The following is a 72,089-nucleotide window of genomic DNA, read 5'->3' on the forward strand; positions in this document are numbered from 1 at the left end:
GATGGGGACATGGGAGGGGAGGAAGAGAGTGTCTGCTGAGGGGGGAGAGAGAGTCTGCTGAGGGTGGGGATAAACTGAGACGGGGACATGGGAGGGGGGAGAGAGAGTGTCTGCTGAGGGGGGGGAGAGAGTGTCTGCTGAGGGGGGATAAACTAAGACGGGGACATGGGAGGGGAGGATGAGAGTGTCTGCTGAGGGGGTGGGGGGGGTAAACTGAGACGGGGACATGGGATGGGAGGAAGAGAGTGTCTGCTGAGGGGGGGGGAAGTGTCTGCTGAGGGGGGATAAACTGAGACAGGAACATGGGAGGGGAGGAAGAGAGTGTCTGCTGAGGGGGGGAGAGAGTGTCTGCTGAGGGGAGGGGTAAACTGAGACGGGGACATGGGAGGGGGGAGAGAGTGTCTGCTGAGGGGGGATAAACTGAGACTGGGATATAGGAGGGAAGGATGAGAGTGTCTGCTGAGGGGGGGTACACTGAGACAGGGACATGGGAGGGAAGGATGAGAGTGTCTGCTGAGGGGGGGGGTAAACTGAGACGGGGACATGGGAGTGGGGAAGAGAGTGTCTGCTGAGGGGGGATAAACTGAGATGGGGACATGGGAGGGGAGGAAGAGAGTGTCTGCTGAGGGGGGAGAGAGTGTCTGCTGAGGGGAGGGGTAAACTGAGACGGGGACATGGGAGGGGGGGAGAGAGAGTGTCTGCTGAGGGGGGAGAGAGTGTCTGCTGAGGGGAGGGGTAAACTGAGACGGGGACATGGGAGGGGGGAGAGAGTGTCTGCTGAGGGGGGATAAACTGAGACTGGGATATAGGAGGGAAGGATGAGCGTGTCTGCTGAGGGGGGGTACACTGAGACAGGGACATGGGAGGGAAGGATGAGAGTGTCTGCTGGGGGGGTAAACTGAGACGGGGACATGGGAGTGGGGAAGAGAGTGTCTGCTGAGGGGGGATAAACTGAGATGGGGACAGGGGAGGAAGAGAGTGTCTGCTGAGGGGGGGGAGTGTCTGCTGAGGGGAGGGGTAAACTGAGACAGGGACATGGGAGGGGGGAAAGAGAGTGTCTGCTGAGGGGGGGAGTGTCTGCTGAGGGGAGGAGTAAACTGAGACGGGGACATGGGAGGGGGGAAAGAGAGTGTCTGCTGAGGGGGGGAGAGAGTATCTGCTGAGGGGAGGGGTAAACTGAGATGGGGACATGGGAGGGGGGAGAGAGTGTCTGCTGAGGGGGGATAAACTGAGACTGGGCTATAGGAAGGAAGGATGAGAGTGTCTGCTGAGGGGGGGGTACACTGAGACAGGGACATGGGAGGGAAGGATGAGAGTGTCTGCTGAAGGGGGGGGGTAAACTGAGACGGGGACATGGGAGTGGGGAAGAGAGTGTCTGCTGAGGGGGGATAAACTGAGATGGGGACATGGGAGGGGAGGAAGAGAGTGTCTGCTGAGGGAGGGAGAGAGTGTCTGCTGAGGGGAGGGGTAAACTGAGACGGGGACATGGGAGGGGGAGAGAGAGTGTCTTCTGAGGGAGGATAAACTAAGACGGGGACATGGGAGGGGAGGATGAGAGTGTCTGCTGGGGGGGTACACCAAGACGGGGACATGGGAGGGAAGGATGAGAGTGCCTGCTGAGGGGGGGAGGGGTAAACTGAGACGGGGACATGGGATGGGAGGAAGAGAGTGTCTGCTGAGGGGGGAGAGAGTGTCTGCTGAGGGGGGATAACCTGAGACGGGGACATGGGAGGGGAGGAAGAGAGTGTCTGCTGAGGGGGGAGAGAGTGTCTGCTGAGGGGAGGGGTAAACTGAGACGGGGACATGGGAGGGGGGAGAGAGTGTCTGCTGAGGGGGGATAAACTGAGACTGGGATATAGGAGGGAAGGATGAGAGTGTCTGCTGAGGGGGGCTACACTGAGACAGGGACATGGGAGGGAAGGATGAGAGTGTCTGCTGGGGGGGGGTAAACTGAGACGGGGACATGGGAGTGGGGAAGAGAGTGTCTGCTGAGGGGGGATAAACTGAGATGGGGACATGGGAGGAAGAGAGTGTCTGCTGAGGGGGGGAGAGAGTGTCTGCTGAGGGGAGGGGTAAACTGAGACGGGGACATGGGAGAGGGGAGAGAGTGTCTGCTGAGGGGGGATAAACTGAGACTGGGATATAGGAGGGAAGGATGAGAGTGTCTGCTGAGGGGGGTACACTGAGACAGGGACATGGGAGGGAGCGTGGGTCTGCTGCTACGAAACTGTGCAAGAGGGGAGAGCGAGGAGAACAAGGACAGAGTGAGATAAAATCAGGGGCGGAGCTTCAGGGGGATGTTTGCACCCCTCCAATAACTGTATTTTCTAATGAATAGTCGGCTACAGGTGCTTTCAGTCGGGTGTGGTGAAGTGCCTGTTGGATTTCTCCTGTGATTTTTCGCATACACACTGACAAAAACACAGTCTCTCCTCTCTGTTTTCAAAGCTCAAAAAATGCTGATTATTTTCCAAAATATTGTGTTTCTCTCTAGAGTGATTGGCGGGAAATCTGAAGCTCCGCCCCCCAATCTCACTGATCAAGCTACTGGGCCCAGTGTGCAGAAGGGGGGACAATGGTGGTAAATGGAAATTTGGGACCAGGGGACAGAGAAAAGGGAAAAGAAGGGGAGGGGCTAATAGGCGGAGTTAAAATGGGGGGAGAGGGGGGTGATAAACTGAGCTTGGTCGGAGGTGGGGGCGAGCGGGGGTGCTTGGACGCTTGCAAAAAGGTGGGAGCCAGGAGCTGAGAGGGAGAGAGCCGGCAGCCAGGATCCAGAGGGAGAGTTGGAGCCTGTGCTACTGATAAAATATATTTTGATGACTTTTTTTTTTTAATTGCCGAAAACAAAGCCCTGCAAGGTATCTGAGTTTAAGAGATTACTTGACCATTTAGTCCGGCTTTTAAGATTTAAGAACTGTATGTAACGAACTGCCAATAATCCATCACAGCAACACATGTCTTTGTTACATGTGTCATTGAGTGTAACAATTTAATATCGCACCACAAAGGTTTTTTCAAGAAATGTTTAGTACAACAACTTCACAGGGAGGTACAAAGCGCTATAGTATGAGGAGAGGGAGACGTATAACCCCACACAATGAGAAGGATGCTGGCTGTAATACTGAATATCGACCCCAACAATGTCATGGTACGAGAATCCAGGGCTGGACTGGCCTATAGGGCAATCAGGCGGTGTCCAATTGGCTGATCCCAGAGATAAGCGTGTGGCCCATCTTTAGCACTTTGTGGGCCTATTGTATGGCCAGGTGAGCCGGTTTTTAGTGTTGATTTTCCTGATCTCAGCAACATACTGGCTGCAGCAAGCACAAATGCATTGTCTCTCAGACCTTGCAAATAGCCATACAGCTGTCTTTATAAATTCAAAATTGGCCTGATTTGCACATGTGGACCACTATTTTAACTATTTAGTTCGCCACTGGGGGCCTATTTTTTGCCCCCATCCAACTCTTTTGAAAGGTATGTGCATTTTGGGAAGTATAGATTTACCATTCCTAACTCCACATCACCATAATGTATGTACCATGCAAGTACGTATATGTAATGGTAAATATTTTCTTCGATATTCTGTTCCACCAATATTGTGGATTCGATATTCATGGCGGCATACCGAAGGATAACATTAGGATACAGGCAGTAATCCTTATTGGCCAAAGCATGCACTAGAAAATGTACAGAAGGTCAGGGATAGGAAACCCGAATTCGAGAATTATCTGAAAATGTCTAGTTTATTGTATATCACGATCAAACTGTGAGACATTTAGTAAGGACACATGTAGAGCGAGCAGCAGCCGAGATTATGGCCACTCAAATCCAGAAGGTTATCAGTAAGAACTTGATCAGTGCACAAGATGGGTGAACAAGACAAGTGTGTGATAAGAGTTAATTAGGTAAGAATTATGAGACCACTGTGGCAGTGGGTATAGCCATAGGGATTAATGAGTCACTCAGGTGGGGGTTTTCTATAAGTGATTTTTATTTTAGAATATAGGTATCCTCGTTACAGTCACTGTCTTTTATTTTATGTCTTGGTGATTTTCTTTGTTTTCTTCTTTTTCAGGGTTCCCGGTGGTAGATGTTAATCCTCCACGCAGATGGTGTCGTCAGGTCGGCCCGAAAAAGGAACGAAAGGTAAGTCAGTGGGATGTCTGGGTGATGGGGTTTTTATTTTCTTAGTGCTGGGAGGGGAGGGGGAGGGGGAGGGGGAAGGGGAGAGGAGAGGGGAGGGGAGGGGAGGGGAGGGGAGGAACAGAGAACAGATGGGTGTAGTGATAGGGCCCGTACCGTCACCTCTGTGGTACCAATAAAAACGTTCCCACCTCTGTTCTGCCTTAAGTGCCTTGTGCTCCCTTCAAGTCGGTGCTTTCTCCCCTAAATATCCCTTCCCTCCCTCTCCACTCTCCCCACTATAGCCCTTATTTTATGTTTTAGGCAGGACCGTACCTGCTGGAGCCACGCCCCTCCAGGGACGCGGCGGAGTTGTTGCTTTTCGGGACTTCCCTGTCCCTCCGTGGGGTCTCCTCCGGAGTTCCCGAGTCCCTCGTCCTGGACCTCTTCTTCGCCGACGACCAAATTTCTTTCTCCTGTGTCTTCTCCTTGCGCGATCTCCTCCTCCGTCTCGGCGTCTTCTTCCTCTTTGTCCTCCTCTACGTTCGCACTCCGCGCGCGCTGTCCTTCTGTTTTCATCATTTCGGAAACCCGGCTATCCGGGTTTCCGGCTTCAGGGATGTCCTCTCCTGTGGGACCCCCGGGGCACTTGCCTGATGGGGAACCCGCATTGTATGTAGCCGGGATTTCGGCCACCCGGCTACAAGCACATTATATCATAAAACTGAGCATCCCCAGTAAACAGTGAGGGCAAGACATGGTTAGGTTTCTCACAGACCCTTGTAGTTTTCTGCAGTGGTGGCTGGCTTGTATTCACAATGGGGGCTATAAAAATAATAATTAAAAAAGCACTTGTCTTACGGTGTCCTCCTTTCTTCTCGTCGCCTCTCCTCTCCTGTAAGCTCCAACTTAGGACCCAGGAAACTGCACTGACCATTCCTGGTGCTGCTTTTATGCTTGTAACCAGTAGCATCAGGATTGGAGGGAGCAGGCTCTCTCAGGGCTCACAAGAGCACTGGAGGCCTGTGCTTTCTCCAACCCAGCTGTCTTAAGACAGCTGGGTTAGAGAAGTTTAAGGTGCGCATGTCAGGCTGACTGTCACAGGACGGCCGACCAAAGGGACATGCGCACTTCAAACATAGTGTACAGCTCCCTGCTGCCACTCGGCAGCAACTGCCTCACCCGGTCCTGACACTCTGTTAACAGTAACATTATTAAAAGGGCTAATGGGCATTACACTGGACCCTGATAATGAATGATTGGCAGTACCACGGGGTAGAAATGTTGAGCAGCTGTTTATGAAATGACTGTGGCGCCAGAAAAACGCATCAAAATATTGTGTAGGGATGAAATTGCCCTATCGGACTGATGTGCCAAGCAGAAAGTGCCGGCAGAATGCCGAGCCTGGAGCAAACGTTCGTCCGTTTGATGTGCCGGGTAGGGGTGCCTGTAAGAATCCTGCAAAATCCTGACAAAAAAGGGCCATCCGCCTAATGCGAGAGGCAGGGGATGTGTTTCAGTACACTGTGGGGTGTACTAGGCAGCAAATGCCTGTAAGAAGTCCGTGAAGAAAGTAAATGCTTGTTTGTTCACTGCACTAGGCTGGAGTGTCTGTATGAACACTGGGCTTGTAAGAATACTGTGCTTGGAGTAAATGACACTCCCACTAAAGTGTCTGGCAATTGCAGCCTGTAAAAATACTGGGCAGAGACTTAAGGCATCTCTGTTTAATGTGACAGTAATGACAAGCCTAAGAGAATACTGTGCCTGTAAGAATACTGTACCTGTAAAAATACTGTGCCTGTAACAATACGGTGCCTTAATTAAACACCCATCTGACCTGTTTAGAAGGGGTTGCCCATAAGAATATGGACATAGGGAAAAAATGTACATTTGTTTTATTAATAAGACAGGGAATGGCGATAACTGGAAATGACCATTGGATGTAGAACGAGAATGTCCATAAGTGTGTAACGCAGAAGGGCGCTGCCCACTGGAATAACAAATCAGCCATGCAATGGCCGTAAAAATACCTGGCATGACGCAAATGCCCATCTGACTAATGCGACAGGCAGAGGGTGCGCTACAATCATTGTGCCAGGAATTAAATTCATATCAGATCTACAGAGCAGGCGAAGAACACAGGAATACTGTGCCAGAGTGCAAAAATGCCGAGTAAAATCATGAAGAACATGATAGGTTCATCCCTTGAGGTCTTTCCATCTTCTCCCATGCCGGAACAAATATTCCTTGGTAAGCAAGTTGCATCCAAGACCCGTGATGGTGACCCCGGGCTCTCTGATCCTATTATCTTGTGGGACCAGGAAATTTCCATTGCCACTGTGGAATGATGGGAGGAAATATAACTCCAGGAAGGTCCCAATCCCTTGGTTTTCTAAAAATTACCCTCTGTGAACCAGGTGACCTCTCCCCAACTGTGGTCTCCACTGAGGATTCACGTAGGGGTGGCTATTGTGGGCAGCAAGTCGTATTGCTTCCATCCTTCCTGGAGATCTTCGCTAGCCCTGTGATTCAAACATTATCACTTCTGATTATTTTTTAATTAGGGCACACTTTTATATTAGTAGCTGCTTACTTGCACCTGTTGTCAATTAATGTATTGATTACTATTCTATAGTTTTGAATTTTTAATATTTTGTTTTTCTTTTTGAGAGCAGTGATTTAGCATCACTGAGAGGGGGCAGGTTGCTGGATGTCACTTCCTGTGATGTAGTCAGTCGGGCAAAGAGCATGGGATGTCGCGTTAGCTGCTCTGGGTGACTTGAAACCACTGGGCCACCGACTGATGTATGTGTGTGGTATAGTATGCTGATGGAACAGGGTGTATGTCAGCTGCCCCAAAGGCGCTATAGAGGAACGCCTCCATCGTGCGCATCTTGGTAGTCTAAACATGATGACGTTGCTTCTCGAGTCTCCTCCCAGAAGATGGTCTTACAGAAAGTTTGTGAAATTCTGATTTTGTGGTACCCACTTTCATGTGTGGGCAAAGAGGTTAGGTGTCGTGTCGCCTCCTAAACGCAAGAGGTGTAATGTAGAAGTAAGTGGATATATCTATTACTGCCTGTGGTGGGGTTTTCTCGCCAGCCATACCTACAGGATCCCCCTGTGTCTAGGCTCCATCGTCCGCTGCGCCACAGCTCACCTATGCATGAACCTTGTGGTGGCCATCTTGCCTACTGAATATCAGGATGTGTCTTGCTGTTGTTTTTTTTTTATTTATATATTTAAAGTTCTTCTATACCATTTCTCTTCCCAAAGATGTTGGAGTGCTTCGTAAAAAGTAACAACTGTACCTGAGAGATCAGGTGTAATCAGAACAGAGTTAATGGCAGAAACAGATTATCTCAGCAACAAGGAGTTCTAAGACTGGGCCTGTGGGAGATTAAGGCAAAACTTTAAGGAGCTTCTGAAAAAAGTTTGTTAGTTTTAAACATTTAACTTGAATTTAAGTGTTGCTAGAAGAAATACTTTTTTTTTTTTTTTTTTTTAAACAGCCAAGGTCTTCTTGCTCAAGCTGTTCCATCTATCCGCAATTTAGGACCAAATGTCCTCTGACCTTACCTGCTCTACTGCAAAAGCTACTTCTGACCGCTACTTAGCAGACATTTTACAACTGCAACACTGTGACACTCAGAAGCATTTTGCACATTGGAACTCCCAGTTGGAAAGAACAGAAAACATTGGAGCGAATTGCAGCCCGCTCGCTCCCCTACCAACGCCGGCTACAAACATGGCACTGATCTGTGCATCGGCCTGTTGTCCAACTTTCTTCTGTTGTCGTCTGATCCTGAAGCTTTAGTAGTTTGTAGCGATACAACACCTTCATGGGATGATCTTTGCACGCAATGGACTCCTACTGGAATGATGTTGGGTCCCACTGAAACCCTCTGGTTTAGAACAACACTTATGATGTGAAGGATGGAAAAATACTCTTCATCGGTCGAAGAACGAGCCCATCTAAGAAGAAAGGGGAGGAGGTGGCGCATGCGTAAAGTTACCATACATAGAGGTAAGGTACACACATGTCAAATTAAGAATAATATTTCCATATTTAACGGTATTACGCATCTTTACAACATCGTGGTAGTTGATATTCTAGTTACGATATTTTAATAGGACCGTACTTTTGAACTTGATATTTTAGCAGTTTATTCTTCATCTCTATCCACTATTTCAAGGTCACAATATATCTTTTTTACATGCAAATGTATCTCGTGTGGATATTCTAAAAATTTGGCATTTGGAGGACCAACTTTAAACACTGATTGCCTATAATATTACATCAGGTAATTTATAATCACAGAAGAATAATTGGCCTTGATATGTCCACCTCGCTTAAAACTTTGGCAGTACATACGCTATGGTACCTGATCGTCAAATTCAGAGAGATATCAAATAAAGAATTACAGATACTTCCTCTAAGACTATTACACCTAGAGAACGGGAGGTGGTAGTGTGATGTAGACCGCTTAATTTGTGCTGGTTGTTCCCGGTGGTGCACACTACACTTTGAACAAAAGCAAGATTGAGGGAAAAGAGGAAGAAGAAAAAAAAGGTGATAAAATAATGGCAGAGGAAGAAAGAGTGATGGACGAGAGATTGAAAGAGTGATATACAGGAAGTGTGGGGGGTGAATGAGAGAGACATGAGGTGGAATCACAACTAGGCAGCCTCCGTATTCATGAGATAAAGAGACTTGAAGTGTAGGGTTGTGAAAGAAAGAGGCCTGAGGTGGAATCAAGACCAGGCAGCCTTGGTATTCATGAGATAAAGAGACAGAAAGTGTCTGGTGGTGGAAGAAAGATGCACGAGGTGTAATCAAGACCAGGCAGCCTCTGTATTCATGAGATAAAGAGACAGGAAGTGTAGTGGGTGAAAGAAATGGGACATGAGGTGGAGTCAAGACCAGACAACCTTGGTATTCATGAGATAAAGAGACACTGAGTGTAGGGCGGTGAAAAAGGCCTTACATGGAATCAAGACCTGTCACTGGGCTGCACTGCCGCGGGGTGCTTGTGTGTCCGCGGCCCCGCACGCTCCTGCACGCTGAGGCGATGGGCCCGGCTGCTCACTCACCACATCTACCTGCCGGCGGTGCAGAGTTAAGTGGAACCCATTTGCAGCCGGACTTTATTACAGATTTACAGCTCGTAATATTTACAGCTGGAAGCCACTGCACGGTTTAGTGCGCTCTTCTGTCATGCTGCACATGTGTCTGTGTCTGTGTGTGTGTCTGTGTGTGTGTGTGTGTGTTTTTTAAGAAATCTCTTATGGAAAAAAGCAATCACCCAGACACTGCTCGGTGGGGGTGCAGCTCCTGTACCATAGCATCCGCAGGCCTGACTGCCCCCCCAAGACCCCTCCCTGCACTGACTAAACCACATGAAACTGAAGGCATCATTGAAGCAGTGGCTGTTGAGGTTACTCCCTCCTTTATGCCCCCACAGGGTCTATTTTCGTGATATAGGATTTGTTGCATATTAACTTTATTTTTACTGCTGAAAGCCACAGGCAGCGCAGAGCTAATTTGATTTTGGGCCCGTGGTGGGTTAGGAGAGAGGGTGGGGAGGAGGTATGACATTTCTAGACAGTGGTCCCCTGCTGTAAGGCATTACCAGGGAAAGTAACCCGATTATAAAACAGCAGTGCACTCCACGGCCATGTCTGCCGCACTGGGGAGGGCGCCCTGCCTGAGATCACACAGGCTGTCCGCCCGGGTAGGAAGGGCGCCGTGAGGGTGCAAGGCTTGGAGGGAGTGTTCCTTAGGCAGACACTAACCTTAGTTGTGACCCATCTTACGGCAGGTCCAGTATCTCCCCAGTGTTCTTAAAACTCTCGCTGCATTTCTTTTTTGAAATGTCATCCCACCAACTCCCCATTCCCAAAAACCTCTATTTCTCAGCCACCCCCCACTTACACTCAAAATCCTCTTCTTGTGAACCATGACTCACTCATTCATGCTCAAGGACCTCTACATTTGTGCTATCACTCGCTTCAACTCAATGAACTCATTCTCTACTCTATCACTCACTCCTACTCAAAGACCTCTTGCTCTGTACTATCACTCCCTCCCTCTCAGACATCTACATCTATTGTATCACTCACTCACACCCCTTCATCTGCGCCGTTCCTCATGCGTTCACTCTCACTTAAAGACCTCTAAGTACGTGTTATCACTCACTTCCTGTCAAATAACTCTTTCTATGCTGTCACTCACTCCCGGTTAAAGACATTGCTGCACCTTCACTCACTTCCACTCAGATCTCTTCCTCTGTATCTTCACACACTACCACTCACAGGCCTCAATCTGTGAGCCTTCACACTCTTCCACTCAGACATTCACACCTTCACACTCTTCTACTCACAGGCCTGGATCTGTGTGTTTCCACACTTTTCCACTCGCAGACCTGGAACTGTGCCTTCACACGCTTCCACTCAGATGTCTACCTGTGCACCTTCACACTCTTCCAGTCAGATGTCTACCTGTGCACCTTCACACTATTCCACTCAGATGTCTACCTGTGCACCTTCACACTCTTCCACTCAGATGTCTACATGTGCATCTTCACACTCTTCCACTCAAATGTCTAAATGTTCACCTTCACACTCTTCCAGTCACAGGCCTGAATCTGTGTGCCTTCACATGCTTCCACTCACAGAACTCCACCTCTGCAGGTCTCGGAGACAGATTTCCAGAAGGTCTCAAAAGACCACTTAGGAAGAGCACTCGAGAAGATCTTAGAGGGAGCAGTCAAACAGATCTTATAGGGAGCATTCCAGCAGATCTTAGGGGGAACAGTCCAGCAGATCAGAAGATGTTAGAGGGAGCGCACCAGCAGATCTTGGAGGGAGCTTTCCAGCAGATCTTAGAGGGAGCGCTCCAGCACGTTAGAGGAGAGGGAGCACTCCAGCAGGTCTTAGAGTGAGCAGTCCAGCAGATCTTAGAGGGAGCAGTCCAGCAGATCTTAGAGGGAGCGCTCCAGCAGATCTTAGAGGGAGCGCTCCAGCAGATCTTAGAGGGAGCGCTCCAGCAGATCTTAGAGGGAGCGCTCCAGCAGATCTTAGAGGGAGCGCTCCAGCAGATCTTAGAGGGAGCGCTCCAGAAGGTCTTAGAGGGAATGCTCCAGCAGGTCTTAGAGGGAGCGCTCCACCAAATCTTAGAGGGAGCGCTCCAGCAGATCTTAGAGGGAGCGCTCCAGCAGGTCTTAGAGGGAGCGCTCCAGCAGGTCTTAGAGGGAGCGCTCCAGCAGGTCTTAGAGGGAGCGCTCCAGCAGGTCTTAGAGGGAGCGCTCCAGCAGGTCTTAGAGTGAGCAGTCCAGCAGGATTCAGAGGCCAGAAGAGGTACGAATTATTAAGCCCTTCTTACATACTCATTGAGATGTTTACATTCATTGTCCTCCAGGAGCAGAGATCCACGATTATCAATTTAAGTAGACTCCCTTGCAAGAAAGGTAAGCAAGAAGTGAAAAATGTTCAGGTCATGTTTTCGCCACCCATTCTTTTCATGTCTGTCTTCCGGCGCCCGTTGGGATCTACAAAAACACCATCCAGTGGTTGGCGAGTCCATGGACATATCTGTTATGTAGCTGCAGGTTTAGAGAAGTGTGCTCCACAGGCTGCAAAAAGCATTCTCTCTCCCATTTGAAGTGCACTCACCTCCATTCTGCCCCACTTTGATCCCACTCTGCTACCTTTAGGATCTTTCTTTTTTTTGCAGAATAGTTTTACATAGCACGAACACGACCCGAAGGTATTGGAGCACTTTACGTGAGCACTGGTTACATTAGAGAAGGAGACATCCATTTTGGGTAGGCACGGGGAGATTAAGTGATTTGCCCAGAATTACAGGATGGTGAGCCGATGCCGGGACTCAAACCTGGTTCCCCACTTCCAAAGTCAGCAGCTCTGGCCGTTCTGATTTCATCACACTGTCCACAACCTTTGTCTTCTTCCACTTCCACAACATCCACCATGTCATTCCCAAGTCATCAAAGCTCTAGTCTCCTCAGCCAGCTGGATTACTGTAGAGTATGCTCCAATGCCCCCAACATGTCTCCTTTCAACCCTGCAAAAGACGTTTAAATATCTCCAGTAGCACCCTACTTGCCTCTCCTACAACCACCTCCATTCACGCGCCTCTTCAGCCTGGCTCGCAATGCTCTTCTTCAAGGTCCTTGATGTACCATTCAATGTTGTGCCTGTGCTCATCCTCTTCCCCATCACCTCACACCCCCACTTCGCCTTCTGTAGCTATGGCATGCTGCGGTGCCATGTCGGTAGGTCATTTCAGGTCCCCAAAAAGAATATTTGCTGCCCACAAAGTGGCATTTTGCAAATAACTCAAGCCTCCAGCATGCAGTTCTGTGTCCGTGGCTTTTTTTCACATGATTACGGATTTGCCACATAATCCATCATCTGTTGCATAATCTGCAGATTTTAACTAAAACGTTTCCTTCTAGCACAAATGGTTTAAAAATTACTAAAAACATGGCAGCTTGTGTTTGAGCGCAGTGAAAGGCCTTCCACCAAATTTAACTGGTCACCTTTCAGTTGTTTTGTGTTTGGTTGTAGCTGATATTAATGAGGTGAAGTCTTTGCCCAGGCAGTATTACCATGTGTAAACATTACAAAATAAGTAATACTGTCAAAAAACGTGCCACATTATGCCACATAATTTGCCTTTTCTTGCAGCATAATTTAGTGAACCCTGCTGCATAATTTGGTGCTCCATGGCCGCATAATTCCAGTTGTCCTGCTTATCGGGACACTCTGGCACCCCCTACTGTTGGCACCCATGTTGGACTCTTATATACTCTCTTAACCGCTAGGAGAGGCCCCTCTGTCACTCAGATAACTACGCCTCACCTCCCACACCCACTCCACACCTTCTATAATTCACTGGCACGTCCTCCTATTTAACCTGAGAGTTGCCCACACCTAAAGTACCCTAACAAGAAAACTCCGACACCACATGATGAATTGTATGTCAGGACCGGAGGCTCAGATTATGCTTCTCAATCTTTACTACTCCATAAACAGCAGCCAATAAGAGAACAGTAAAAACAGAAAATACACTACACACCATGAGGCTTTGAACCATGCCTCTCCCTTAACTGACCAATAGTAGCCCAACACAGCCTACAAAATAGAGAAGCACCATCTGACTTCCTCTTTCTTTGCTGCTCCGTAGACAAGAGAAGTGCCGCTCTATTTGGTTTTATGGTCACTAAATGATAGTTATGTTGTATTCTGATGTTTATACTTGCCGGTTTATGTAATTTCTACGCAGCGATGCAGCACTTTATCACCCGACCTCTTCGGTCAATGCCGGCTCCTTTTGCCAGGTGCGTGTTACGACTAAATATTGTCCTATATTCTTTTTCCCTTTTCCCCTTCGCTTAGGCTCTCTCGATCCTGTAACCTCGACAGCTCTGCTCTGCGGGCCCTTTTCTGCCCCGGCAGTTCGCTGCTGGGACTCTCTAGGCCTGCCCCACTTGGGGGTGAGGACGTGCAGCGTAGCCTAATTGGGCTACTTGCACACTGCTTTCTGGGAGTGGCAACCGTGACGCTCCTCGCGCTCGACTGACCTCTCTACTTGCGGCAAGACGCCTCTCCCTGGGCTGCAATAATGGGGGATTTTGCCTCCAAGTATAACATTGTGGCACAGTTTTTCTGCATGAAAGTGGCATTGTTAAAGATGTTTAATCCCTCAAGATTAAACAATAGTAATTTTTGGAACTTTTCAATTCTGCCTCATCATCCCTCAAGCGTATGTTCACCCTACTTTCTGGAAGGGCCGGTCGTTTTCGAGGATGGCTGACTGGCCAGGGCTACCAACAAAGCCCTTCGAGAGGAACCTACCCCAGCCACAGAGCATATGCTCAAGATCCTGCACAGGTGGGTTTCTGCCCATCCAGAGTGAGAGGTGCACGAGGCTGCAGCTTTCGTGGCTCTGGCAGAGGTTATAGAGCCATTGAAAACTGCCCCGCAGGTAATGAATCCTTCATTCCGTTCTCTTCCGTTGGGGGACAGACTCAAGCACTTTATCCACAATTGGGCCAATATTTCCTCAGATGTCTGGGTGTTAAACAAAGTACAAGGTTATGCCATAGAATTCACTGCTATTCCTTATCAACTAATTCCCCCCAACCTCTATTTTTTTTTCCCAGAAAGACAGGTCCTTTATCGATTGCGAAATTCGAGAACTGCCTACAAAACAGACTATCGCCCTCACCTCCCAGCACCCAAATGGCTTCTGCTGCAAAGTATTTCTTGTGCAAAAGGAAGGAGGCGTCAGAGATTGGTCCTCAACCACAGGAATTTCAATGCTGTTGTGGTTTACCGCCATTTCAAGATTGAGGCCATCCACCTGTTCAGAGATCGCCTTCAGGAGAGAGCTTGGATGGTCCGTCTCGATCTCAAGGATGCTTATTTAACGGTTCCCATTGCTCCCTCCCACAGAAGGTATCTGCAATTCCGATAGAGAGACAGATGGTACGAGTATCTGACACTCCCGTTTAGCCTATCATCAGCCCCGTGGGTATTCACCAAACTTTTGAAACCTGTGGTGGAACACCTGCACAGGAGAGAAATTTGCATGATCATCTCCCTCGACGATATGATTCTTTTAGCACAAGGCCAAGCTCTTCTGCTAAATCCTCTGTCGTGGACGGTACCTTTGTTACAAAATCTGGGTTTTGTGATCAATCTAAAAAAAAATTCCATTATCCCTTCCCAACAACTGGAGTTTTTAGGGTTTCAGGTGGACCCAGTCAAGGCCCAGTTATTTCTCCCACTGCAGCAAATGAAGTCGATCAAGAGAGAGTTGAGTGTGACAGTGTTGTATCAGACGGTCTCTTTAAGGTCCCTGGCTCGGATTGTGGGGTTACTTGCTTCCTCGATTCAGGCAGTATTTCCAGGTCCTTTGCATTACAGAGCCTTAAAGAGATTAAAGATTTATTATCTGCAAGAGGGTCTCTCTTATGATCACCTGATCCCCTAATCTGTCGAAGCCCAGGAGGAACTCCATTGGTGGCTCTCCCACATAGAGGTGTGGAATCGCAGATCCATCTTCGGAGCCAATCCGGAGATGGTGATAGAATCCGATGCCAGCCGTTTGGGCTGGGGAGCGAGATGAGGACAGTTTTTGACTGGAGGTCGGTTGTCGTCTGAGGAATTACGGCTCCACATAAACTACCTGGAGCTCCTAGGAGGCTCCTTCGCCATCTGGTCCCTCTCCCCTATCAAGAGCGACTGTTGCATCCTTTTGAGGATGGACAATGTGTCCGCGATTCCTTACATCAACCGTCTAGGAGGAACCAAGTTGGGCCTGTTGGCAACTATTGCCAGGGAGTTCTGGCACTTTTGCCTGCCGCAAAAGATTTTGGTGGTGGCGAAATTCCTTCTGGGGAAGGACAACCTTGTGATGGACTGGAATTCTCGATTCCTGATGGACTCCAGCGATTGGAAGCTCCATCCGTCTGTCTTGTGGAGGATCATGTTTCTTCGTGGCCCTTGCCACACAGATCTGTTTGCATCTCGTCTCAACTATCAACTTCCGAGATTTTACAGTTGGAGACCAGATCTGTTGGCCCTAGCAATGGACGCATTCCTGCAAGATTGGTCGAGTCAGGTGAATTATGCCTCTCCTCCGTTCACTATGATTCCGAGAGAGGCGGTGCAAACAAGGCATCAATCTATATCATTGATTCTTATTACTCCGGTGTGGAAGAGTCAACCATGGTTCCCCTCCCTTCTGGAGTTGTCCATAGCCCTTCTCCTCCTTCTCCTGGTTTTTCCTCATCTCCTCCTGGACCCAGTGACATCCCCCCACCCTCTCCTATTAGCGGTTTGACTGACCCTCATGGCTTGGAAGATATCTGGAGACCTGGCCATGTGCAGGGCATTTAGTCTGCAGCTGCCGCTTGTATACACCAAGCTTGGGCTCCATCCACCCGCAAAAGATATTCTTTGGCATAGAAGAAATGGGTGGGTTGGTGCACAGAGCGGGTCATGATCACCCTTACTTCTCTATCTGGGTCCTCTCAGAGGCCCATAGAGGGGCAAGGCTGCTGAAGCTTGTGAGACACCCCATAACTCTTGCTTCATCCAAAGACAGATAATTTACTCACTCCCTGCAGCAAATATGTCGAGGCGCTCAGCGGGTAAATAAAGAGGAAAAAAACATTTGGCCAATTAAAATGCTAAAGTTAGGATTCACCCACTGAGCATGGTGGGAATGAGAAGCCTTGTTTGCTCAGGCCTACCATGGCAGGTGGGGGCGCCGCTTGCACCCCGACTGCTGCCCCCCCACTAGTGCTGGGTGGTTGACAGAGGCTTCCAGAGGCCTTGCGGGGCCCTGGTGCCCCAAGGCTCTCCCCTTGCCCCCACCTTGCGGGTGACAGGAGGCAGGTGGAGTAAACAGCTCTGTTTGTGGACCTGTGAGTAACGAGACGTTCACAGGATTTGCAGCTTCAAAGCCCTGCCTCAAAGCAGGCAGCTCCCTTTTCATCACCCCTCCCAGATCCAATTATCTGTTGGTCGACGGAAGGCGATGTTCTGCTGTAGCCTTTCTTCCACGTCGGTAAACCCGACGCTGTGCACAGGGTGCAGGGGCACCGGGGCTTCTCGGGGCACGCAGCCAATCCCAGGATTAACCTAGCCCCTCGCCTGGTTCTGCAATGTTGCCAACGAGTTAATCCGTAGACATGGGGACTTGGATACCCGTGTTCTATTCTTGGCTTCTCCGTTTGGTCAAACTGTGTGATCCTTGGCAGACTATTGTAATACCTGGTGCCTCGGTTCCATTGACTACCGAAACTGGGAGGGGCTAAGGATGAATGACCTTGCATTTCTCTGTACCTGAAAAAACTGTTAACAGTCTGAAACTGGTACATTTGCAGCCAGGCGGTCGTGGTTCTGGTCAGCGAGATGGGAAATGTTGTCGTCTTGCACGTGGGGTCAGTGTACGACATTATCAGGGAGTGGTCGTGATCGACCTCAAAACTATTGCGCCTGCTATATCACCTACAATCCGAAGATAAGGATAGGTATCACAGACCCGGTTTTGCCCAAGTTGTTACTTTATAAACTTTGCCAGTTTCCCTGGGCTGAGCTTGCATCGATCTGTTAACAGATGCAGAGACACCTGTTATATACTGATTGGTGGCGGGGTGAGCAGAGCTGGTTTTAATTGACTATTGGGGAACAGCTGCTAAAATATGCTAATTGATGGTAGTGGCTAGGTGCACAGAGCTGTGTTCATTGAGGACTAGTGAACAGGGCACAGAGCTGTGTTCATTGAGGACTAGTGAACAGGTGCACAGAGCTGTGTTCATTGACTAGTGAACAGGGCACAGAGCTGTGTTCATTGAGGACTAGTGAACAGGTGCACAGAGCTGTGTTCATTGACTAGTGAACAGGGCACAGAGCTGTGTTCATTGAGGACTAGTGAACAGGTGCACAGAGTTGTTTCATTGAGGACTAGTGAACAGGTGCACAGAGCTGTGTTCATTGACTAGTGAACAGGGCACAGAGCTGTGTTCATTGATGACTAGTGAACAGGTGCACAGAGCTGTGTTCATTGGTGATTAGTGAACAGGGCACAGAGCTGTGTTCACTGATGACTAGTGAACAGGTGCACAGAGTTGTGTTCATTGATAACCAGTGAACAGGGCACAGAGCTGTGTTCATTGATAATTGGTGCACATGTGCACAGAGCTGTATTAATTGATGACCAGTGAACTGGCGCACAGAGCTGTTTCATTGATGATTTGTGAACAGGGCACAGAGCTGTGTTCACGGATAACTAGTGAACAGGTTCACAGATCTATGTTAATTGATGATTGTGTTATTGATATGGTAACTGTTGGGTGGGTACATTGAGGTGTATTGGTTTGGTAACTAGTGAGCAGGTGCACAGAGCTGTATTGGATTGGTGACCAGTGAGCAGGTGTACAGAGCTGTACTGATTTAGCAGCTGGTGAGCAGGTGCATGGAGCTGTTTTGGTGTGGTAACTGGTGAGCAGGTGTACAGAGCTGTGTTTGTTTTTATAACCGGTGAACAGGTGCACAGAGCTGTACTGATTTGGTAACTAGTGAGCAGGTGCATAGAGCTGTATTGGTGTGGTAACTGGTGATCAGGTGCACAGAGCTGTACTGATTTAGCAGCAGGTGGGCAGGTGCACAGAGCTGTACTGATTTAGCAGCTGGTGAGCAGGTGCACGGAGCTGTATTGGTGTGGTAACTGGGGAGCAGGTGCACAGAGCTGTATTGGTGTGGTAACTGGTGAGCAGGTGCACAGAGCTGTACTGATTTAGCAGCTGGTGAGCAGGTGCTGTCTTTGTTTTATAACCGGTGAACAGGTGCACTGATTTGGTAACTAGTGAGCAGGTGCATAGAGCTGTATTGGTGTGGTAACTGGTGATCAGGTGCAGAGAGCTGTACTGATTTAGCAGCTGGGGAGCAGGTGCACGGAGCTGTATTGGTGTGGTAACTGGTGAGCACCTGTACAGAGCTTTGTTTGTTTTATAACCGGTGAACAGGTGCTTAGAGCTGTACTGATTTGGTAACTAGCGAGCAGGTGCACAGAGCTGTTTTGGTGTGGTAACTGGTGAGCAGGTGCACAGAGCTGTACTGATTTAGCAGCTGGTGAGCAGGTGCACAGAACTGTACCGATTTAGCAGCTGGTGAGCGGGTGCACAGAGCTGTACTGATTTAGCAGCTGGTGAGCAGGTGTCCAGAGCTGTGTTTGCTTTCTAACTGGTGAACAGGTGCACAGAGCTGTATTGGATTGGTGACCAGTGAGCAGGTGTACAGAGCTGTACTGATTTAGCAGCTGGTGAGCAGGTGCACGGAGCTGTATTGGTGTGGTAACTGGTGAGCAGGTGTACAGAGCTGTGTTTGTTTTATAACCGGTGAACAGGTGCACAGAGCTGTACTAATTTGGTAACTAGTGAGCAGGTGCATAGGGCTGTATTGGTGTGGTAACTAGTGATCAGGTGCACAGAGCTGTACTGATTTAGCAGCAGGTGGGCAGGTGTACAGAGGTTTACTGATTTAGCAGCTGGTGAGCAGGTGCACGGAGCTGTATTGGTGTGGTAACTGGTGAGCAGGTGTACAGAGCTGTGTTTGTTTTTATAACCGGTGAACAGGTGCACAGAGCTGTACTGATTTGGTAACTAGTGAGCAGGTGCATAGAGCTGTATTGGTGTGGTAACTGGTGATCAGGTGCACAGAGCTGTACTGATTTAGCAGCAGGTGGGCAGGTGCACAGAGCTGTACTGATTTAGCAGCTGGTGAGCAGGTCTACGGAGCTGTATTGGTGTGGTAACTGGTGAGCAGGTGCACAGATCTGTACTGATTTAGCAGCTGGTGAGCAGGTGCACAGAGCTGTGTTTGCTTTATAACCAGTGAGCAGGTGCACAGAGCTGTACTGATTTAGCAGCTGGTGAGTGGGTGCACAGAGCTGTACTGATTTAGCAGCTGGTGAGCAGGTGCCTAGAGCTGTGTTTGCTTTATAACCGGTGAACAGGTGCACAGAGCTGTACTGATTTAGCAGCTGGTGAGCGGGTGCACAGAGCTGTACTGATTTAGCAGCTGGTGAGCAGGTGCCTAGAGCTGTGTTTGCTTTATAACCGGTGAGCAGGTGCACGGAGCTGTGTTGGTGTGGTAACTGATGAGCAGGTGCACAGAGCTGTATTGGTGTGGTAACTGGTGAGCAGGTGCGCAGAGCTGTACTGATTTAGCAGCTGGTGAGCAGGTGCCTAGAGCTGTGTTTGCTTTATAAGCGGTGAACAGGTGCACAGAGCTGTACTGATTTAGCAGCTGGTGAGCAGGTGCACGGAGCTGTATTGGTGTGGTAACTGGTGAGCAGGTGTACAGAGCTGTGTTTGTTTTATAACCGGTGAACAGGTGCACAGAGCTGTACTAATTTGGTAACTAGTGAGCAGGTGCATAGAGCTGTATTGGTGTGGTAACTAGTGATCAGGTGCACAGAGCTGTACTGATTTAGCAGCAGGTGGGCAGGTGTACAGAGGTGTACTGATTTAGCAGCTGGTGAGCAGGTGCACGGAGCTGTATTGGTGTGGTAACTGGTGAGCAGGTGTACAGAGCTGTGTTTGTTTTTATAACCGGTGAACAGGTGCACAGAGCTGTACTGATTTGGTAACTAGTGAGCAGGTGCATAGAGCTGTATTGGTGTGGTAACTGGTGATCAGGTGCACAGAGCTGTACTGATTTAGCAGCAGGTGGGCAGGTGCACAGAGCTGTACTGATTTAGCAGCTGGTGAGCAGGTCCACGGAGCTGTATTGGTGTGGTACCTGGTGAGCAGGTGCACAGATCTGTACTGATTTAGAAGCTGGTGAGCAGGTGCATAGAGCTGTGTTTGCTTTATAACCAGTGAGCAGGTGCACAGAGCTGTACTGATTTAGCAGCTGGTGAGCGGGTGCACAGAGCTGTACTGATTTAGCAGCTGGTGAGCAGGTGCCTAGAGCTGTGTTTGCTTTATAACCGGTGAACAGGTGCACAGAGCTGTACTGATTTAGCAGCAGGTGGGCAGGTGCACAGAGCTGTACTGATTTAGCAGCTGGTGAGCAGGTGCCTAGAGCTGTGTTTGCTTTATAACCGGTGAGCAGGTGCACGGAGCTGTGTTGGTGTGGTAACTGATGAGCAGGTGCACAGAGCTGTATTGGTGTGGTAACTGGTGAGCAGGTGCGCAGAGCTGTACTGATTTAGCAGCTGGTGAGCAGGTGCCTAGAGCTGTGTTTGCTTTATAAGCGGTGAACAGGTGCACAGAGCTGTACTGATTTAGCAGCTGGTGAGCAGGTGCACGGAGCTGTATTGGTGTGGTAACTGGTGAGCAGGTGTACAGAGCTGTGTTTGTTTTATAACCGGTGAACAGGTGCACAGAGCTGTACTAATTTGGTAACTAGTGAGCAGGTGCATAGAGCTGTATTGGTGTGGTAACTAGTGATCAGGTGCACAGAGCTGTACTGATTTAGCAGCAGGTGGGCAGGTGTACAGAGGTGTACTGATTTAGCAGCTGGTGAGCAGGTGCACGGAGCTGTATTGGTGTGGTAACTGGTGAGCAGGTGTACAGAGCTGTGTTTGTTTTTATAACCGGTGAACAGGTGCACAGAGCTGTACTGATTTGGTAACTAGTGAGCAGGTGCATAGAGCTGTATTGGTGTGGTAACTGGTGATCAGGTGCACAGAGCTGTACTGATTTAGCAGCAGGTGGGCAGGTGCACAGAGCTGTACTGATTTAGCAGCTGGTGAGCAGGTCCACGGAGCTGTATTGGTGTGGTACCTGGTGAGCAGGTGCACAGATCTGTACTGATTTAGAAGCTGGTGAGCAGGTGCATAGAGCTGTGTTTGCTTTATAACCAGTGAGCAGGTGCACAGAGCTGTACTGATTTAGCAGCTGGTGAGCGGGTGCACAGAGCTGTACTGATTTAGCAGCTGGTGAGCAGGTGCCTAGAGCTGTGTTTGCTTTATAACCGGTGAACAGGTGCACAGAGCTGTACTGATTTAGCAGCAGGTGGGCAGGTGCACAGAGCTGTACTGATTTAGCAGCTGGTGAGCAGGTGCCTAGAGCTGTGTTTGCTTTATAACCGGTGAGCAGGTGCACGGAGCTGTGTTGGTGTGGTAACTGATGAGCAGGTGCACAGAGCTGTATTGGTGTGGTAACTGGTGAGCAGGTGCGCAGAGCTGTACTGATTTAGCAGCTGGTGAGCAGGTGCCTAGAGCTGTGTTTGCTTTATAACCGGTGAACAGGTGCACAGAGCTGTACTGATTTAGCAGCTGGTGAGCAGGTGCACGGAGCTGTATTGGTGTGGTAACTGGTGAGCAGGTGTACAGAGCTGTGTTTGTTTTATAACCGGTGAACAGGTGCACAGAGCTGTACTAATTTGGTAACTAGTGAGCAGGTGCATAGAGCTGTATTGGTGTGGTAACTAGTGATCAGGTGCACAGAGCTGTACTGATTTAGCAGCAGGTGGGCAGGTGTACAGAGGTGTACTGATTTAGCAGCTGGTGAGCAGGTGCACGGAGCTGTATTGGTGTGGTAACTGGTGAGCAGGTGTACAGAGCTGTGTTTGTTTTTATAACCGGTGAACAGGTGCACAGAGCTGTACTGATTTGGTAACTAGTGAGCAGGTGCATAGAGCTGTATTGGTGTGGTAACTGGTGATCAGGTGCACAGAGCTGTACTGATTTAGCAGCAGGTGGGCAGGTGCACAGAGCTGTACTGATTTAGCAGCTGGTGAGCAGGTCCACGGAGCTGTATTGGTGTGGTACCTGGTGAGCAGGTGCACAGATCTGTACTGATTTAGCAGCTGGTGAGCAGGTGCATAGAGCTGTGTTTGCTTTATAACCAGTGAGCAGGTGCACAGAGCTGTACTGATTTAGCAGCTGGTGAGCGGGTGCACAGAGCTGTACTGATTTAGCAGCTGGTGAGCAGGTGCCTAGAGCTGTGTTTGCTTTATAACCGGTGAACAGGTGCACAGAGCTGTACTGATTTAGCAGCAGGTGGGCAGGTGCACAGAGCTGTACTGATTTAGCAGCTGGTGAGCAGGTCCACGGAGCTGTATTGGTGTGGTACCTGGTGAGCAGGTGCACAGATCTGTACTGATTTAGCAGCTGGTGAGCAGGTGCATAGAGCTGTGTTTGCTTTATAACCAGTGAGCAGGTGCACAGAGCTGTACTGATTTAGCAGCTGGTGAGCGGGTGCACAGAGCTGTACTGATTTAGCAGCTGGTGAGCAGGTGCCTAGAGCTGTGTTTGCTTTATAACCGGTGAACAGGTGCACAGAGCTGTACTGATTTAGCAGCAGGTGGGCAGGTGCACAGAGCTGTACTGATTTAGCAGCTGGTGAGCAGGTCCACGGAGCTGTATTGGTGTGGTACCTGGTGAGCAGGTGCACAGATCTGTACTGATTTAGCAGCTGGTGAGCAGGTGCATAGAGCTGTGTTTGCTTTATAACCAGTGAGCAGGTGCACAGAGCTGTACTGATTTAGCAGCTGGTGAGCGGGTGCACAGAGCTGTACTGATTTAGCAGCTGGTGAGCAGGTGCCTAGAGCTGTGTTTGCTTTATAACCGGTGAGCAGGTGCACGGAGCTGTGTTGGTGTGGTAACTGGTGAGCAGGTGCGCAGAGTTGTACTGATTTAGCAGCTGGTGAGCAGGTGCACAGAGCTGTACTGATTTAGCAGCTGGTGAGCAGGTGCCTAGAGCTGTGTTTGCTTTATAACCGGTGAGCAGGTGCACGGAGCTGTGTTGGTGTGGTAACTGGTGAGCAGGTGCGCAGAGCTGTACTGATTTAGCAGCTGGTGAGCAGGTGCCCAGAGCTGTGTTTGCTTTATAACCGGTGAACAGGTGCACAGAGCTGTACTGATTTGGTAACTAGTGAGCAGGTGCACACAATTTTATAACTTGAGCAGGTGCACACAGCTATATTGATCCTATAACTTGTGAATAGAGTTGTATTGATTTGGTACCCGGTGAACAGGTGCATGGTGGTCTGTGTAGTTTGTAGCTGTGACCGGGTGCACAGAGTTGTATTGATTGATTTTGTAGCTGTGAGCAGGTGCACAGAGCTGAACTGATTTGATAATATTGGAAATGCTGAACCCATTTGGTGAGTGCTGAGCAGATTCAAATAGCTTTCAACAGAGGTTTTTTACCTTTTGACTTTTGTGGATTACCTACTTAATCATTACTGGAACCCAGGGACCCCAACTGAATTGTTTTCAGAATCTGGTGATCCCCCACTGAGTCATTCCTGGAAGGTGGGCTGGGACCCTGGTCTATAGCAGTGGCAATTATTTGAACCACAATAAAATATTCTTAAAATACAGAGACAAGCATTCATCAAACAAATACACAAATGATTAAATAGTTTATTTAATTCTCAACCAATTATTAAAAAATAAAAATTGTAAGTTTATTGGGAAGGTTGAAGCTTTCGTAAATTCAGCTTCCATCCCACATTCTGTTTGATGCACGTGTACTGCTACCATAAATCAATTTTAGGTTTCTACTTCATTTTCAGCCTCCAGTTCCAAATTCCTTCCCATTTAAAGAACTTTTTTTCTTTCAATTTTCAGTTTGCTTCTTTATTTAAGTACACTTTAATAATAGGTTAATATTATTTGATTTTCTACGCAGTCGTGGACTTCGTGAGTATGCTTTGCGTAGCCCCAGGGCTCCTCGGACGGCAGGTTAAGAGCCACTGGATTATAGTATTGACCTGGCCCATGCTAAAGATTCGATAGGACAAAATGCATTTTAATTATTTATATTTTTGTATATCACATAAAAGTTGGGGTGGGCAAAAAATTCCGCTCTGCCGCTGGAGTTAGCAGAGTTTTGCCCACTCCTCGCTCTGCTAGGAGTGCAGAGTTCCTGCAAAACTCTGCCAACCGCCGCGTGGCAGAGTTTTTTTTTTTCCTCACATGTGGCTCACCAATGATTAGTTGGGGAGGGCGAGCGAGAATTTGCTTCCCCAATCATGACTTTGGGCACTAGAACGTCTCCTGGTGACATTTATCAACGTGGGCGATCGCGGCAGGTCACAACCGTACGTGTTGAAAAAGCTGCAGCTTGAGTAGAAAATCTACTTGAGCGGTAGAAAGAAGCAGCGCCCTCTGGCACGCTGCTTGGTGCCACTCACACTGATTGTACAGGGTGGAAGAAGCTCCCGGCATTAAAACTCAGTACGAGCAGCACGCCCACTCGCGGAACTCCGCGGAATCTCGCAGAGTTTCTATGTAACACCATGGGATTCTGTGGACTGAAACTCCATGAGTTCCGCCCGGGCCTACACACAGGGCTCAAGGGCATCAGAGTGTTTTAATGATGTAGGACTGAAGCTGGTAAGAGTAGCATATTCACAAACGTACTACTGCGGGTAAAGTTAGATTGAATACAAAAATTCAAACATTAGTGTGTAGACCAACAGAGCTCAGGCACACCAAGTAGGGAACAACACCATGCACAGGCTAACTCCAATCACCTGGTACCGCCTTACAAATATACAAACGCTAAACGCAGAACGTGAGTGAGCATGCGCACAGAGATGTGGAGGTGATTGACTGGCCGTGGGGCGGTCCTTCCAGCGCCCCCTGGCGGCGGGTCCTGTGCTTGATTGGCTCGTGGGTACGGTTCCAGCAGAGCCCCCTCTATCAGCCTTGGCGGGAAGCCTCAGCCGCTCTGATATGTGTCTCTTCTCGCAGAGCTTTGAAGTTCATCGTTTTAAATTCTAATAAGTCTGGGAAGGTCACTCACAGGCAGGTATTTTAACGCGAGGATCGCAGCCTTTGAAATTCAATATGAATTCACATGCAAATGGGAGCGCTGGTGCACACCGCTGCAAGGGTGTGATTGTAACCCGAGGAGCAGAGCGGGGGAGGGAGCTGGGCACGATGGGGGTGGGGGTGTCTGACATACCCCATCCCAGTGCGTGGGTCTGTGCAAGTGCAGATCCGTGTCCTATGGAGAAACCTTCCAGGCGGTTCGTGCCTCTGAGAGAGCGGATGGTCTGGGACAGAGTCAGTCGGATCCATGGCTGCCAGATCAGTTCCTTTCAGCTCAGCGCCATCATTCCAGTCCCGGTTTTCATTTAACAAAACCGGGAATTCTGGGACTTGTAGTCCGCAAGAACCGATGGCCTACCACACCTGACAGTAATGATATGTGAAAGGCAAGGGCAAGGTTTGGCGAACGTGGCCACGTGTCAGGATATAGCCTGAGCTGTGACTGACCGTGCCCCAGCCCAGCTCTCTGCTGTGCTTGCCTCTTGCAGATTCCTTCCTCTTCCGGTGGCACCTTAGCAAGTAGAGCAGGGAGGAAGGTGTTGTCATGACATGGCTGTTACCTGCCACTGTTACATCTGAAAGTGCTTTATAGCTAAGTGCAAGCCCTCGGCACTAAGAGTTCTATAAATATGTTATTCTTATTATTTGTCATATAAAAGCTCCTTTTCCTTCTTGCCCTTGGTAAAAATGTCCTGCACGTTAGAAATAATTCAATTTGTTTTTATTGCATTTTCCAGAAAGCGAGAGTGTAATGACAGATCTCCCCAAAACACACACATTCCGTTCTATTCGGTCTGATATCGGTGGCGTAAAGACACTTGGGGGGGCCCCCTGCAAAGTAGAAAGAAGGGGGGGCCCCTCTGGACTCCCTCAGGAGCTCTCAGGCCAGGGTACTCAGCTGAAAGGGCCCCCTGGAGCTCGCCACCCTCCACCACCACATACTGCGGGAGCTGCGGGGCCTTTGTTACACCACTGCCCAACATGTGTATAAATTGAACCAATGCAAGGACGTTAATGACAACGTCCCGTACTATCTGCATTATGGTTTCAGTTTAGGGGTGTTCATCATAGGTCCAGGGGGGCTGGGGCTGTACCTGGTGTTTAGGATAGCTGTTGCATGTGCGAATTATAACTTTATAGATTTATTGGACTAAAATGTATCTCATGGGCTGTAGGGTGACCACCTCACGCCAGGTCATTACAAACACAGTCTCCAGCCCTGAACTTTTCACCTCCAAATCACTGATTCCAGTATTACTATAACTACTTAAATGAAATCAAGGGCAATAATTCCATTAATCCATTCAACTGGAAACTGATAGGTAGACCTGCTCCTGCCGTGTATGGAACGCCTAGTAGCGTCCGGGCCTGGCCCGTGTGTGCGTGTCATGATCCGTGGACCACGCTCACCTGTGCTGAGAGGACAGACACACTGACTTCATGGGGGGCCTGAGGCAGTAGAGTTGGGCATTCATGGAGGATAAGTTCCTCGTGCATTGGGCCACTCTTTGTTGTCTCATCAAGAGAAGAAGTTGCTGCGACTGATTCATGTTGGAGGAACCGGAACACAAAGGCGCTGCCTGGAGTTATCAAAGGCCTTGCATTGAGGGAGATATTCTAGGATAGTATTGCAGGATTTAGTCACCCTTTCCCAAGGATATTGATTCTGGCCTGCACTATTTGCTCTACAAGAGGAGCAGGAATGCTCCTTGGTTTTACACACACCAAGTTTCATTTAGTCACAAGTTGGTGTTAAGCCTAAGGACGTGTTATGTTGAGGATCATTCCAGGCACAGATTTACTTTGCAAATTACTGAAGATATTTATCTGCATAGAAACAAGCATTGTAGTTCAAGTATTCTCTTGCATTTGTACCACAAATTCCATTTGCGTTTGAGCTCTAAGAAGGCTCAGAGATTCCTCCTTTTACAGAGGGTCAGAAATAGAGAGATTGCTACAAGGGGCATGATATGTCCTAGTAGAGTGACAGAGCTGGTACTTAAAAGGTGAAATACTTAGATAGTTATTTCTTGTTGAACCCAGCTGTAAGAGCAGGCAGAGTGAAGATATACAGGGTCTCTGGTTCTTTCTCTTCCACACCCCTCTTCCCCTGGGTCTATTGCAGACCAGCGTAGTCTTCCTTGCATGGTTAGAAGTTGTTTTGAGAAAATTAGGAGATCGACCAAACTCTGGTTGGATTTGCATTGTCGATTTAGCACACATCTGAGTGTTTGGTAGTGTTACAACTTGGTGTAGAGCCTTGCGGTCTACTGACTAGTAAAAGTTCCAGAAGTTGTGTTACTTGTCAAGCAAAAACATTTGGAAAATATTTATAACATATTTTCAGTAAAAAGATTTGGGTGTGGGAAGAGCAGCGCTTACAATGTCTATACTGTGCTCTAAAAATGATAAACTCGATATTAGTAAAAATGTTGCTATTTTTTTAGTTAAATAAACTTTTTTACTTTTCCCCATACTTCTCAATAAGAAGGCTCCACAGTCTGGATAAGGATGTCTGTATGGCTGAGTATGGGGAACATTGAAAAAGTGTATTCATCTTTATAAAAAATGAGAAGACATTTTGTTATGAAATATTAATGTAAACTAATTGTATATATCGATTTTAAATGTAGGATAAAATAAAGACACTACAGTATCAACACAATTTAAATTAAACCTGTAATGTAAATATTAAAATATATATTTAATTTATTTTTCTGTGGTTTAAATTAAAAAAAAAAAATTCCACTTGAAGTAAAGCATATTTTTTTTATATCCTAAGAATTATTAAAACTAAATTACTTTAATGTAATTGTATCTTAATAAAAGATAATGTTGAATTAAATTATAATTTTAAGGGGTTATTTAAATAGTGTATAGTTAAATAATGTTTTATTTGTAGGTTTGTGTTAACACTAAATTATTTTTAATTATATATTTCTAACTATTTTAAATCACTTAGTTTAATTTAACATTATTTACAATGGCTTTTATTTTTAAGCCCATGCCTCCATTATTTTCTATGTGAAGGGTGTTGGCCATTTGTAGTGCTGGGCTTACTACTGTTTCTTTTTTGGCAGTAGTTACTTACACTTGTAAATTTACCCCACCCCCTTTTTCAAGGAAGTGGTAAGTCTAAATTTTCAGTTACTTTTCACTCTGATTTGCAAATTGCCATAAGTTGCAAAGTTACTCCTCACGTGTAAGAGTACATTACACATGTAAATTACTCCCAAGTGTGAGTTAGTTTAGTGAATAGCCCTCTATAATTGTTGAAGCCCTCGCGATGCACCAGGCATCACACCCTCTAATGCCCCATTCCCCTCAGTTCCTCAGGTACCAGCTTCTAACCCACATTTCCAGTTTTCTCCTCACTACCTCAAATTCATCAAGATCCTCGCCTCAGATTCCCTTCTTCACCTTACTCCCTCGGATATATGCAGCTCACTCACCTTAGGAAACACAGGAACTCTCGCGTTATTTCCAGGTCTCCCTCCCACCCGTTCTCCTCAGAAATGGTTGTTACTCTTTCCCTTACTACCTCGTGCACCTCGCACCTTTCCCCTCACATAAGCCAACGCCACTCACTGAATATTCTACAGTAGTTTGGGATGTTAGGTCTTTCTCCCCCCAGCCCCTCCGACCCAAAGCATGGGCCCGAAGCCCTGCTGCCTGTCCCGCCTTGGCTCTCCCCTGCCCATCCCTCCTTGGACCTCCCCACCTGTCCCTCCTTGGATCCTCTCTGCCCCTCTGACAGGCTCCTGCCTGTCCCTCCTTGGCCCTCCAGCCTTTCCCTCCTTAAACCCCCTGCCTGTCCCTCCTTGGCACTCCCCTGCCTGTCCCTCATTGGCACTCCCCTGCCTGCCCCTCCTTGGACCCCCTCTGCCTGTCCATCCTATATGCTCCTGCCTGTCCCTCCTTGGACCCCCTCTGCCTCTCCCTCCTTGGACCCACTCTGCCTGTCCCTCCTTGGATCTCCCCTGTCTGTTCCTCCTTGGACCCCCTCTTCCTCTCTCTCTCCTTGGACCCCCTCTGCCTGCCCCTTCCCCCCCCCCTCCCCGGCACTCCCCTGCCTGTCCCCCCTTGGCACTCCCCTGCCTGTCCCTTCTTGGCTCTCCCCTGCCTGCCCCTCCTTGGACCACCTCTGCCTGTCTATCCTTTATGCTCCTGCCTGTCCCTCCTTGGACCCCCTCTGCCTCTCCCTCCTTGGACCCACTCTGCCTGTCCCTCCTTGGATCTCCCCTGTCTGTTCCTCCTTGGACCCCCTCTTCCTCTCTCTCTCCTTGGACCCCCTCTGCCTGCCCCTTCACCCCCCCCCCTCCCCGGCACTCCCCTGCCTGTCCCCCCTTGGCACTCCCCTGCCTGTCCCTTCTTGGCTCTCCCCTGCCTGCCCCTCCTTGGACCACCTCTGCCTGTCCATCCTTTATGCTCCTGCCTCTCCCTCCTTGGACCCCCTCTGCCTCTCCCTCCTTGGACCCACTCTGCCTGTCCCTCCTTGGATCTCCCCTGTCTGTTCCTCCTTGGACCCCCTCTTCCTCTCTCTCTCCTTGGACCCCCTCTGCCTGCCCCTTCACCCCCCCCCCTCCCCGGCACTCCCCTGCCTGTCCCCCCTTGGCACTCCCCTGCCTGTCCCTTCTTGGCTCTCCCCTGCCTGCCCCTCCTTGGACCACCTCTGCCTGTCCATCCTTTATGCTCCTGCCTCTCCCTCCTTGGACCCCCTCTGCCTCTCCCTCCTTGGACCCACTCTGCCTGTCCCTCCTTGGATCTCCCCTGTCTGTTCCTCCTTGGACCCCCTCTTCCTCTCTCTCTCCTTGGACCCTCTCTGCTTGGCACTCCCCTGCCTGTCCCTTCTTGGCTCTCCCCTGCCTGCCCCTCCTTGGACCCCCTCTGCCAGTCCCTCCTTTATGCTCCTGCCTGTCCCTCCTTGGACCCCTCTGCTTGTCCCTCCTTGGACCGCTCTGCCTGTCCCTCCTTGGCCCTTCTGCCATAGACGGCCTCACCCCGTCTGCTCGATCACTGCCTGTCCCTAACATCACAGAGATGATCAGAGCACGTGACCGGAGAGGAGCGCCTGGGGTCGGGTCATCGCTTAATTACGACTAATTACAAATAATGCGGAATCTCATTGTGTTCTACGAAATCATTTAAATTCTCGTCAGGGTAGACCGGGCAGAAGAAAGCCTCTAATGCATTTTCTCTCGGCCTTAATGACCTCGCCTTCCTTGTAGACTCGGTGAGCGCGCGACCAGGGCGCCATGTTTTGCGGCCTGTACTTAATGCACGTGGTGACGTAGTAAACCTAAAAGCAATAGGGCATCAAGTTCGAGACCCCGGTCCGACCCCCTCCTACTATCACGTGGGGTTGTGACATCCAGGCAACCAATTAACTGCAGGAAGTTAATTGGCATGGTCCCAGATGCACTAATCAATATTTAACAGCTTTGGCCCATTTAGGTGCCTCGAAAAAGCTGAAAAGAAGGACCCGTAATGGTAATGAGTTTGGTTTTAATAAAAGGGTCAATCAATTTAGCTAAAGGAGAGACTTTTAATGACTTTAAAAGCCTTGCAACTGTCCTTCCAGGAGTGAAAAACACAACTTTTATCCCATAAATTTAACTCCAGTGTTTGTGAGAATGGCAATATTTACCACTCCCTTCAGGCGGAATTCCTTCTAAATATACCTTCCATTTCACCCATCGCCGCCTTCGCACCTTCTATTCGGTGATGTCCAACCTTGGCCCACAAGTACATTTTAGCTATATCTGGCATAGATCCGGCTTTTGAGCAAACTCATTGGAGTACCCTAGTGGCGTAACAAAGACCCCGCAGCCCAAGTGTTGCATGGGGGGTAAGGGGTTGGCGAGCACCAGGGGGGCCCCTCAGCACAGCGCCTGATCTGAGTGAGTCTGGGGGGGACCGCCTCCACGTTCTTTGCAGGGAGGCCTACTTCAGCTTAGTTCCGCCACTTGAGTACCCGGCTGCTCTACTCTGTCGATAGCCCTTCACACACCCTACAATATTACTGCAATGCGCCTATCCTGTATTCTGAGAAGGGTGTGCATATTGGAAGATCAGGCGCTATCTGGGATGGGGCAGAGTCAGCGATATGTCAAAAAAATGTTGAGTGTCCAAGCTTTCAGGCCTCTTGTGAATGATTCTCATGTTCCCGTAGGACAATCGGACTTTGACTGAATCCTCTGTACGTTTCGCACTACTTTGCCTGGCAATGCCCCCTTTTCACCCTGCGGTACCACCCGCATCGAGCCACCCTCCTGCCACCCACGCTCTCCTCTGCGGTTTCTGAAGAGAAGCACCAGCATCAGACCTGGATGATGTAATGTATTTGTGGTGTCAGCAGTTGGGGTGTGTCTGTTAAGTGTGGATGGTTTGTGTAAGCGTGTCATGTATGTCTCTTTGTGTAGTGTGCTTGTGATGGACAGTGCTTAGTTTTTAAAAGCGCGAGTGCCGGTGCCCAATGCTCTGCTCAGAAGCCCATGGCCAATGCTATTAAATGTCAGCGCTCCGAATTCCAAGGCGGAGTAGTCTTAAATCCCCTTCATCCCTCTTTAATCCACTACCAGGCACTCCCTGCCCCTTTATCTCATTTCTGCCTCTTCCCTTTCTGCGTGGTTCTGTCTTTCTCTTCCCCAGTCTCTCCACTTGGCTTGTTTTCCTCTTTTGCTCTTGGTAAATACCTGATGCAGCAAAATAGGTGCCAATCCCCCAAAAATGAGTGCCGATGGGTCCAACCTGCAATTTATGGCTCAAATTAAGCACTGGTGGTGTGTGTCTGTGGTTCATGAGTGGTGTGTGTCTGTGGTTCATGAGTGGTGTGTGTCTGTGGTTCATGAGTGGTGTGTGTCTGTGGTTCATGAGTGGTGTGTGTCTGTGGTGCGCTCTTGAAAGCAATCTACAACATTCCCCGTCACCTTGCTGCAGCCGTCTCGTGCTACACTCCATCGCTGCGATCAACACTTCAAAGTTCCCAGGCCGTAGAGTTTATTCCTTTTATGTGGGAGTCCGCCCTGTTGAACCTTCCTTAATCCACCTTCAACAGAACCTTAACCAACAGTTCCACCTGCATGGCTTGCAGGACATGATTTGTTGACACCCCCTCGTTCCTCATATTTTTTTAATTTATGATTACAGAAGTGTGAATATACACACACAGTTGTGCAGACTGTAATATGCTATTTATTTGGTGAGTGTGGCATAAGTAAACACCTCTCCCCACCCTCAACAATGGTAATAAGTCGCACATTATATTCTGCCTATTTGCATATATGGTTTATTCCATGACATTTTGCTGGTGTTCATTTGCTTTTTTGAATGTATTTTGCCAAACCCAGGAAACAAACAGGTCAAACAGTTGTATTAGAAGAGTTGTTTCCATGTGTAAAGTAATTGTTACATGAAACTGTGAGGCTGTAAACATTGTTTTTCATTTGTCACTTTTGCTTTACAGTGGTAAACTAGAATTTGTAGTAATAAGTGTGTGAATGCATTCATATCAGTACAAGTGTTTAAAATAACGTTATTGCGTCACATTTAGTTTCACTGCCATGGTATGAGCCTAGATATGGACTATGCCGGTGGTTCCCAACCTTTTGACTTCTGTCGACCCCCACTTTATCATTACTGGAACTTGGGGACCCGCACTTTATCATTACTGGAACTTGGGGACCCCCCACTGAGTCTTTACTGAAATCTGGGGACCTAATTCGTACATATTTAATTTTCTAAGCAGTCGTGGACCCCCTGAGAAGGCTTCGCGGACCCCCAGGGGTCCCCAGACCACAGGTGGGGAACCCCTGGACTGTGCTTTTGTGTCTGAGCACTTCATTCCCCGTACGCGGGCGTCCGCAGTCTACAGCAGTATCTCGCACCTTGAGCTCTGTGTTAACCACCACAACATACAAATGTCCTGCGTAGAGCTTCTCTTTTACGCAGCTTTTCTGTTAACCATGCCGCGGCCACTGAATAAATATATACACCAATCACTAAATATTTACTTATATCTATTTATATGTATGTGTGTACAAATATAATTATGTATGAATGAGTCAATGTATGTATGTTAGAAGGTGGGTTTATATATTTGTATGACTTTATATATGCATATATATGTATGAGTTGGATTTGTGTATGTGTTTATATTTGTTTTCAGATAGACATATGTACAGTAAACTTGCGCTTTTTCAAAGGTGTGTAGGCGTATTTGTATGTGTTAATCTGTTTATATATGTGTGTATACACATATCTGTGTGCATATATGTGTGTGTGTTTTTGTGTGCATGTAAGTATGTGTGTACATCTCTCCGTATGGACATGTACATATTTTGTTTTGTGTGCTTACGTGTTCATGTATGTCAAAGTCAATCAGGATTTGTCTGTTTTCGTTTGGTGGGTGTTGGGGCTGGGGTCTACGGGGGGCATCCGGGTCCTATTTTATTTAGACGTGTGATTTTGTTTATTTATTTAGGTAATTTTATTGTTTTTTTATTGACTAAAATAAGGGGCTGTATCATGAAGAGCTGCGCTGACTCAGCTCAGAGCAGAGGTCTAGTTTCTCTGTGTTTGAAGTGTCTGAAGTTCATACATATGATCTGGAATTTCTCTTAGCTAATGCATGAACTTCTGGCAGCAAAACTAAATAGAGAGGGGCAGTCCCTGCTCAGTTTCCAACTTGTGCTGGCTGCATTACACGCATTAATGTGGAGACAGTTTAAGTTATAAGGATGAACTTTAGACACCTTCAATGCAAACAAATGGTGCTTGTCACAGTTCTGAGCCAGTGCACCTGTTTGTGACACGCCCCCCGGAGTTTTATAAAGTATCCATAAGTGGCACATTTGGCCTGTTCAGAGCACAGTGAGCACAAAGACACCAGAAAATAATTGCAGACCTCGGGAGACCTCTACTCGCAGGGTTTGTGTTCACAAACATGGCATAAACTGAGCAGTGAGCTGAGCTCTCTGCCCTCCCATGCTTCCTGCATCAATGCATGACCCGGGAAGTGAGCTGAGTATTGTGGCCTTTCATGCTTCCTGTGTAGAGGGGCATTAATCAATCAATCACGCATTCTTGTAGAGTACAAGCTTTTCGAGGGATCTCCAGGCGCTGTGGGGGGGGGCTGCTAGCCTCTTGAGGCTGTTGCTGGCATGAGATGGACAGTGAGGTGGGCACTCTGCCCTCGTGTCGCTTGTGTCAGGGCATAAGCTGGGCAGTGAGCCAAGTGTCGCCTTTATTTACATTCTATTCTATTGTAAGATTTATGTAGCGCTTCCTATGTTTAAGTGGGGCACTGAAGCGCTTCCCTACATAGACAGCATGCTACATCATGTAGTGTGTGTGGTTGCTTCCATCCTCTGTGGGAAGTGCTTGTGAGTGATGGCCACCAAGTGCGGTTGTGGTGGTGTGACAACCCTCAGCAGTCCGGTGCATGATGAAGTGTGAGACAGGCGCACAGTTCATGGTTTTCAGCATGCTAGCAGCTTTCAGCAGCTCAGCAGGCCCTGTTTTGGTATTTCTTATAATCCTAGTCCACTTATCTGGTCACTGCACTGGGCTGTCCATGCTGAGATGTTTTGTTTAAAATGTGTGGTCCTGAGCGGGAATAGGCTGAGTGCGAGATGGTGGAGAGATCTGCTGGGATGGACTTTGTTAACCATCCCATGTCTGATTGACGCTGACGTGGTCATAGCACCTAGACAGCTGGGACCTGCAGAGGTGACTCGAGTCCTCTGGTTGGCCAGCAGTGTGCGACAGATCCTTGGTGATGGTTGGTCTAAGGGCTGGCGCAGCATTGTATAGCGCCTCTTAACCCTTTGCGAGATGCCGAGGCGCATTGTTCGAGAGGTAGCACACTATCCCTTGGGGTAGTGCTTGGTTGGAAGGGTATTACAGCTGCAGCGGGATCTTTATTTGAAGTGCTTCGGTTTATTGCGTTAGGGACCAGAGCGCTGCTCTGGTCACGCAAAGCCTCGCAGCGCTAGCAGTGTGACGGAGCAGAAGGTGAGAAAGAGGACTAAGGGTTCAGGACCTGGCTGCTGGAAATTACTCGGTCTGATTTACGAACCCTTCAGAGCGTCATAGCAGACTAAGGCGCCAGCCAGGCAAGAGGCTGATTCACCCCAGCCCTACCGGCCTTTCAGAGGCTGGTCTGGCAGGAAATCTAGTGTCCCGAAAGGCCAGCTCGCCCCTGCACCCTCTGATCCTGGCATCCAGGGCGGTAAGTTACCTACTCAGGGCCTTGGCACCCGCTGTGGGCACTGGGACTGGCCAGGGCTGGGCTCGGTCTTTCAGTGGAGACGTCTGCGTCATGTGTCAAAGATTAGTTACATCCAGTGACGTTGCCAGGGTAATGGACTCTAATGCAAGGAAAAAATACCCCTCCCCCGCCTGCTGTTTAAACTGAAATACAGAAGCACTCACGTTCCAGTGCCCCCCACCTCTCTGGACCCCGGTGCGACTGCACCTGCTGCACCAATGGAACCCACGCCCCTGGTTACAACTCCCCTGGCGGTGGGCGTTCAGCCTGGGCGACGAGGGGTTAATGCTTCCGACTCATAAGTAGTTCCATTACTCAGAGTTGCCAAATGACAGGGGGTCGACTTTATGAGCTGGGCGCTGGGAGACACCCCCTCCCCTCCCCCCCCCCAACCTGATCGAGTCACTTTCTATTCTGAAAGCAGCAGGTGACTCCAGAGCGCGCAAACGTGAGCCGGGAACGTGAGGCTGCGAGCAGGGGCGTAGCTTCATTTGGGGGGGGGGGGGGGGGGGGGGGTCTTTGGGGGTGTTACACTCCCTAATGTATTTTTTGACGAATAGGTGGGTACAGGAGCTTTCAGAAGGGATGGTAAGGTGTCTGTCGAATTTCACCTGGGATCTTTGTATGCGCTCACTGACAAAAACACGCACCCCTCATCTGTTTGACCAAAATGTTGAACATTTTACAAAATATTGTTCCTCACACTTCCTACCCCCACCAATCTTCATTCCGCTCCCCTTTCACTGGCTTTTAAGTCCCTCTCGTGGCCCCCGCTTGTGTATAATATATTTTAAAATCATATCCCAGAGTGATTGTCGGGTAATCGTAAACTCCCCCCTCCCCACCAATCTTCCTGACCAATCAGCGCCCCTGAGTGTGAGGGGAGACCTCTTACTACCTGTATTGCTTTGTCTGTGTTTTGGAAAACTCTTGTTGCAGAAGCATCGGGCCATCCTTAAAAAAACAACAAAAAAGTGTCTTAAGGCAGAACTATTTTAGGGCACATAGCAAGTGTCTTAATTTATTCAATGTAACCTACTATGTGTGTTCTGTGTAAAGACCTAGGCACTTCTGATCATGCCCACGTTCAATCAATTCACACTTTTTTTCCACCAAACAAAATGCATCATGGGAGGTGTCCTCTCTTCGCCTATTCTCGGGATCCATGTTAGACCACTGCGGTCACCAAGGACCCAACCACCAACTTCTGGAACATTATCCTCACTCAGACTATGAGTGGACAAGGGTGCACTGACAGCGGGCTCACAATGTGTTGGAATATCTTTTAACTTGGCCAGCTTTGGAAATTATGAAGCTGGTGAAGTTTATGAAATTAGTGGTGACTCAATTCTATATGCTGCAGCAGGAACTGCACCTCTGTATGAATGAGGAAACCACGGCACATCGCAGGATCATAGTGTGAAACATTTAATATTTTATGGTGTTTCAGGAAAGACAGATATCCTAATCCAATAGATCACACTCAGAAAGTTGCCTGTAGATCAATTTCATAATGGTAAGAAAACAGCCGACACGTGTTTCGTCATCATTGACTTTTTCAAGGCTCCTTAGAATTGGAAGGAATGGATAAATTGTAAGACTCCCATGTTCCGAAAAGTTTGCAAGCCCAATCAATTAGGCAAAAATGATGAAAGAGTCCAAAGACCGTGGTAAGTCTGCAGCAGGACTGTCAATTAGTTAAACCGGGTGCCGTGAACTGCACCTCTGGCGAGCTAGGGTGGAGAATGGCGGCAGAGTACATTTTTCTGCTGGTCTTGCTGTACCCCATCTCCTTTCCCCGCTGCCAGAAGGCGGAGAGAACTCCCTGGAGCATGGAAGGAGAAGGTGACTCCGACATCAGACACTGTGCTTATCCGTTGCTGCTCAGGCGGCCATGTTGGGTGGGTGATCCGGCTGCAGGGATGCAAGAATTTCAAACTAGGTTGGCCTTCAGCAAATTTGGGGAACCCCAAACTTCTTCATGAGAAGTGGAGTTTTCTAATTTTTCCTGGCTGCCGGGTGAAATTATAACATCACCCACCCATGTCAATTCATACTCTAAGCCCAAATCAAACCTTCGATCGACCCCGGCACCACTGTCCTTTCAGAAAACAAAGTATAGGTGGAAGGTCCTTCTCAGCGCTTCATTAGTACAACTCCCAGTACGCAGCGAACCATGGGTTAAGAGTTAATCTCAGTAAAACAAAAACTATGTTAGTGACAGGAAGAAGACTTTCATCGCCCATATTCTATATAGATGGGGCAGCTCTGGAAACCATGAAGTAGTACAAATATTCAGGGGTGATTTTTGATTTCAGAGGTGCATTCATGAATCAGTGTAGAGCAACAGAATGAGGAAACAACACCCTCACTGCTGCCTTCTGTTCACTACAGAGTTCATTAAAAGGCCTGTCCTTCCAGCCACTCTTGCAAGTATTGGCTGCTAAACATATTCCCTCTCTTAACATATGGCATAGAAGCTTTGAGAGGAAGAGCGGACAAAGGGCCTGATTACGACTTTTGGCGGCTGGGATATTCTGTCACAAACGGGATGGATAGCCCGTCTGCCGTTTTACAAATTCCATAGAATATAAGGGAACTTGCAATATGACGGGTGGGATATCCATCACGTTTTTGACAGAGTATCCCATCCACCAAGGTCGTAATCAGGCCCAGAGTTAATGATAATGCCATCATAGGTGCATATCAATGTCTATTTAATCTTCCTCGTCAGGCCTCTCCTGCCCAAATTCATTTAGAGTTTGGCCTTAGAAGGCAGAGCATAATAAGCCTGGGTTCTTTCTTGAAATGTTGTCATAAATTACAAAATGACCCAAGACCTACCCTATGCTCTATTGTGTGGAAAGCCATAAGTGACCCTAGAAACAACATGGCACACGATTATTTGAACTTGGCCGTAACCACCTATAAGGCTGAGGAGATGTGGGCTTTAACCCTTTCACAACCTACATTTAATAAAGCCATACATTCTTCTGGGAAAAAGCCCTCACCTGTACTAGACAAAGCTGCACTGTCCAAAAGATCTCATGCACGGATGGTATTAGGTTCATATGGTGCCCTTCAGTTTCAAACATACCTAGGGGGTCTGTTTGGTCTAAGCCCCATGCTTAAGCTGCTGTGTCTTCCATGAGGCAATTTTCAAACATGTCTTAATTTCCCTGTCTGGAGAAGAACAACTGTTGAGACTTTGTCGGCTTTGTAATTATCCAAAGGAAGACGTTTGCCACACTGTCTGTATCTGTCCAGCACTATTATCATTACGGAAAAGGCAGTTGAGACAGTTCTTTACTAGGGACACTGTACATACCTGCCGGCAAGCAGTTATAGCTTGTCTTCAAGGGAAAGACGCAATGTTCTGTGGGAAATGTTTTAAGTTCATGTGCATTGCAGAGTCAAAGCTAGTAAAGTTTGAGTTACAAACAGGACCAGTGGAATTATGCAGCATGAGAGGGACAAATTATGCAGCAGGTTTTAGTAAATTATGTGGCAGGAAAAGACAAATTATGCAGCATAATTACCACACTTTGTAATAATATTACTTCATTATTTCAACATTTTTAAACTTGATAACTCGCAACATCACATAATTCCAGTGGCCCTGGTTATAAAGGATATTTTATCTGTGGCATTTGTAATTCGTTGGAGATGCTTCATGAATACTCATTCACTCTGGTTTATTTTATGGGAGAATTAAAGTTAAGCTTCAAAGCATGAAATGTATTGAGACTACATATATGACAATTGCAGTTTCACTTTTTGATTGTAGTGGTTTTAGTATGCAGATCCATGTTCTCTCTTATATGACCCATACTTCACATTCACTGCAGATTCTAGAACGCACAAAGACATGACACAACTCGTAGGCCTCTATTATATATTTGATAGCTGAGAGAGCCCGATATAAGTTAAGCACTAGGCTCTTTATTGTGGGTACTTATGAATTAGGCTGCGGCACAACCTGGCCTGTAGGGTGCTGATCTTTGCAATTCAAATGTGTGAGATTCAAATGTATAATATTTTAAGAAATATTTTCATGAGATTTATGTCTTGTGTTAACACCTTACACTACATATATTCAGATATTAGGTTGAGGGTTTAAGCGAGCAATTAGGTTATATTTAAAATGAAAGAAGACAGTGGATTTTAAATGTAATGATGACATTTATTGGTTGATGTTTTAACTTGTGTTCTATTTTGCTAATATTGTAAGTTTTAAATAACTGAACAATAAAGTACTGACTTTGCCTCAAGTAAATTAGGACGAAATTCAACAAATAAAAACATGGCTTTTCATGAAAACAGGACTCTCTGCCTAGACAACCGTATATATTACTCTTTATCAAGTGGATAGAAATCCTTTACGATGATTTGTCAATGTCCTTGAGGTCAAAGAGGAAAGTGATCCAGATGGCCTTATGATTTTTCTCATAGCAGTCTCCCAACCATGGATAATATAAGTAGCATCACCATTAGCATTAAAGGTATAATTGGCAAGTACCTACTAGTTCTGGTTTGTGTATTTCTCATACAGTACCCATTCTTACTTGCGGTTTGAAATCCTATCTAAGACTTCTACCCTGCTTCCAAACCAATTTTTTCCCAGCAGTGTGTAAAATTTGTGTAATTTGCTCAATTATTCAAAATGTCAGCAAAACTATGTGAAATTTTGCGTAAACACATGAAATGCACATCTGTCATTTCATGATATATATTAGCGCAAAACGTGTCCTCACCCCAAAAATTGACGCAAGAGTTCATTTTGTGCAAAAAAAAAAAAAATCCCCAAAACGAAAGCACTGTGAACAACAGCATCTTGCATTCTGTTCTCCCTGTGTTTTCGCAGAAATTTTTTAGAGCGCAAGGCACATTTGAGTTAAATTTGTATTGCAAATGACACGTAATTACCCAAAATGCGGAAATTCCACAAATTATGAAAATTATGCGAGCATAAGTGAAATTCCGCATAAGGCCCAGTTTACCCTCACATAGTCCAATGTAACATCAACACTCCTCTTACCATATAGCTGAAAAATCAGAGCTCTTCATGACTTTTCAGGGCTAGGAAGTGCTATATAAGCGCTTTAGGCCTCACATGGGGCGTGGGAAGCATTATAAAAACACGAAGACAAAAAAAGCAGTGGAATAATCCTGATGACTATGTTGTCTCTACTGCCCCGCCCCCATTCTATTTCAGATTACCCCCCCCAGTAACTGGCGTCCTGCAGCGTCCTGAGCTGCTGACACTCATGCCCCATGCAGATGACTGGGCTCCCATCCAGGGCAGCACTGGTGTTGTTCTATCGCCTTATGCTCAGCATCTCTCCCCGGGTGATACAGATTCCTCGGCCTCAGTGATGTACTGAATGAAATAATCCTCGCCCTGCCTCTGACTCTTGTTCGGCGCTGTCCTGCCAAGGACTGTGGGCCTTGCCTCCCTCCACTGTCTGGTGGAAGCCACCAGGAATGGTTTCCTTAGTGACGTCATTTGGATTCCAGTAGGCCTCATGTGACCCGACCCCGTCATGAGGGTCGTTGTCAGCCCAGTCCGGGTGTTTCTCCAACATGCACTAAGCAGGAAGTGACGTGTACACCCAAAATCATTATTGGAAAAGAGAAATGCAATTCCCAGCATGCTTTGTGCTGTACGTCCAGGACTCTGTGAGGCCCGCCATCTTGACATGGGCCAGCTTTGGATTCTCAGACTTTTGCTGTGCGTGCAATCAGTTTTACGCCTATTATGATTTTGTTTGGGATAAATTGATTCCTTCCCCACTTCATACAACTGGTCTCCCCAACTTAGGCCCTCATTACAAGTGCCCCGGTGTTTGGGACAGTATTTTTTGGACCCAATACATTTCAACTCCACTTGGTCAGAATTTATTTGGCATGATAAATAACGCCCAAATACAAGCTTATGTCTGATCATGTGGAAAACATATGGATTTTGAAAGGGTAATCATCAAAATCCACGTATTTTTCTTCAGATAAATCTCAGTACGCCTGTGGAAAACCACAGGAGTGCGTTATTAGCCGCTAAACACACACTTCTATGCGCGTTAACAATATTTTCTGCACATACCCTAGTTATCCAGGCCACTTGTAATGAGGGCCTACGTGTCATAGAGGCCAAATGGCCCCACGTGATGCTTGCTACACGAAGGCTGGGAGGCTAAAAGCGTCAAAGAGCACTTTTCATAGTGACATTCGTTAGCCCATTGTCATAGTGCGAAAATCAAATGTACGTGCCCTATAATGCCGCATAACGTTATCCAGCGGGACAAAAATGGCTGAAGATGCCATATATGAAATGGGGCCAACATTAGTGTTTGTAACCTCACTGTGTTGCTTTGTAAACATTGCGCCTGATTCAGAAAGAGTTTGCTGTGAGTAACTCTTGAAGTAATCCTACTTTACACCTATATTCGAGGAGTAAGTCAGTACTCCTGGAATGCTGGATTAAGTCAGGAGTACCAGGGTAGTAAGACACACCTGTTCACCTCACAGTCTTTGCAAATCTTGCCCTTAATAAATCTAACTTCGGATATCTGCGCGATTTGCATCGTTATCTAATCTGTTTCCTTTGCCTGCTATCAATCACGGTTTATTAATTTCTTTCAACCCAAAATCTTTCCCTAGATTAACAAACAAGCATTTGCAGTGCAATGGATCCCGTGTTAGCTCGAGTTAGCGTTGTAAATTCCTAACTAGACTTTTTTTGCCACATAAATTGAAAATGAAAAGTAAAACAGGTGACATAAACAAGCTGATTCAAACAGCCACGCCTGCCAGCATGAGCGCGAAGGAGAGACAGAAAAGGAAAAAGAAGTTTGCCTGCAGTCAAACATATCGGCAAAAGTGCAACTATCCATGTAGAAGGGTCGGTGTCCAACGCGGTAACAAACCTCCCCAAGGAGGGACAAACATAAAGCATTTACCAATGATAAGAAAGGATTTTTGAAAGGCAAGCCCATGAACGAGTGATAGTGATGGGCGTGCAGTGGGTGTTGTTAAAAGCCCACAGGGAGATTACAACAGGCCAGAGCGATTGCGCACTTGACCTAAAAAGGACACTGGCCCAGCATTCGGGTGAAATGTCATGTGACAGCATTTGCTGTAATACGGTGGAGAACTCAAGGGGCATTTGATGTCAGTACTGCTGTCAAAGATGTAAAGGAAATGACATCCCTGTTCTTACTTAGAGGCATTAAAAATGAATACTTGCATCCTTCTGTAGTGATAGGTATTTACAGCTGAAGGGTCCTGAGGCTGTCTTTGAATGTAAGAGCTATTGAGAATACAGATGTCATCACACATGGATGATTAGCTCATACACTTCAGGTTTCTGTTCTATTACTGGGAGTTATGTTTGGCCTATGTAAGCTCCCTCCACATCAAAAGTACCAGAATGTGCTGAATAGACATCATGGGCTAGATAAGCCCTTCAAGCTTTATATCAGGAAACGTGAGAGCACTGCACTTGTAGATAAACAACTTTTTATAGATTTATCAGATGGCATCCTGGTACCAGGGATACCATTTTCTATTTCCAAACTTTCCTCTAAAAGCCTATCGCATTATTAGACTACAAGTGACTGCAGAACAACAACCAAAAGACATTCACCAGCACACTGGACTATGGAAACTCCCTCTAAGTAGGAATCAAACATCTCATGAAACAACTCCCAAAATGCAACAGCCAGCCTGGTCCTCAGCCCCCCCCTTGCCACCCTCCATCGCAGAACACACATTACACCTCACCTCAGGGAGCTACTCTGGCACCTGATACACACGTACACACAGTTCAGTCCTCACCCACACATACAAAGCACTACACAAAATGGGCAGAGGCTCCCTGAATAGACACATACAATTCTGCCAACCATACAGGCACCTGCGATCACCTGGACTCCTAGCCCACATCCCACACATTCATATAAGCAGAACTGGAGGTAAAGCCTTCTCCCATGTTGCCCTCAAAGCCTAGAACCACCTCACACATCACACCCAAGCCTTCTCCTCTTGTCTTATGTTCTGTATGAAACTGAAGACATAGATGTTAGGAATATTCCTCTCGCTGCCCCGAGGCTAGCACCACACACCTTCACAGCACTAGGAAGCCCTCACGGGTGATAGTGTACACAGCACAGACCAAAGTTTTTGATCCTTTGGAAAATGTTTGCGAATACCCATGATCTAGACTAATATCTTGAAAATATGATTATGCAGTCATTGGGGCCGAATGACAAAAGCAGTTATATGAGCATGCCATGTTAAGTTAGACTTGTTGAGTGAACTTGTCAGCCATGAGTGTATGCAGGAGTTTGAGCAGCTGTGTAAATCGATCAAGAGTAGGTGTGGGTCATCAAAGAAGATCCGTTGGGTTAGCTTATGAGCCTGGTCTTCAGCTTCTTAGAGTCTAGTAGTGAAGCAGAGGTCTTGATGGGGTGGGGGGAGGTTGTTCCAGGTCCTGGCGACAATGTAGGAAAAAGTGTGACCTCCAGCTCTGCGTGTGGGATGTGTGTGAGAGAGAGATGTAGATTGCAGTTCTCTGGTGGGTTGGTAGTTGTGTAGGCAGTGGTTGAGTTAGGCAGGTCCAGCGATGTGGAGGGCCTTGAAGGCATGTGAGAGCAGCTTGTATTGGCAGCATTTCTGGGTGGGGAGTCATTGGAGCTCTCCGAGGTCAAGGATGAGTCTGGCGGTGTCATTCTGAATAGCCTGGAGTCTCCGTCTGAGGTTGGTTGGGATTCCACTATAAAGTGTGTTGCTGTAGTCCAGCCTGCTGGTGATGAGGGCTTGAGTGAAAATGTGTCTGGTGGCTTGGGATAGCCACTTGAAGATCTTATGTAGCATTTGAAGGATGAGAAAGCAAGAGATGAATACAGTGTTTACGTGAGGTGCCGTGGAGAGTTTATTATCCAGAATGAGTCCTAGGTTTCTGGCTTGTTCAGATGGGATTGGCGTGGGTCTACTTCCGCTGACTACCAGGCAAGGTCCCAGGGTGAACGCTTGTTTCCGAAGATCAGTACTTATATTTTGTCTGTGTTGAGCTTCAAGCAGTTCTGTTTCATCCAATCTGTCACGCTGATCATGTAGTTTATGAAGTTTTTTCCTGGTGATGTTGCATTGTCTGTTAGGGATGAGGGGGGGGTGTGTTATCAATGTAGGATATGGTGTTGAATCCTTGGGCCCTGGTGATGCCTGCATGGGTTTGTCACATAAATGTTGAACTTTTTGGGCTGAGAGAGGATCCTTATAGGGTTCCGCAGAATCGTTTTTTAGATTCTGAGGTGTATAGTGGGAGCCCGACATTGTGTTCTCCCTGTGAGGGAGGAGGCTATCCACTTTAGAGATGGTCCTTGTATTCCAGTGCGGTGTAACCTTGAGAAAAGGGTATAGTGCAAGACGGTGTTGAAAGGTGCAGTGAGATTGAGCAGGATGCTGGCTGAGGTGACTTTGCAGTCAAAGATGGTTCAGATGTTGTTGGTGCCACAATGAGGACGGTTTCTGGGCTGTGGTTGCTGCGGAAACCTGATTGCATGCTGTCCAATAATTGATGATGTTCCAGGTGTCTGGAGAGTTGTTTGTTGATCACCTTTTCCATGACTTTGGTGGGGCAAGGTAGTAGTGAGCTAGGTTGGTAGTTGCTGAGTTTGCTTGGGTCGAGTGATGGTTTCTTCAGGATGGTGTTTACTTAAGCATGCCTCCAGGTGATGGGGAAGTTTACACATTTGATGGATGTGTTGATAATGGATGTGAATGCGGAGCTGATCGTGGTTCCTCCTTAGTTGTAGATGAGGTGGGGGCGTGGTTCTGCCAGGGCTCCTAAATGGATGGATTTCATGATTGCTGCAATATCTTCGTTGGTGAGTGGTGTCCAGTCAGTTAGGTGATTGTCATTACTTGTGGTTGTGGGTACTTGGTTGATAATGTCTTCTGGGTTGGGCTGGGGGTTAAAGTTAGTGTAAATCTATGTGATTTTGTTGTAGAAGAAGTTGGCGAGGTTGCTGCAGAGTTCTAGCAAAGGTGTGATGGGGATGGTTGCGACTGGGGAATTGGAGAATTCTTTGACAATGGTGAAAAGCTCTTTACAGTTGTTGAAACTGGTTTCTATCCTCAGAGCCAGGGCTTTGTTGTGTATCTAAGTTGGTGGTGGTATCATCTGAGTGTGGCCTTGTTTGTGTTTCTAGCAGTGGTGTCCCAGATGGCTTTCCCAGTTGTTTGCAGTAGCGATGGACTCTCTGAGGTCGTCTGTGTTACAGCTGGCTTGCTTGTTGGTTCTTGTCTCTTTGGTGAGCCCCGAGGGGTCCTAGGGCGACAGTGCAGCCTGATATTTGTTGAAATTTGTCATTTTCTAGATCGTAGGAATGGATAGGTTGGTTGGTCCTGAGGAAGTTGGCTCAGTCTGTATTGGTTCTTTTATTCCAGCTTTGTCTGGTGGCGCTGGGTATAGTCCGAGTGGTGGCTGGTGGTGTGTTGATGAGGAAGTGAATGATGGAGTGGTCCGTCCAGGTTAGCAGACTGGTGTGGCTGAATTTGATCTTGTCACTGGAGGTGGGAAGTCCCTCTTTCACTTAGTCTTACATGACCCGAAACATCCAATTCTCTATTAGTAAAAGTGCAAGGAAGGCATAGTCCTTTCTATTTAAACTAATTGTATAAGAATATGAAATGAATATTCCAGTTTTGTTACCATTTTTGATGTTTTTGGGGCCAATTCACAAATGTATGTAAAAAGGTACTACTGAAATATTACTTTACACACTCCAACATGTTTGTATGACCAGGCCCACAGTTTGGCTACCGCCCAATATAAAGGCAGCACTGCTAGGATCAGACATCAAGCATAACCAGGCCTGAATGACCCACTTAAAGTTGTCACAGGACAACCTGATCTCCCTGCTCTGCTGAGGAGGGTTGGTTTTCAATGGGACAACATTATGCTAGAGAGAGGCCTTGGCTGCAGTCTCCAGTCCTGTGTGTGATGAGCTGTAGCAGGTGCGTGTGAGGCCACTGCAGGGTACAGCCGGGTGCATTACATGGCAGACAAGGATTCCGTCTAAAGCTGTCCCCTGGGGTGTTCAAGCCCCTCACAGCCCTGTCTATATATGAGGCTGGTGTCGATGACCCACACTCACAAATCCTCTGCAAATGTGCTTGATGTGTAGATGTTAACTGAACCCTTGACATATCAGTGCCTTTCAGCCAGACCTGGTTTTGCAACCAAGTGCATGCTGGGAATTGTAGATCCTATCAGGATTATGGGCCCAGGGTTCCATGAAGAGAGATGGTATTAGTTGGAAAAAAAACCAGAAATGGTAGACAGCCACCCTTATTGGGTGAGTTGAATCTATATACTGTTTGACCAACTCTCTCCAGAATTTTCTTTGGCATTGGACCGCCTGAAATGTTCACATTTCCTTACTGTCTAATTATAGTGATGTGCAAGTGAAAATGTGGTGGTCTTTGCATACCCAGCATGCACTGCTCTCAGCTGGGCGGAAGGCTCGTAGTTTGCATGTGGTGGCAGCCATGGCAGGAAGTTGTTTCAGGCAGGACCGGGTCTTTCTGTGTTGGGATGCCCTATTTGCGTCTGTATGGACCGCAGGCTGTTTTTGTTATGTTATGTTATAATAGCTTATATAGCGCTTAAAACTTCCCGAAGGCCTCCTAGCGCTCGGAGTGCAACGCAGAATTGCAATAGTACACAACAGTCCCTAATTCAAGCTCTGAATAGCCAGGTCTTTAAGGCTTTCCAAAAAGAGATTTCTTGAGAACTTGATCTGATATTAAGTGGCAAACTGTTTTTAAGGTTAACTGGTCTGTTTCAGGCGACCTGTCCCATGAACTGGACAATGTTTGTCCTACGATTTCTGGGAAACTGAGGATCCTCACGTCTCTGAACCCACAAGGGTGTCCATCGTAGGTCCAGGAGGGAGTGACCCTTGCCAGATATTCTAGACACCCACACAACATAAAGTTATTTGCAATTGAAGTAAATATCACTCATTTTCATAGTCAGTGGCTAACCGGAAGCTCTGGCCTGGATTCAGCACTGTTGAAACTATGTTCACATCCCGCACCTACTTCCAGCGCATGGTGGTGGGAGGAATGATACCGCTGCGGGAGCGGTAATAGGGAATCAGAGTGGAGTCTATAGGAAAGAAACTGCGCTGTTAAAGATTAAACACAGCTCCAGGCACCACATTCATTGATGGAGCAATGGCTTGAAAATAAATATGTTCTGTTCACAATCCATTTCTTACCTTTCATTTAGGGAGTCAAAGTGCATCCCCCTCCTGCAACCTCATTACACCTTTCTAGGTGACGTCGATGCAAGTTCCTCTGTATTCCTGGGGCAGGAACTGTTAAAAAAAAAGGTCAACATTGCACTTGTATAGCGCACTACTCACCCGTTAGGGTCTCAAGGCGCTGTACGCATACTGCTATGGAGAACCTCTTGGCTTTTCCTTGTGTGGTGCCCACTCCTGGGCACCCCCAGAGTGAAGCCAGGCATCCAAGCGCAGTTGGGGCCGTTGTGGAGATTAAGCAAGCTATTGCCCAGAGTTACAGAGCGGGACCCATTAATTAGATTAGGCACCGAGGCGAGAATTATCTGGTCCAAGGAAATTGAGCCCAAGACCCGCCGAGGCGGGACTTGAACACTGGTCCTGGGACAGATCTCTGCATCAGGGTCTGCCGCTCTAACCATTGTGCCACACTTCTACACAATCTAGTGCAGTTACTTCCGTGTACGCCACAATGGTAGGAAATGTGCAAAGTTAAGTAGGTCGGTGGGAAACCTCGCCAGGAGCAAGGGCTTGTGTGTTCAGCCATCACACCCATCTGACTCTCACAGCCAGCGTTCTACACTCACCTTTCCAGTCACGCATCATCCCTGATGAAGGCTAAAGTGATGTCAAATATGGGGAAAGGATGCAACAATTAAAACAAATCATTCTCGAGTGCGGGATTCATATCTGGCAGTCCTCCAGGGCAGAGCAGAAAAAAGTATAAAGTGAAGGCCGCGGGGCTTTGCCAATATTATCTCACATCAGCACCGGATAATTCCCCTGATGGCTTCCGACACACCTGCAAACCGGAAATACCGGATAGGGCCGGAAGTGGGCTGCAACCCAGCATGGATCCACCGTGCGTAATCCCCAGGCCCCGTGATTTTACATAATTCACCACAGCAGTTTCGGTTAGGCTTGTGCCTTGAAATGACCAGATGATGTCACTATGACACGTCACGCCATTGAGATCCGGCTGCAGAGCGCAGGGAGGACGCACAATACTAGCAGCTGTTGCTAGGGTCAGCCGCAACCTCGCACCATTTCTTTTAGCATTAAATGCTTCCATTCGTCCAAAATTGACGAGATTATGGGCCTGATTACAACTTTGGAGGAAGGTGTTAATCCGTCCCAAATGTGACGGATATACCACCAGCCGTATTACGAGTCCATTATATCCTATGGAACTCGTAATACGGCTGGTGGTATATCCGTCACATTTGGGACGGATTAACACCTCCTCCAAAGTTGTAATCAGGCCCTATATGTCTTGTACTAAAACAAAATGAGTGCATAATTCCAAGCAGACATTTCATGTAATGACACGTAATTTTGCATTATTTTATGGTCATTTCACATCATTTCCACACAGGGACAAAATTACACGATATCGCCCAGGCCTGCTAATTATCCAGCTCCTAAAGGGGTGGGTGGCTCTGAATTGCTAAAACAATTGCGATGTGCATAAAATGAGTTGAGCGGAAGAATACTCCCTCTGACGAGTGACAAATCGCAAACCAAGGGTCCAGAGATTCCCACCACTACCTGAACAAGCCCTTGATTGCTAAAACATTGTAAGTGCGAGTGAAATGAGCTGATTGAACTGCATCCCCCATAATGCATTGGTGGGGGGGCTATTAGAACATGTTAAGTGTATGCATAAGGGTGTATGTACTCCTTCAGGAGATAAACAATATTGTTATTTTGATTATTAATTAATAACAAGTTCTTTAGTTACCCAAAACTTTGCCTGTGTGGGTGGACGCGAGCATCAGAGTGGCCTGTGAAACTTGCATAAATATGGGGGATGTTTTTTGGGACGGACTCTGATACTGTTCAAAGTTTGATGTGTTCCCAGCAGAGGTAGTGTCCAGGTATGTCTGACTATAAGATTCCTTCGAACAGTCCATAGCATGCCTACAGGTCTAGCTGTAAATGGCTGAATAAAGCCAGCAGCTATGGGTAGGACACAGGATGTCTGCCCCAACCCCTAGAGTGCAGTGGGCAGAGAGAGTTATGCACCTGGCTTCTGAGCTGCCCAACCCATTGACTTGGAGTTCACTACTTCTGGCTTCCTGTAGGCCAATAACCAACCATTGATGGCCTGGTTGCCATCAATGGTTGGTTATTGGCCTACAGGAAGCCAGAAATTATGAACCACTGAGAAAGGTGAAAAGATGTGTGTGTGATTTTTACTGCCAATATCAGGAAACTACACGGTCTTCTGCAGTTGGGGCCAGGCCTTTACCACAACTCTACAACAAGGTTGTTGTCCTCTGCGCCAACTCCAGTCTCAGCTATCAGACTCTCCAAACCAAATTCAGCAGAAATATTTTCTTTAATCATTATTCATTTTTCATCAAATTGGGCCTGTTTAAGCGCACCAGCCTCTTTTACATGGCGCGTCGTCTAGGGCACCATGCATTTTTAAAATCCTCTTCCCTTTAAAAAATACTTTCAGCGTTGATAGTTGCTGCGTAAACAAGACTGATCAAAGGGCTCTCATCAGGCGCTCTACTTCTGTTGAGCAAAGCAGGCCGCCTATGAATATGGATAACTGGAGGTATGTTCAGGAGCAGATAGAAGAGTGAGGGAGAGGGAGGTGGGAGATGAAGAGAGGATGTGAGGAAAGAGACAGGGAGGGCTGGGAGGGAGTGATGGAGAGGGGGAAAGAGGAGAGAGAAGAGTGGAAACCAGGAGAGGGTGCTGGAGACCTCCCAACGGGAGGGAATATGGAGCAGGATCCAGGCCCGGCTCTCACCGCGCTGCTGCATCGCTCTTGCTTCTGTCTTCTTGCTTCCCCCCTGTTTTTTGTGTGCCTTCTCCTTGCTTTTCCCTCTTTTTCACTGCTTTCTACTTTCTTTTTTCCTCGTTTTTTTGTGCAGCCCCCATGCTACTCCGGAACATCACCTCACTTTCGGGATTCCGAAGGGTCCTCAAGAACTGGCTGTTCGAATGAGCCTCAGGAATCTGCAAGCGCCTGGATACCCTGTCGGGTGAGGAGCCGCACTTCACAAATCCTGATTGATTGATTGGTATAGAAACATCAATTTGGCCTTCAGACACAGCTGACACTAATTAACCCTCCACGTACATAGAAACAGCTCACACCCTGGGCTTTGCTTTCTCCTCCTTGAGCTGCATGGCAATCACTACAGCCAGAGTCCTGCTACACCCACTGGACACTGCCAGCGCCCCCCAAGAGGAGGAGGGATGTCACTGTGGAGGAGACAGACCTTGTAGTAGCCTGTGTGACGCATCCGATTAGAGGGAACTACATGGTCTGCACCATGGACCGTCAGTGGAGCAGAGAACCAGCACTAGGGCACAAGGTCATTGACAAGGTGAACGAATTGGTGGAAAGTCATGCACTGTGGGGGACCTAGAAAAAAATGGCAAGATGAGAGGGGGAGGGTGAAGGAGAAATTCTCTAGGGTGCCGATGTCTGAGGCTCTCCCTACGGCTGATCCGGATTCCATCTCCCTCTCATGTCCCTTGAGGAGCGTGTCCCTCTTCCTGGGAACCCATTGGTTTCACTGCCACATGTGCCCTGACAGTGGCTGGGAGTGGTGTGTTTCATGCAGTAATCTCACACCTCCTCTGCAGAGTGCTTCATACTCCCCTTTGAAAACTCTCTGAGGTTAACATGCCACTCCTTCGTGACAATCCTCTGTGAGTTTAGAGTGATATTTCAGTGTGAGTGGCACCCCGCTGCGAGGTCAGAGGCTCATGCTTCTAGGAGCTTTTATTGCCACTTGTCTGAGCTTAAGAGAAATTTCTGTGCACTCAGTGTTTAAAGTAGCTCTCCTTTTTGAGGATGGATAGAGCGTCCTCTGTAAGGCAGAACTGGCACTCTCAGTGAGGCTACAGCATTCCTCTGAGAGGCTGATTGGCACTCCTCTCTGAGGCGAGAGCAGCACTCCCCTGTGAGGCTGACTGTCACTCCTCTGTGAGGCTTATTGGCACTCCTCTCTGACGCGAAAGCAGCACTCCCCTGTGAGGCTGACTGTCACTCCTCTTTGAGGCTGACTAGCACTCCTCTATGAAGCTCTCACTCCTGTGTGAGGCTGACTGTCACTTCTCTGTGAGGCTTATTGGCACTCCTCTCTGAGGCGAGAGCAGCACTCCCCTGTGAGGCTGACTGTCACTCCTCTGTGAGGCTTACTAGCACTCCCCTGTGAGGCTGACTGTCACTCCCCTGTGAGGCTGACTGTCGTTCCCCTGTGAGACTGCCACTCCCCTGTGAGGCTGACTAGCACTCCCTGTGAAGCGGACTGTCACTCCTCTGTGAGGCTGACTGTCACTCCTCTGTGAGGCTGATTGGCACTCCTCCCTGAGCCCAGAGCAGCACTCCCCTGTGAGGCTGACTGCCACTCCCCTGTGAGGCTGACTGTCACTCCCCTGTGAGGCTGACTGCCACTCCCCTGTGAGGCTGACTATCACTCCCCTGTGAGGCTGACTATCACTCCTCTGTGAGGCTGACTGTCACTCCCCTGTGAGGCTGACTGTCACTCCCCTGTGAGGCTGACTGTCACTCCCCTGTGAGACTGCCACTCCCCTGTGAGGCTGACTAGCACTCCTCTGTGAGGCTTACAAGCACTCCCCTGTGAGTCTGACTGTCACTCCCCTGTGAGGCTGACTGTCACTCCCCTGGCTGCTCGAGCCGTAGCATCTTGCCTCCCCCCTCCAACCCCAGTGCCTTGAGACCCTCATGGGTGATTAGTGTGCTTTACAAATACTCTTATTGATTGATTGACTCCCCTGTGAGGCCGACTAGAACTCACCTGTGAGGCTGACTGTCACTCCCCTGTGATACTGACTAGAACTCCCCTGTGAGACTAACTAGCACTCCCATGTGAGGCTGTCACTCCAGTGTGAGGCTGACTGTCACTCTCCTGTGAGACTGTCACTCCCCTGTGAGGCTGACTGCCACTCCTCTGTGAGGTTACTGTCTCGCTCCATTATAAGGTTAATATCTCACTCCTCCCTGAGGCTGATTCCCCCTTCTCTTTGAGGTTACACTGGCACTCCTCTATGCAGCTCAATCAGCCCTCACAGAGACTACACTGGCACTCCACTGTGAGGATGACTGTCACTCTTGTGTGAGGTCACAGCTCCTCTCCGCTGTGAGGCTGATTGGCACTCCTCTGTGAGGTCACACGTCCTCTCAGATCACAGCTCCTCTCCACTGTGAGGCTGATTGACACTCCTCTGTGAGGTCACAGCTCCTCTCCTCTGTGAAGCTGTTTGCACTACTCTGTGAGGTCACACGTCCTCTCCTCTGTGAGGTCACACGTCCTCTCCTGTGTGAGGCTGTTTGCACTACTCTGTGAGGTCACACGTCCTCTCTGTGAGGCTGATTGCACTCCTCTGTGAGGTCACAGCTCCTCTCCTCTGTGAGGCTGTTTGCACTCCTCTGTGAGGTCACACGTCCTCTCCTCTGTGAGGCTGTTTGCACTCTTCTGTGAGGTCACAGCTCCTTCCTCTGTGAGGCTGTTTGCACTCCCCCGTGAGGTTGCAGTGCCCCTCCTCTCAGAGGTTACGCAGGCACTACTCTGTGAAACTAGATCGACTCACCATCCATCCGCCCCCCTGCCCCCCCCCCCCCCCCCACGCCCAACCCCCCAACCCCCCACCCCGCCCGGTGCGGGAGTATCAGTGGCGAAGAGCCTGTTATTTCTCCGGGTTAGCTCGACCCCTCCGCATCCCCTGCGCTTGAAGCCTCTACCGACGCTTCTAGGCGCCCCGTCAGCCTCGCTTAGGCAAGCGCTGACATTGTCCTCGCGCTCCCGCTTCTCAACACAACCCGCCCTCTCTACCTTTGTTCATTTCTTCCTTTTCTTGCTGAATGTTTAAAAAAAGAATGAAGGCTCCGGCAGAGACGGCTTTCATGGCTGACCTCAGTGAAGAATGAAAAAAACACTCATTCTCTCAGATCAGCGCGCTCTCGGTGCGCTGTGAGGGCCCTTCATCCCGCCCCCTCTCCCTCCCCGGAGACAATGTCTCTCTCCCTCTTCCAACAGCCCAGTGTCTCTTCATCCCGCCCCCTCTCCCTCCCCGGAGACAATGTCTCTCTCCCTCTTTCAACAGCCCAGTGTCTCTTCATCCCGCACCCTTTTCCTCCCCGGAGACAGTGTCTCTCTTCCTCTTTCAACAGCCCGGTGTCTCTCTTCATCCCGCACCCTCTCCCTCCCCGGAGACAATGTCTCTCTCCCTCTTCCAACAGCCCGGTGTCTCTTCATCGCCTCCGCCCTCTCCTCGCCCCGGAGACAATGTCTCTCTCCCTCATCCAACAGCCCGGTGTCTCTCTTCGTCCCCGCACCCTCTCCCTCCCCACAGACAGTGTCTTCCCCTCCTCCACCAGCCCAGTGTCTCTTTTCATCCCCTCCGCCCTCCCCGCTCCCCGAAGACAGTGTCTCTCTCCTTCCTCCACCAGCCCAGTGTCTCTTTTCTTCCCCTCCTCCACCAGCCCAGTGTCTCTTTTCATTCCCTCCGCCCTCTCCTCTCCCCGGAGACAGTGTCTTCCCCCTCCCCCACCAGCCCAGCGTCTCTCTTCCTCCCCACCGCCCTCCTGTCTCTCTGGAGACAGTGTCTCCCCCTCCTCCACTAGCCCGGTGTCTCCTCAATCCCCCCCCCACCAGCCTTCACCACTCCCTGGAGACAGTGTCTCCCCCTCCTCCACCAGCCCAGCGCCTCTCTTCTTCCCCACCACCCTCCTGTCTCTCTGGAGACAGTGTCTCCCCCTCCCCTACCAGCCCAGCGTCTCCCTTGACTTCCTGCGCCTTCTCCTCTCCCTAGAGACAGCTTCTGTCCCGCCTCCTCCAGCCCAGCGTCTCTCTTCACTCTCTGCACCTTCTTCTCTCATTGGAGACAGCTTCTCTCCCTCCTCCTCCAGACCAGCGTCTCTCTTCACTCTCTGCACCTTCTTCTCTCCTTGGAGACAGCTTCTCTCCCTCCTCCTCCAGCCCAGTGTCTCTCTTCACCTTCTCTCCTTAGAGACAGCTTCTCTCCCTCCCTTCACTTCCTGCACCAGTGCCTAATGTGTAATGATAATAATTGCCAGGGCCCAAAGTATTATTCACTGGTCCATTGCAGCTGGCACAACCCATGTCACTTTAAACTACAGCTTTAAGTTCAAGTTTTATCGCATTGAATTTTTTTTTAATTAGTTTGATGCTCTAGTAATGAACTTTTCTTAAAAATACACACACAGCGCCATCATGTGGTTGTTTCTCGTAAATTTGTGCCAATGTTTACAAATAAGTGCTGGTGCCGAGCACCAGAAAACACAGGCACAAATTAAGACCTGCCTTGTGCCCTTCTCCGTTCATGGCAACTACTTCTAACTGCCTCTCCAGCCCATTGTTTTCCTTCCCTCCCACCACACTTTGCTTCTTGCCTCCTCTCGCGTAGTCTCCCCCTTTAATTTCATAGCTTTTATACAGCGCCTGCTTGCAGCCATATGTTTCGCTGCGCTTTACTGAATGGAAAGGCAATGGTAGAAGAGGAAACGTGACTGACGGGCGACTGATGTATCAAAGGGATACACTCATTTTATGTCTATAGGAAAATGCTTGGCTATGTAGGAGCCCTGTTTCTGGTGGTCCATTTTGTAAAGTGCAGAGAAGCACAACAGGCGGTGTGCTTTACCCATCTCTGGGCCAGGAGAACCTCACAGTTCTGTGAGGAGGCGTGACATCACACCAGTGGGCAGCCACTTATTTCAGTAGCATGTACATTAACTCTTTGAGTTTTCTTACCAGTTCTGGAAGTCAGAGATCCAGGTGAACTCAAATAGGAAGAGGAGTTTTACTTTGCATAAGTTAGCAATTCTGGCAAAGGGGATATTCAGCCCGAACATATCACGTGTGTGTGTTTTAATTCCAATGCTCAGAGATGGACACTGGGGTATGACTTGAGTTTTCAAACGGTTCTTCCTTTCACTTCTCTCTCTTTCTGCTACTGAATTATCATTTAGAATTCATCTACCTAATTTTCTGTTGCTTATTTGTGTAGTAAACAACCCTTGGTAAGGGTGCTGTGACCCCTGGCTTGCCCCTTGAGACCCCTGGCACTGACTTTTCGATCCCTGGGCAGCTTGACCTTATGGACTTAGGTTGGGGCTGCACTCTTTGTTTTCTCTCATTTTTTAAATTACACTAACAGTGAATAATGCTTCATTATTCACTATTATTGTAAGAATAAATGGCGTACAATTAACCTTCCCTGGCAGCTGAGGTAAGACCTTCCCTGGCAGCTGAGGTAAGCAAAAAAAATGCTTTAAAATGTGTTTTGTGAGTGATGGTTCAGGTGAGAGAGTGTGTGTCTAAGTGTGAATATATGTGTAACCATGTGTGTGCGAGTAAAATTAAAGGTCAAAGGGCATAAGATGTCACTTCTGCTACCCCTGGCATCTTGCTGTTCATACAGGTGGGTGTTGATGTAGGTGGAAAAACAACAACAGCTCATTCCTTCAATGTTCTCCTCTGGATTTCCTGGTTGGAATAAACAAAATCAGTGCCTGCCTGGAAGGATACCTCTTTGGTGCGACCCAGGACTCCATGGAAGATTAGCCAAGACCAGGGAAAGGTCAGGTGGACATAGGCAGCCCTAAACTATGTCTCACAGTATGACCCCTGAGCGAACAATTCATTTGTTATCTTGTGGGCCCCCACCTCTCTGTCCTGGTCACCCACTAGCCTCCACCCAGCATGGCATGAGCACAAGCGCGCCCATCACCAGTCATTGAACCGGGTGCTGGAACTAGGGTCACCGAGCTATACTTGAGGGTCTCTTGACCAGGCTGGGCCCTGTCGTACTTCAGAACCCACCTGTCCACTTCCTAGCCAGACTCGGAGCTTGTTGAAATGACCCGATGTTCCCTTGTCCCCTCCCGACCCGCTGGCCAGGGCAGGTGGTTTGATAGTTTCCATAGTGGGGGCCCAAGATCTAGTCATTTTGGGGCATAGGCAACCGGGACATATCTTGGACACTGAATTGTGGGGTGGAGAAGGGGCCTTCGACTTCCCAACACTACCCATGTTGCATCTGCATGAAGACCAGAGGAGACGGGCGCATGTTGCAGTGAGAAATTAGGAATGTGGCAATCGTTAGTTCAGTGGGGGTCATGGGTGTGAAGTGTCCACTGCAACCTGCCTGTGGTTGACTTTTATTACACAAATCAGTCTGGGGGAGCTCATTTTCTTTGATTACATTAGAACTTGGCCTGAACAAAATTTAAGCGATGTGGGCGTAATTATTGGCATTACGCCTGTTATGTTAAATTCCCAAAATTACACCATTGTGACACTTCTCATAACCAGGGCCACTGGAATTATGTGACTGTGCAGCAATATTCACATAATTATAGATGTGCCACATAATCCATGGTTTGCTGCTTAACCTGCAAATTTTAGCAACAAAAAAAAATGTGTTTGATCCGAAAGTTACAAAAAATGCAGCCACACTCGTAGATGCACAGTGGAAGGCCCTTTGCAGGTCTGGACCCCTGGCCAAACATATTTTGGGGGCCCTGTTCAATCGGAATACATTTGAATCTATGATCCAATTTCAGCTCTTTCATGCCGTCTTTGGCCAGGCCACACTGATAGTGCACGGGCGCACGCACCCAAATTCTACATGTGATAACGCCTGTTCTTCAAAGATTGTTGTACAGCAGTAGTTCACTAATATTACTGCAAATAATCTCTGTGACATCCTTCAATTTTTTATGTGTGGGGTGTTTTGAACTAAACTGAACTTTTTTTTCTGGATGTTCTATGAAACATAAGCATAGCTTTTCTATGCAAAATGTCTGTCACATACTCTCGCACACCACCCACAATAAAAATACATTCGAGGAAAACTGTATTTTTAGCAGAGCTGTTTAGAATGAATGACCACACCCGTACTTTTGCTTGGGCGCGAGCTGGGCTGTGATGCTGTCTATAGTCCCTACACCTGCAGTAGTATAGATAACCCCGGGGCCTCTGAACATGGATTATTCGGCGCTGGAGACTTGGAATCGAAAGGTGTGGAATTTTACCCGCAGTTACAGCTCTTGATGAAATACAGTTCGTAAGGAGGTCCAGAGTGCTCTCTTCAAGTTACCCCGGGAGAACCTCAGTCCCAGTTGGTGGTGTAATATTTCAGCACCCTGGACAGCTCCAACGCCATAGATGGTGCTGAAACACCAGAGGAAACTTTGCCCCATAGTCCGGGCTGAAAAATACCTCTGCCTGTTCACAAACCCCGAGCCGTGTTTTTTCAACCATATTAAACTCAGACGAAAATAGTTGCGTTATATTTTTTAACAGTGAATACTATGATAATAGTATCACAATGTTTCGTTATTTTCACTCCACTGCCATTTTAAGGTGTTGTGTTTTTTTAAAAGTAGTGATCTTGGCTGGGCCGAGATGAGGGTGTCAGCGCTGGTATCATGGCTGTCTCTGAGGCCAGAGACATCTCTCTGCAGAGATGAGGGTGTCAGCGCCGATACCTTGGCTGTCTCTGAGACCAGTGACATCTCCCTGAAGAGATGAGGGTGTCAGCCCTGGTTTCCTGGCTGTCTCTGAGCCAGAGATATCTCTCTGCCGAGATGAGGGTGTCAGCGCTGGTATCATGGCTGTCTCTGAGACCAGAGACATCTCCCTGAAGAGATGAGGGTGTCCGCGCTGGTATCATGGCTGTCTCTGAGGCCAAAGACCTCTCTCTGCAGAGATGAGGGTGTGAGCGCCGGTACCTTGGCTGTCTCTGAGACCAGAGACATCTCCCTGAAGAGATGAGGGTGTCAGCCCTGGTTTCCTGGCTGTCTCTGAGCCAGAGACATCCCTCTGCTGAGGTGAGGGTGTCAGCGCTGGTACCCTGGCTGTCTCTGAGCCTGAGACATCCCTCTGCTGAGATGAGGGTGTCAGCTCTGGTATCCTGGCGGTCTCTGAGCCTGAGACCTCTCACTGCAGAGATGAGGGTGTCGGCGCCGGTACCTTGGCAGTCTCTGAGGCCAGAGACATCTCTCTGCTGAAGTGAGTGTGTCAGCGCTGGTATCCTGGCTGTCTCTGAGACCAGAGACATCTCTCTGCAGCGATAAGGGTGTCAGCGCTGGTATCCTGGCTGTCTCTGAGACCTCTCGCTGCAGAGATGAGGGTGTCAGCGCTAGTATCCTGGCTGTCTCTGAGCCTGAGACCTCTCGCTGCAGAGATGAGGGTGTCGGTGCTAGTACCCTGGCTGTCTCTGAGCCTGAGACCTCTCGCTGCAGAGATGAGGGTGTCAGCGCTAGTACCCTGGCTGTCTCTGAGCCTGAGACCTCTCGCTGCAAGATGAGGGTGTCAGCGCTAGTACCCTGGCTGTCTCTGAGACCAGAGACATCTCTCTGCAGCGATGAGGGTGTCAGCGCTGGTATCCTGGCTGTCTCTGAGCCCTCTCGCTGCAGAGATGAGGGTGTCAGTGCTAGTATCCTGGCTGTCTCTGAGCCTGAGACCTCTCGCTGCAGAGATGAGGGTGTCAGCGCCAGTATCCTGGCTGTCTCTGAGACCAGAGACCTCTCTGAAGAGATGAGGGTGTCAGCGCTGGTATCATGCCTGTCTCTGAGGCCAGAGACATCTCTGCAGAGATGAAGGTATCAGCGCCGGTACTCTGGCTGTCTCTGAGACCAGAGACCTCTCTCTGAAGAGATGAGGGTGTCAGCGCTGGTATCATGGCTGTCTCTGAGACCAGAGACATCTCCCTGAAGAGATGAGGGTGTCAGCGCTGGTATCCTGGCTGTCTCTGAGCCCTCTCGCTGCAGAGATGAGGGTGTCAGTGCTAGTATCCTGGCTGTCTCTGAGCCTGAGACCTCTCGCTGCAGCGATGAGGGTGTCAGCGCTGGTATCCTGGCTGTCTCTGAGCCCTCTCGCTGCAGAGATGAGGGTGTCAGTGCTAGTATCCTGGCTGTCTCTGAGCCTGAGACCTCTCGCTGCAGAGATGAGGGTGTCAGCGCCAGTATCCAGGCTGTCTCTGAGCCTGAGACCTCTTGCTGCAGAGATGAGGGTGTCCGCGCCAGTACCCTGGCTGTCTATGAGATCAGAGACATCTCTGCTGAGATGAGGGTGTCAGCGCCAGTACCCTGGCTGTCTCGGAGGCCAGAGACATCTCTCTGCTGGGATGAGGGTACCAGTGGGGCTCACAATGCTGGTACCCTGGCAGTCTCTGAGATGAGACTGTGCACCTCCTACTCACATTGAGCCCTTCCTCTGCTGAGATGGGGCTTTAACATCTCGGAAGATGAAGGGCTCGCTAACCTAGTCAGAAACCACAACCTAACATCGCCTCATAGCCAACAAACAACTTCCACAACAGAATGAAGACAGATGCCACCTGGATGAAGGACAATTGCCTGAAATTCAACTCCAACAAGACCGAAGTCCTCATCAAGAGTTCCACCCTTCCACCTGGAACAGCTCCTGGTGGCCATCAGAGCTCGGAACCCTCTCTACACCCACCGGCCATGCACCCAACCTTGGCACCATACTCGACTTCTCGCTCTCAATGAAGTGCCAAGTAAACGCCGTCTCATCCTCATATTTCTACACACTCCGCCTGCTCCGAAAGATTTTCAAATGGATCCCAATCGAATCCAGGAGAACAGTCACCTAGGAGCTCATCACCAAAAATTAGACTACGGCAACGCACTCTATGCCAGCACCACCCAAACACTCCCAAAAAAACTGCAGAGAATCCAGAAGGCCTCGGCCAGGCTCATCTTGGACATCCCTTGCCACAACAACATCTCCGGTCACCTGAGAGATCTTCACTGTCTACCGATCAACAAAAGAATCCCCCTCAAGGTCCTCATGCACTCACACAAGGCCCTCCACAACATCGAGCGCATACCTCAACCACTGCCAGGCCCACCAGACACCTCCGCTCTGCCCAACTGGCCCTCGCCACAACCCCCAGGATACACAGGAACTCAGCTGGAGGAAGAGCCTTCTCCTACCGCCCCGCAAAAACCTGGAACGCTCTCTCGCTACACATCAGGCAATCACCCTCACTACCTCAGTTCAAGAAGGACCTCAAGATCAGCGCCTTGGGACCCTCACGGGTGATTAGCCATGCTTTGAAAGAACACTGAGTGATTTAGTTTGAGCCCCAGTGCTTGTACATTAGGCTTCTTTGCATCCCCCACATTTGGGCCTGCATCAGCCTGAGGCCCCCCCTCTACACAGGTAAGGTGTCACTGTGGGCTCGGGGCTCTCGTGAGGTCAGTCAGTGCGCCTCTAGCTGAGTGTCAGAAGCAGCCACGGCTCTTTCGCCCCAGCCTCCTCTGACGTCACGTGGTGTACAATCACACACACCATGACACAACTCTTGTGCCCTGGCCTTCTCTGACATCACATGGGATACAATCACACACACCAGGGCCATTGCCCTTGTGCCTCAGCCTCCTCTGACGTCACGTGGTGTACAATCAGACACACCAGGCCCACAGTGCTAGTGCCCCAGCCTCCTCTGACGTCAGAGGGTATAATCACACACACCAGGGCCCCGGCTCTTGTGCCCCGGCCTCCTCTGATGTCACAGGGGTACAATCACACACACACACCAGGGCCATGGTTCTTGTACTCCGGCCTTCTCTGACGTCACACGGGGTACAATCACACACACCAGGGCCACGGCTCTTGTGCCCCAGCCTCTTCTAACATCAGATGGGTATATTCACACACATCAGGGTGATAGTTCTTATACCCCGGCATTCTCTGACATCAGAAGGTGTAATCACACACATCAGTGCCACGGCTCTTGTGCCCCGGGTCTCCTGTGACGTCATGCGGGGTACAATCTCACACATACCCACACACCAGGGCCACGGCTCTTGTGCCCCAGCCTCTTCTAATATCAGATGGGTATATTCACACACATCAGGATGACAGTTCTTGTACCCTGGCATCCTCTGACATCAGAAGGTATAATCACACACATCAGGGCCATGGCTCTTGTGCCCCGGTCTCCTCTGACGTCATGCGGGGTACAATCTCACACACCAGGGCCACGATTCTTGTGCCCCAGCCTCCTCTGACGTCACGCGGGGTACAATCATACACACCGGGGCCACGGTTTTTGTGCCCTGGCCTCCACTGATGTCAGAAGGGTATAATCACACACACCAGGGGCACGGTTCTTGTGCCCCAGCCTCCTCTGATGTTACGTGGGGTACAATCACACACACCAGGATCACGGTTCTTGTGCCCCTGCCTCCTCTGATGTTACGTGGGGTACAATCACACACACCGGGATCACTGTTCTTGTGCCCCAGCCTCCTCTGATGTCAGAAGGGTATAATCACACACACTAGGGCCACAGTTCTTGTGCCCGGGCCTCCTCTGACGTCAAGCGGGGTACGATCACACACACCAGGGCCACGGTTCTTGTGCCCTGGCCTCCACTGACATCAGAAGGGTATTATCACACACACCAGGGCCCCTGTTCTTGTGCCCTAGCCTCCACTGATGTCACGCAGGGTATAATCAAACACACCAGGTACACCGTTCTTGTGCCCCAGTCTCCTCTTATGTCACACGGAGTACAATCACACACCCCAGAGCCACGGCTCTTGTGCCCCAGCCTCCACTGACATCAGAAGGGTATAATCACATACACCAGGACCACGGTTCTTGTGCCCTAGCCTCCTCTGACGTCACGCAGGGTATAATCACACACACACCAGGGCCACGGGTCTTGTCCCGCAGCCTCCTCTGACGTCACGCAGGGTATATCACACACACCAGGGCCAGGGCTCATGTGCCCCTGCCTCCTCTGACGTCAGAGGGTATAATCACACACACCAGGGACACGGTTCTTGCGCCCAGGCCTCCTCTGACGTCACGCAGGGTATAATTACACACACCAGGGCCCCGACGCTTGTGCCCCGGCCTCCTCTGAGGTCACGCAGGGTACGATCACACATACCAGGGCCACGGTTCTTGTGCCCTGGCCTCCACTGACATCAGAAGGGTATTATCACACACACCAGGGCCCCTGTTCTTGTGCCCTAGCCTCCACTGATGTCACGCAGGGTATAATCAAACACACCAGGTATACCGTTCTTGTGCCCCAGTCTCCTCTTATGTCACACGGAGTACAATCACACACCCCAGAGCCACGGCTCTTGTGCCCCAGCCTCCACTGACGTCAGAAGGGTATAATCACATACACCAGGACCACGGTTCTTGTGCCCTAGCCTCCTGTGACGTCACGCAGGGTATAATCACACACACACCAGGGCCACGGGTCTTGTCCCGCAGCCTCCTCTGACGTCAAGCAGGGTATATCACACACACCAGGGCCACGGCTCATATGCCCCTGCCTCCTCTGACGTCAGAGGGTATAATCACACACACCAGGGACACGGTTCTTGCGCCCAGGCCTCCTCTGACGTCACGCAGGGTATAATTACACACACCAGGGCCCCGACGCTTGTGCCCCGGCCTCCTCTGAGGTCACGCAGGGTATAATCACACACACCAGGGCCACGGTTCTTGTGCCCAGGCCTCCTCTTACGTCAGCGGGGTATAATCACACAACAGGGCCACGGCTCTTGTGCTCTGGGCTCCTATGACGTCATGAGGTGTACAATCACACACACCACGGAAGGTTGAGCCCTCCCTTCGTGGAGATGTGGAGTTCTCTCCTGCACCCGTGTCCTTTCACTGCACCGTCCCCATATGAAGCTGCGCGTGTTTGTGTGGGGGAGGGGGTGTTGGGGGGGGCACACTTTGTGCGCACTCCCCGCGGAGAGAGTGAGTTGAAAGAGCTGTCAAAGGAGGCGAGACAAGTACAAAGAGACTACATTTACCGCAGGCCGGTCTGTGGTCTCATTACCGACACCCCCAGACCACCTCCCTGAAGCCCCGTCCGTCTCCCTCCAGCACCGCATCCCTCGTACCTAGGAAAGCCCAGGATCATGTTTAATGTGATGACGGACTCTGATCTCAGACAGGCCCATTCCTGTGTGCCATGTGATCGACGGTTCTGGTCCAAAACGGCCACAGGTGTGTGTTTCCTGTGATGCAGGATTCCAATCCCAGACAGGCCCAGGCGCACATGTCAACGGACGAAGAGTCTGCTCTCATAGAGGCCCACGTATGTGTTTCATGTGATGCAGGATTCTAATCCCAGACAGGCCCATGCGCACATTTCATGGGATGAAGGAGTCTGCTCTCATAGAGGCCCACGTATGTGTTTCATGTGATGCAGGATTCTAATCCCAGACAGGCCCATGCGCACATTTCATGGGATGAAGGAGTCTGCTCTCATAGAGGCCCACGTATGTGTTTCATGTGATGCAGGATTCTAATCCCAGACAGGCCCATGCGCACATTTCATGGGACGAAGGAGTCTGCTCTCCTAGAGGCCCACGTATGTGTTTCATGTGATGCAGGATTCTAATCCCAGACAGGCCCATGCGCACATTTAATGGGACGAAGGAGTCTGCTCTCATAGAGGCCCACGCATGTGTTTCATGTGATGCAAGATTCTAATCCCAGACAGGCCCATGCGCACATTTCATGGGATGAAGGAGCCTGCTCTCATAAAGGCCCACGTATGTGTTTCATGTGATTCTGCATTCTGATCTCAGACGGGCCCATTTGTGTGTTTCAAGTGATGCAGGGCTGTGATTACAGACATAACTATGCACGCTTCATGTGATGCACAATTTTGATCTCAGAAAGATCCATGTGCACGTTTCTTGTGATGCATGATTCCGATCACAGAAAGATTCATGTGCATATTTAATGTGATGCATGATTCGGATCTCAGAAAGATCCATGTGCATGTTTCATGTGATGCGTGATTCTGATCTCAGACAGATCAATGTACATGTTTCATGTGATGCGTGATTCTGATCTCAGAAAGATTCGTGTGCATATTTAATGTGATGCATGATTCGGATCTCAGACAGGCCCATGTGCATGTTTCATGTGATGTATGATTCTGATCTCAGAAAGATCCATGTGCATATTTAATGTGATGCATGATTCGGATCTTAGAAAGATCCATGTGCATGTTTCATATATGCATGATTCTGATCTCAGTCCCATGTGCATGTTTAATGTGCTGCATGATTCTAATCTGAGAGACTCCCATTTATGTGTTACATATTCTGCAGGATTGTAGTATCAGACAGGCCCATGCGCATGTTACATGTGATAGAGGAGTTTGTAAAATATTGCTTTATTTCTCAACATAAAAACCTCAAACTTTACACGACCTCCCTAAATCTGCACTAGATATCCCTCAAACGTTATAACACATTCAACTAACACATTCAACCATCTGTACAGGATACAGGTGAAGGTTTATAAGACTTCCCTTCATATCAACAGGATGTACCTCAACATTTATACAAACACTCCTCGTTTCCATAAAATGCGCCTAAAAAATGTTGTCTTCTCTCTGTTTTCCCAAGAAACATCTCACACTTAATAAGACACCCACCCATCTTCACAAGAGAATGCTCAACGTTTATAAGGCACCACTCAAGTGCACAAGATGCACTTCAGAGTTTACAAGATATCTCTCTCCCTCCACAAGACAGACCATTCCTCAGCAAGGACAACCTCCGCTCTCTGAGACTTTCCATCAGTTTACTCGAACGCATGAGGCAGGATGGGCTATACTTGATGTTGGATGTTCATGGAAATCTCTTTTTTCTGAAGGATTTGCTTAACATTGAGTAGAATCCACGTGCCACGTGCCCTACTTCCGGTAAAACCATGGTGAAGAAAGTTCCGCCATAGGTCATAGGTTTTTCTTTTGGATTTTGTTTGTACTTTCGTAAACCGGAGGAATTGGCATGCATTTCTAACCCCTATGTCCCATGGAAATGTCACTAAATCAACCCATGCACTTGTAAACTTGACCTGTGATCAAGACCTGTTTAGGTCGAAACGCGTTAGGTGGTGGAAGCACTGTTCACGAAATAATTAAAAGCTGAAAAAAGGAACTTCCCGGAGTGCGATGATTTCTTTTTGGTGAGAATTTATAGGAGTTGTGGTCGCCAACTCCGTCATCAGCACCGGCAGCAAGAGCGCGCGTTTATGTGTGGCCTTTTGGTGATTTGCACTTGTAAATATATAAACAAAAACATTTTGGCCATGTGAACACCCTTTAGACACACTCTGCTGCATGTGCCAATTGCACAACTTATGTGTGACCTCACTTCGCCTCCACGAGACAGTCCCGCCTCCTCTTCCATTAAGCACGCTTCTGGATTCTTGAGTCTGACTGCCCTATCCCCTCCTACATGGTCTAGATCTCCTCTTGGAGGTGCTCCTAGGTGGGCACTCCCTCCTCTAGTGCCCTTCCATCCACAATAGGTAGGTGTTTTCTCTGTCGCTTCCCCCCATGAGGTAGGCCTGGTCCTATGCGTTTGGGAAGTCGCTTTAAATGCCCATCTCTGAATCCCCGGATAAGGTCCCTTTGCCTGGCGGTCCCAGGAGGCTGGTATCTCCGATCCCAGACATGGTTCTTAGTTACCAACACAAAGAGACTGACAGTCAACAGTTGAGAAGATCCAAGAAGGATAAGATTGTAATTACCGCCTGCCGCCGATGCACCCCGGCTCTCACGGACTGTGCAAGATAATGAAACAACCAGAGTCGAGCTATCAGGCCTGTCTATCTGAGAGGCCTGATCCATTCTGGACAGGTTTCTTTCATTTGAAAGTTCACTTCAGTAGCTGAAAGGAAGCCTGGCTAGCTCCTTGGAAAGCATTCATGTGGCTACTTAGCAGTACTGATGCTTTTCATGGGCCTGATGTGGGCGCTAAGCTCTGATGGTGTTGTTGGTCCTGTCCTTATACGGACCCTCCAGTGAATGAAGTCACAATACATCTCAAAACATAAGCCGACGTCATCAAACAAAGTTCTAGAGGCCTATTGTAGGTGAATGGTAGGGCTGGGTAAGGACAGCTGTTTTTCTTTTCTACATTGGATGACCCTTTTATTTCCTAAGGCTTCAAGAAGAGGTGTGGAAAGCGATGTAAGATGCGAAAGGGAGAACAAGAGGATCCTTTCCCTGCTGGGAAGTGGGGGGAAGGCAGGGGTGTGTACCCGTAATTCACATTGATCGGAGCCAGGCCAGATTTTCAAGATCAGTCCTGGCTTGGTAAATTATTCGCAGTCAAAGGCGTTGTTTGCAAATTTATGTGATGCTGAAATATTAAAAATCTGTCAAGGAAGCCGCTTTCCTGGAGTTACTTTGGACACCCCTGGCCCTTAATGCAGGGACGTGTAGGTGAAATAGGTCTATGGGTGAGCTCTAAGCTCAAGTATTGCGTCCCTGAGGAGCAGACCATGAGCACAGTGATGAAGGCTATGAGTAAACCCTGAGCTCCCACATACTAGCCATGCAGAACACCTCCTGTATGGAAAAACGAATGGAACACCTAGCTGGTCCAAAGGAGGGTATGCCTATTGTTCCTTCATCCTGGGATGCAGGGAAATAAGGATGCGGAGGGTAAGAGGACCCCTTGGCGTCCTCTGCTGACCTGGGATAGTAGGGGGTGAACAATCTGGGCCTTAGATCTCTTGGAGGTGGCTAGTGGGTTGGTACGAGCAATACTATAAGACAAATTCTACTAAAGTCGGTAATGTAATTCACCAGCCGGAGTTATTTACTATTCACAATGAGTATGTTTATCACTACGCAGTTGAATAAAAGCACACCCAAAATGAGTGTAGTACGAGAAACTCGAAGTTTTTAACTATGGAAGTTCCAAATTTAAGTCTGATAAGTTGTCTATGCAAAAGTTGGGACTACTCTATGCATGGGAAACAATGTTTCCAATGTTATCCTATGGGGACTGATGATAAGTTAATGACACAATGTTATCCTATGGTGGCCAATGTTAAGTCAGGGACACAAAGTTATTCTACTGTAGCAAATGTTCGATCAATGACACATTGTTATCCTACAGTGGCCAGTGTTAAGTCAATGACACATTGTTATCCTACAGTGGCCAGTGTTAAGTCAATGACACAATGTTATTCTACAGTGTCAAGTCAGCTACACAGTTTTATTCTACTGTAGCAAGACTTCAGTCAATGATAGTGTTATTCTATGGTGGCCATATTCAGTCCATGGCATCGAATGTCGCATGGATACCCAGTTCGATCCAATGTCACATTGTTATGTGGTTCAGCAATTTAAATAGCAAAATCTGTGTTACTCTACGATGAGACTCTGAGTAAGCGTGTAAATACTTTCATTTTATGAGGACGGGACCTTGGTGCTTCGACACTGAGCCAACCAGGCACCAAGGCACGTGTGCATTTGGTAGGGTCATGGCCCATACAATTTCTTGTGTTAGGGCTTGCCTATTGGCTCTGTCCCACTCATCCGGCTGACCAGGCGCCTGCAGCTGGCTGCCAAAACCTATGACCCAACCGGGTGAAAGTCTGGGGCTGGGTCACTGGTGCTTCAGGGCTCCTCCTGGGACCTGTGCCATGTGACGTTCAGAAGAGTGCTGAAGGCCCCATGAAAACCCTTCTCCTCTGCACATAACACATATATACCATAGATGCAAAACATCTCCTGCACTTCATTGCATGCCCTCCCATTTTGCAATCTAACGCCACCATCCAACTCAGCGGTACCCAAATATATGCAAGGACTCGTGGGAGCCCTACCCACTGACTTGTTTAGACTATTCTAGAAATAGATTTTGTTCATGATGCTGCTGGACACATCGGAGTAGGGGACTAGGGCCCTAATGGGGGTGGTTACTGGCCCAAGAGCCACCGTCAGACACAGGGAGGGTGGTGGGCTAGGCTCAGGTAGGATGGTGTGGTAAGCTCAAGTATGGTGGTGCTGTAGGTTGAAATACGGTGGTGCTGTAGTCTCAGGTAGGGTGGTGCTGTAGTCTCAGGTAGGTTGGTGGTGTAGGCTCCGGTAGAGGGGTGGTGTAGGCTCAGGTAGGGTGGTGGTGTAGGCTCAGGTAGGGTGGTGGTGTAGGCTCAGGTACAGTGGTGCTGTAGGTTCAGGTACATAGGTGACGTAGGCTCTGCTGCGGGGTGGAGTAGGCTCAGGTGCGGCGGTAGAGTAAGCTCATGTGGCAGTGGAGTATGCTCTGGTGCAGAATGCTCTGGTGCAGTAGTGGGGTATGCACAGGTGCGGTGGTGGGGTATGCTCAGATATGGTGTAGGCTCAGGTGCAGCAGAGGGGTAGGCTTAGGTGCAGTGGCATGGTGGCCCAGGTGCTGCAGTGGAGTAGGCTCCGGTGCGGAGGCGGGGTAGGCTCCGGTGCGGAGGCGGGGTAGGCTCCGGTGCGGAGGCGGGGTAGGCTCCGGTGCGGAGGCGGGGTAGGCTCAGGTGGGGTGGGGGGGTAGGCTCAGGTGCGGCAGTGAGGTATGCTCAGGTATAGTGGTGGGGTAGGCTCAGGTACCGTGGTGGGGTAGGCTCAGGTACCGTAGTGGGGTAGGCTCAGGTACCGTGGTGGGGTAGGCTCAGGTACCGTGGTGGGGTAGCTTCAGGTGCGGCGGTGGGGTAGCCTCAGGTGCGGCGGTGGGGTAGCCTCAGGTGCGGCGGTGGGGTAGCCTCAGGTGCGGCGGTGGGGTAGCCTCAGGTGCGGCGGTGGGGTAGCCTCAGGTGCGGCGGTGGGGTAGCCTCAGGTGCGGCGGTGGGGTAGGCTCAGGTGCGGCGGTAGGGTAGGCTCAGGTGCGGTGGTAGGGTAGGCTCAGGTGCAGCGGTGGGGTAGGCTCAGGTGCGGCGGTGGGGTAGGCTCAGGTGCGGCGGTGGGGTAGGCTCAGGTGCGGCGGTGGGGTAGGCTCAGGTGCGGCGGTGGGGTAGGCTCAGGTGCGGCGGTGGGGTAGGCTCAGGTGCGGTGGTGGGGTAGGCTTCTGTGCTGTGGCGGGGTAGGCTCAGGTGCAGCAGTGAGGTAGGCTCAGGTGCGGCAGTGAGGTAGGCTCAGGTACGGTGTTCGGGTAGCCTCAGGTGTGGCAGTGGGGTAGCCTCAGGTTCGGTGGTAGGGTAGGCTCAGGTGCGGTGGCGGGTTAGGCTGAGGTGCGGTGGCAGGGTATGCACAGGTTCGGCGGCGGGGTAGGCGCAGGAGTGGCAGTGAGGTAGGCTCAGGTGCGGTGGTGGGGTAGGCTCAGGTGCGGTGGTGGGGTAGGCTCAGGTGCGGCAGTGAGGTAGGCTTTGGTGCAGCAATGAGGTAGGCTCAGGTACGGTGTTCAGGTAGCCTCAGGTGCGGTGGTAGGGTAGGCTCAGGTACGGTATTCGGGTAGCCTCAGGTGCGGTGGTAGGGTAGGCTCAGGTAGGGTGGTGGTGTAGGCTCAGGTACAGTGGTGCTGTAGGTTCAGGTACATAGGTGACGTAGGCTCTGCTGCGGGGTGGAGTAGGCTCAGGTGCGGCGGTAGAGTAAACTCATGTGGCAGTGGAGTATGCTCTGGTGAAGAATGCTCTGGTGCAGTACTGGGGTATGCACAGGTGCGGTGGTGGGGTATGCTCAGATATGGTGTAGGCTCAGGTGCAGCAGAGGGGTAGGCTTAGGTGCAGTGGCATGGTGGCCCAGGTGCTGCAGTGGAGTAGGCTCAGGTGCGGAGGTGGAGCAGGCTCAGGTGCGGAGGTGGAGCAGGCTCAGGTGCGGAGGTGGAGCAGGCTCAGGTGCGGAGGTGGAGCAGGCTCAGGTGCGGAGGCAGGGTAGGCTCAGGTGCGGAGGCGGGGTAGGCTCAGGTGCGGAGGCGGGGTAGGCTCAGGTGCGGAGGCGGGGTAGGCTCAGGTGCGGAGGCGGGGTAGGCTCAGGTGCGGAGGCGGGGTAGGCTCAGGTGCGGAGGCGGGGTAGGCTCAGGTGCGGAGGCGGGGTAGGCTCAGGTGCTGTGGTGGTGCAGGCTCAGGTAGGGTGGTGGTGCAGGCTCAGGTAGGGTGGTGGTGCAGGCTCAGGTAGGGTGGTGGTGCAGGCTCAGGTAGGGTGGTGGTGTAGGCTCAGGTAGGGTGGTGGTGTAGGCTCAGGTAAGGTGGAGGGGTAGGCTCAAGTAGGGTGGGGGGTAGGCTCAGGTGTGGTGGAGAGGTAGGCTACGGTGTGGTGGAGGTGTAGGCTCAGGAATAGTGGTGCTGTAGGCTCAGGTATGGTATAGGCTCAGGTAAATAGGTGAGGTAGGCTCAGGTGCGACAGTGGAGTAAGCTCACGTGTGGTGTTGGAATATGCTCTGGTGCGGTATGCTCAGGTGCAGCAGTGAGGTAGGCCCAGGTGGGTGGTGGGGTAGGCTCAGGTGCAGTGGCGGGGTAGGCTCAGGTGCAGCAGTGAGGTAGGCTCAGGTGCGGTGGGGGTAGGGTCTCGTGCGGTATGCTCTGGTGCAGCGGTGGAGTAGGCTCAGGTGCGATGGTGGAGTAAGCTCAGGTGTGGTGGTGGAATATGCTCTGGTGCGGTATGCTCTGGTGCGGTGGTGAGGTAGGCTCAGGTGCGGTGGCGGGGTAGGCTCAGGCGCAGCAGTGAGGTAGGCTCAGGTGCGGTGGTGGGGTAGGCTCAGGTGCGGTGGCGGGGTAGGCTCAGGTGCCGCAGTGAGGTAGGCTCAGGTGCAGTGGCGGAGTAGGTTCAGGTGCGGCAGTGAGGTAGGTTCAGGTGCGGCAGTGAGGTAGGTTCAGGTGCGGCAGTGAGGTAGGTTCAGGTGCGGCAGTGAGGTAGGTTCAGGTGCGGCAGTGAGGTAGGTTCAGGTGCGGCAGTGAGGTAGGTTCAGGTGCGGCAGTGAGGTAGGCTCAGGTGCGGCATTGAGGTAGGCTCAGGTGCGGCATTGAGGTAGGCTCAGCTGTGGTGGTGGGGTAGGCTCAGCTGCGGCGGTGGGGTAGGCTCAGCTGCGGCGGTGGGGTAGGCTCAGGTGCGGCGGTGGGGTAGGCTCAGGTGCGGCGGTGGGGTAGGCTCAGGTGCGGCGGTGGGGTAGTCTCAGGTGCGGCGGTGGGGTAGGCTCAGGTGCGGCGGTGGGGTAGGCTCAGGTGCGGCAGTGAGGAAGGCTCAGGTGCGGTGGTGGGGTAGGCTCAAGTGCTGCAGTGAGGTAGGCTCAGGTGCAGTGGCG

Source organism: Pleurodeles waltl, chromosome 12 (assembly GCF_031143425.1).
Source record: "Pleurodeles waltl isolate 20211129_DDA chromosome 12, aPleWal1.hap1.20221129, whole genome shotgun sequence".
NCBI classification, from domain to species: domain Eukaryota; kingdom Metazoa; phylum Chordata; class Amphibia; order Caudata; family Salamandridae; genus Pleurodeles; species Pleurodeles waltl.